General features: G+C 45.7%; 1 protein-coding gene across 2 annotated transcripts; it reads left to right on the top strand.

The window, feature by feature from the left end:
* Positions 1–21,886: 21,886 nt before the first annotated feature.
* On the top strand, positions 21,887–61,838 carry ESRRB (estrogen related receptor beta). 2 transcript variants are annotated; one of them, XM_075151471.1, is made up of 6 exons: positions 21,887–22,327; positions 32,142–32,258; positions 47,818–47,928; positions 48,591–48,752; positions 54,778–55,047; positions 61,448–61,838. In XM_075151471.1, the coding sequence occupies exons 1-6, from the start codon at positions 21,931–21,933 to the stop codon at positions 61,690–61,692; spliced, it is 1,302 nt and encodes a 433-aa protein (XP_075007572.1). In that variant the 5' UTR covers positions 21,887–21,930; the 3' UTR covers positions 61,693–61,838. The 2 variants fall into 2 exon arrangements, with proteins under 2 accessions (XP_075007572.1, XP_075007573.1); XM_075151472.1 differs by having other exon boundaries at positions 48,558–48,752.
* Positions 61,839–71,428: the final 9,590 nt, after the last annotated feature.

The following is a 71,428-nucleotide window of genomic DNA, read 5'->3' as shown; positions in this document are numbered from 1 at the left end:
CAGGTGAAGTAGGTATTACTGGATGTCACGCAGAATGTGTATAGCCTGGCATTGTTAAGGATGTTAACAAGAATTAAATTTCTTCACAATGCGTTTTCCATATGCGTGTTCTGTCCCCTGCCCCTCTGCCTTTGAATATTGAGGTTCTGTGGGAAGTGTATGCTGCTCCATAAGGTCTACACACAAAGTAAGAACGTCTTCCAGTGGAAGGTGCACATGGACAACACATCTCAAAGCTCCTAAGGCCAGCTGGTTGGTAGCTCTTCTCTTTCTTTTTATTTTTCCGTGAGTAAGTATACAAAAAGGAACTAGAGTGTCAGGTAGGACATGGGGCTGAATCCTGAATCCACACTTAAAGATAAGTGTGATATATCTTTATCACACTAGAATGTTGAAAACACTTCTGGGGTTATGTGGTTTTGAAGTTTGAGCCAGATCTGTGTTTGAAAGGTACACTGGGTATTTGAAAAAATACAGCAACGGTTTGTGAAAGAGAATGAGGAAGGTGTGTGAAAATAATGATGCTAAACAATGCAAGTGAAAGCAAGCTTTATTGAAAGAAGAAAAGCAACAAAGATGGAGAAAGGAGGAGTCTGTAGTCTTGCAATATTTGATAAGAGGCCTCTTTCTTGAAGTGAAGTGATGCACCAGTTATGGGTTTGTTTCTTAATGCAAATTTCTTGCCCTTAGCATTGCAGAAGGAAATTTGATATCATGGCTTGAGAGCATGCAAGTAACCCAAAAAACTGAAACAGACACAGAAAACAAACAATATATTTTATTTTCAGAATTTCCCGATTTTAAAGCTATTTTAATAATTTTTCAAGGGTCTAATTTAGGTTCTAAAATTTTGGGTGCTTGAGTTTGGTGACACGTCTGTGGCAGGTTTGAAATTAAAGAAGTGGGATGGACTGAGCACAGCAGGGCAAATCTCAACAGAGACTGTTAAAGTCATAGACAAATGTGGGTCAGGTTTGTACTTCTCCAGAACTCCAAGATTGAAATCCCCGTGGGCTGTATTGACAGGATGGCGTGATGTGGGAGGCAAAGGTACCCGTCACTTTCTCCCTCCCTCTCTCCACAGGCAGCGCATGCTTGGGGCCCTATCACGTAATACCAGATTTGCACCCTGCCCCTTCCCCACCATCACCACTTCCCAAAGCTCAACAGCTAGAGGGGAGGAAAGTCACGCAAAAGTGTCAGACCTCAGGGTACAGTGGTTGTCACCCACCCCTGGGAGGGCTGTTGTGCCTGTCTTATTCCAGCTAAGTAGAATAAAACAGCGCAAAAGCCTGAGGCTCCACCCCAGATCTGGTTCTTCCTAAGCCACAGGGCAGTTTGCTGCCTTTGTATTGCCTCTGGGGTAGCCCTTATGCTTTCCCATCTGAGTAATTTTCCCCTTTCTTGCGGCTGTGTGCTTCTGCTGCCCGGGGTACGTTCCTGGAAGAACGCTGCCTGTGACACAGCAGATCAATGGGCGCAGACCCAAGTCCCCTCTCCCAGGGATCAATATGATGTTGGAGTACGATGCTGGGGCTGGCATTGCCTACTCCTTTCAGGTCTGGCATTGATTAGCTGCAGCCTGCAAATAGAAGTGGAGCAGTAATGCTCTGCAACCTCGATAACCCATCCTCACGAGCTTGCCAGAGTCAAGGGGCTCCTTGCTGCCACTGCAGCCAATAGAGCCATTTCATTAGACTGGAAAGGTTAATTGCATTGAAAACTGGCGTCAGCCTCAGCACATGACTGTTGTAAAACTCCACAGTGGTGTGAGGCCTGAAGCTGTCTCAGGGAAAGTGGAGCCCATCTGAGCTCTGAGAAATTTTGCTCAGCAAGGCTTGGCTTCTGTGTAGGACAGTCAGACCCCGTATCTGCCACAGTTCTCTTGCTGAGGTCCCCTTACTTTGTTTAGAGAAAGCTGGTGAGGGGGTGACTGATGGGGTGGTGGTTGTGGTCAGAAGGGCACTTGCTTGTTTCATACAGCCTTTGGATTACATCCTGCAGGAGGAGCAGCTCATGCAAACTACAAGTTTTACTCTGAGCCATGCAGGTGAAGAAGGAGCGTAGCAGGCTGGAAGTCGTGGTCTCTGTGCGCTGCGGCTCTGCACTGGAAAGGCACCTGTGATCCTCTCTGTTCTGTGCTAACAAGGAGCAGAGATCAAGTTCCTGGAAAATTGTTGCTGCGGCCCCTTAAAAGGTATAGGTGGCGGTTTCTCTGCTGCAGGAGGCCATTTGTGTCCTTCCAAGCTCTAGGAACTGTAACCTGTCTGAAAACCAAGGGGAAGGCTCCCTCTGCTGAAGGTTGGCCCTATGAAAATTCAAGTGGTTTCTTCTAGTGCGTTGTTAGGCTTGTGTATGTGTTAGCTAGTTGTTGGTCAGAGAAATTTATTTTGTAATGAACGTATTTTTGTCAGGATTTTCGGGGGAGTCTGCTGCGTATGCAGAATGTCACAATTCAACTTGCCAACCAGAGTTTCAGAAATGAAGAACATTCTGATCATCTGAGAACTTTTGAGGATCTAAGCAGCCTTATCTCCTCATAGCTAAAGAGGAATTTCAATTTTTGAAGTGATTTTTGTTAAGAGACAGATTTTCTGTTACCTTAGCAAGTGTCCTCTCATCCTTTTGTTAGAAACAACGTTTTAGAAAGCAAATAGTTATAAAGACTGATGTTGGGTTCTGAGATTTGGCTTTCTAATGTGTGTGAAATGTTTTTCTGGTGCTTTTACTAAAAATATTAAAACGGAGCAGAAGATTGCTCCCCAATCTGACACAGAAAACCTTGCAAAACCAGAGTCTTCACAGGTTGCTTTATTCTCTGGTTGTTGGTGACTGAGCAACAGACAGGCTATTCAATCATTAATTGCAGCTTCTTTTATAAACTCTTTTCTGCCTCTCCTTCATAGTCAGCTTCCGTGGGCAATCTTATCTAACATTTTTTTCTTATGTCTTCTCGCTCTTCTTTTCCTGGGTGCCACATTTCAAACCAGAACGTTGGTTTCAGAGGGGGAAACGTGGTGCCGCAGATGAGAACTTCCACTGCTAAACAGAGAGAGATTAGGACAGAAGAATGTGAAGATGCCAGGTGTGCACAGCTGCTGCTTTCTAAAGGGAGCCCTTTGCCACACACTCAGTCACATCTCTGTCAGGGTGTGGCTGTTGTGGCATCCCAGTTATATGTGCCAAGGACCAGGGCAGTGCCTAGGGTCTTGTGTGTGACCGCAGGGCACCGGTGTTGAAGTAGGACCTCCCCTTGAACCTGGTCAGTTAATCGTGTACCTTGCCCACTTCTTATAGATTCATGGGACAGACCTAAAAGGGCTCACATGTTCCCATTATGTCTAATTCCTAACACATATCAGGGCTCTGTAGCTCCCCTGTCTCTTCTGCCCTCTGCGCAGGGACCTTCTGCTGCAAGCTTGACAGGAAGCAAATGAAAGAAAGGACTTAAAGGTCTGAAGGAGGAAGACAAGAGAGGATGGGAGGGAACATCCCAGGTTCAGGAGAGCCGTTTTGTGTTTTGAGGTGTGCTTCCAATGTGCACGGGGTTCTTGATGGGAAGGGCACAGTGAAGAGCTTTCTCTTTAATACAGTGTGTGTTTTATCTCCGCAGACTTCTTGCAGACTTAGTTTAAAGATCTTAGCTCAATACCATTAGTGTATCTCTGCTGAAGGCCCTTTATAAAATTGATTAGAGAGTGGGCTTTTGCATGTGTGTGTGTGGGCTCTAATCTGATTTGAGTCCGAGATGGTATCTTTAATTCAGTGCATCGCGGCAACTAACTCACGAACTTCACCGAGAGTCAGAGCCCCTAATTTGGTTTGAGAATACATTAGCAAAACGAGCTCAGAAGGCCCCTTTTCGGGGAGAGGGGGAGGGGGTGTCTTGGGGGGGGTGTCTTGGGGGAGGATGGGAAGAATTGACTTAACAGAGGAGAGTCATGGATTTAAACAACATCCTGGACATGATATTCCTGCAGTGGTTCCCAGGAAAAAAAAGGAGGATAGAGAGAAGATTGATTGATTGATGGCCTTGCACAAACCATGGAGAACAAAGTGAACCTCAAAGCATGCTTAACCCTTTCTTCCTATGCAAACAGAGAGGACTTGAGGTGCTGTTTATCCAGAACTATTTCTCCTCTTCCCATTCCTTCATCCTGCTCCATGGGCTGGTGCCGAAAGCAGACACTAACATTGCAGAAGTAATAGTATGCTTTTGCCCTGATAGATGATCCATACTGTCAAAAGTTTTCAGGACTGATCCAATTCAAAGTAAAATATTAAACCACATGTCTGTCCTTCTTTCCTCCTTACTTCCTGAAATAGAAAAAAAAATTGTTATAAAGAAGTAAATAGGCCAGCACAACTGGTGTTTGCAGTGGGACAGTGAAAGCAGTGTTTTGCTGCAGGTGATATGCAAAAGCCTGCCCTGGGGATCGTTAGACTTAGCAGAGTAGGTATGTACATCCACTGCCTGCTTTATAGCTAACCTTCACTCTTCAGGTCCCTTATTCCTGTATGATATGTATTGGGGGTTGTGTAGCATTCTGTATGATCCAACAGTTATGGGGAGGGAAGGAAACTCTCCAGATTCCCCCCGGTCCCTTTTAAATAAAGGATTATTTTAATTTAAGAAATTGTTAAAGTAAATGGGGGAGTAACTCATCTTAGATTCTGTTGGGTGCTATAGACATACTCAAGATAGAAGTAAATATTTAATTTGAAAATGTAATTAGTAAGCTGTTAAACACAAAATGTTTGTTGTGTTAATTCAGTTTTATGGCTGAGGTCTTGCACAGATAGATGTCAGAAAACTGCGAGTTCTGCCTCCTTCAGTAGCAGTATTGTATTCCCCTTGCAGCTGGGTAGTATTTCCTCTTGCCAGGAGTATAGTGTTCTAGGACTTGCTGCCTAAATTTTGTAAATTGGTACAATTCCATTTATTGCAAGGGAGCTTTACTGATTTATACCCAGTTTGGCCATTAATATTATGTCTGACTGACTTACATTTTCAAATGGAGTCTCCTAAGTTGCATTTGCAAAGTACTTACAAGATTGCATAGACAAGACACTCATGGACACAAATGACTAATATAGTTGCACCTACGTGTTTATGAATGACGTTGACTAGGCCATTGTTTTTGCCATAAAAGTGCGTGTTTTGTAGTTGCAATTCAGTATTTGTGTTTGAGAATAGACTGTCTCTGTGCAATGCCACCTTATGGTTGTTTTAGACAGAGTAACATCAAATCTCCTGACTTGAGTATATTGCAAAATGTTTGGTATAGTGGTCCTTTATGATATACGTTTCCATTCCATTGCTTGAGTATAAAATCAGCCAAGACCACAGCTGCAGAGAGGGTACAACATATTCAGAGAAGATTTGAGCCTCTTCCTCTCAAGCATTGCATTTTGGAAGAGGGAGCTGACTATGCTTTCAGGAATGAGGAATCACAAAAACAGATACCTCAGAAATGGAAGGCTTTGGCAGTAGGTCTTACTACTGTCATTTGGATATACAACTGGGTATATGACTTGATTCAAATACCTAAGCTCAGCCACCTTCCAATAATTATTTTTGTTAGCCTTCATGCTCTGCAGATAGTATACCATATGCTTAGTTGAGGTTCTTTTTTCCACCTTTTCTGATGAACTGCTGAGGTCAGCAATTTTATTTCAGTAGCTTGCTCTGATGAACTTTATTTCTACACCAGCCTCCCCATCCAGACAACACTGCAGTGCAGAGAAATAATCCAATTTTACTTGATTATTAATAATTACTCTCAGCTGCTATTTTTTCAGTTGATTGATTAGAATAAACACTGCTGTGACGGGATGCACCGGAATCCATAACTCCCCTTTCTTCTCTACTGCTACTTCAGCCCCTGCTTCTTCAGGCAGAATGTGAAGTGGAGGGTTGTAATGCAGAGTGGCTTTTTTAAATGTGCCTTCTTGCTGTTTTTTAACTAGCTATGGCCAAAATTCATTTATCTGGATTGGTGGAAATCCACAAGCCCTGAATAATGTCCCTGATTTGCAAGCCAGTGCTTTTGCTAAACAGACAACGTTTTCCACTGTTCAGGGTTGAAGCTGGACGAAACAACGTCAATCTTTGTTTTAGTTTTCCAAACTGATCAAAGACTATAGGTTTGCAGGAAATGTGCTTCATATTTACAACCTTGTCCCATGTCTGACTGGTTGTGTATCCCTCCAACTGGGTTTCAGAACATGACTCACTTTGGAGGGATCTCATGTTGTAGTTGTGTGAGGTTTTTGCTGTACCAAAGTTGACAGTTTCCTTTTAATATTTGGAAGGAGCATATCAAAAGGCGCTCTCCCAACAACTCGTGGCCTGGAACTCTATCCAGCAGTTCTGCAGGGACAGAGGAACTTTAAAGTGTTTGCAGATTTGTCAGGAACTTAAACACCTCAGCTAAATTATGCACACAAAAAAATAGGAGAACGAACATTGATGTTCATGGTTGCACCAGCTTTGTGCACAGTCAGGAACAATCTGTCCGAGCACTGCAATCCAGTCTCTGTGGCTCCCTTGCACATCCAGCCTATTTTGTACCAGATTTGCTGTGAATGCCAAGTGGTGAGCAGCACTGCAGCCAGTACCTCAGGAAATCAGAACAGGGAGTTCAGGTGTAGCTGGGATGAGCAGTGATTTTCCTACAAAGTAGCTGCTGTTAACCTTGTGGACTGGAATTCTCTCTGGGGAGGTGGTCGGTGCAGTATTGGAGATGGTTTTGCTACTTGGAGCTGTTTTGATTTGCAGCTTGGGTTCCTTAAATTCATCCTGTTTTGAGAATAATGCTATTTCCAGGCTGGGAAGGTGGGAAGCGAGAAGATGACTTGAACATGGGCAGAATTTTCCTCCTCTTTGCAAGCAGGACAGTTGTCAGAGGCACGTGGACCTTGGGCTATTTATCTGCTTAGGATAAATCCAAGGAAATGAATGAATTCCTATTAGATCTTTTTAGGGAGCCTGTTGTTGCTGAATTTTCTCTCTGGAGTGAAGTGCACAGGGTGGACAAGCCTGTCACAGCTGCCAGCAAAGTGGCTTCCAAGGGATGCTCAGGCCAGGATGTCACCCAGAGATGAAGATGTGTGAATAGATTCACTGTACCCCATGATTTGCTGATTTGCAGTGGTTGGGTAGGGCCATCAATTTGTGCAGTGTGACTGGCAGGAGAAGAATGTAAGTGGGGATTTCTGAGAAAGTCCTCTACTGGGAAAGATTTGTTCATCTTGCTTTCCTTCCCAGGAACACTTGAAATAAAAGTATGTTTGAAGAAGGAGTAGTGTAACACTAGAAGACAAGTCTCCAGAAATCCAGTGAAGGGCATGGGATAACTGCAGTGTTCAACATTCAGATGACTCTTCAGATCCTGAGGTCCAGTTCCTGTTCAGATCAATAGGAATCACGATTTAATTTCAATAGTAGTTGGATCAAGGCTTAAATGAAGAGATAGGATACTGTCCCAACTACTTGTGATTTATTTCCACTGTAGCTACAAAATGCTGGATAGGGTTCAGATGGCAGATAAGATATGTATACTCAATTCCAACAATTTTTCTTCAGCAGGTTGTAAAATGAAGCGTTGTTTTGTGGCTCACAGAGGTGCTAAGAAGTAGCACTCCTTGCCACGAGTGAATGGGAAAGAAGTTTCATTCAAGGTCTCATCAAAGTGGATAAAATGTCCAGGTCAATTTTTGTAAGTTGATAGGGAGCCAGGGTTTTGGAGTTTCTGATCACATGCCAGCAGTGATTTCATTGTGATGCAGAAGGAATGGGGTAAAGCTTAAACGGCACCAGAAGGAAAAGCAGAGCTGGGTTTCTCCAGCAGCACTCAGCTTTCAAAACAGAGGGGCTGAATTTTGGCTGTGGGATGCTCCTTGACACATGGTTAATCCCTACTGTGTAAAAGGACTGAGTAATACAGGATGACCATTTTATATGAGTTGATGGAACAGCTTCCATGGTACTCTTGAATTTCCAGAAGTGTCAAAACATTCCTGTGTACATTAGAACATACATGTTTCTGAATGCATATAAATAGAGAAAAGAGACCTGCTGAGTGAAGTACAAGCAGAGGGCTGTGTGGAAGATACAGGGAGTGGAGCTACCTGAAAATTAGAATCTTGTTTCATAGAATATTTGTTGTTTCAAAATGTTATTTCATCCCAAATCTGGCTGCAACCTGAAATTTTAAGCAGAGTGGAAATTCCAATAAAGTTTATTTTGAGGAAACTTCCAATATTTTGTTTCATTATGTTCTTGAAACAATGCATGACTGGTCAGTCAAAGAACACCTAAGGCAGCGCATGACAGGCTAAACAAGGTGCTAGGAACAAAGCAAAATTAAACATCTCATTTTCTTTAGAGTTGTTTTGGAAATCTTACAGTACAAAACATTGCCAAAATTGACTTAGTTCTATAATGAAACAGAATAGCATTTTTTAACAAAATGAATTTTTGACGAAAAACTTGTCGTAAAGTGTAACTGTGAAGGAGAAGGAGAAATGAGTTTTATGGAGGTGTGGTCAGGAGGCGGTTGGTGTGTGAAATAGCACCTAGGGAGATGGAGATAGGATTAGGCAGCATTAGAGATAAGGTTATTGTGTAGACTGGGTCACAGGGGACTGGACTTAAAGTACAGTCAGATGTAGGAGGAGGTCAGAGTTGGTCTGTATAATACAGACAGATTTGTGAAGCCAATGTTTTATTCCTCTGGCTAGCCTGCATACAGGAAAACACTAACTACTCTCACTACTTACACAGGCAAATCTCTGAGCTGCAGTGCTGAAGAAAGAGGTTCAAATTCTGCTGATAAGGGGGAGCGGAGGCCATCGTGTGAGCACTGGGCTTATCCGTCCATCGTTCTGTTTAGCACACTCATCTGCATGCTCTATTCTTTCAATCATAGTTGCTGATTAACTCTCACGATGTTCCGGAGAGGTAGGTCATTCAGGACCACATCCCTGCTTTTCAGTTGGGGAAGCAGCGTCTTGGAGAGCTGCAGTGATTTGCTGAAGTCTACAAGAAGATTAGTGTTGAGACTGAAATTAGACTTTGAGACAATTTGGCTGCATTTTAAGGGCTCAGTACACTGTACTTCACTGCCCCATGTCATAGGTACAGAGCCAGTGACTAGAAGTCATAACACGTATATGGGTCTTTAGGCTGTGTTTGGGGCATGGATGCCTCGTGGTTGGGGAGAGATGTGATCTAGGTGTAGAATGGCTCCCACAAAGTCTGCTCCCAAGAGTGGGCTCAGAGAAAGGATGGGCACAGAGCGAGATCTGGGAGAGCAAGATCTACAGCATAGACCTGGCCAGAGAGAGATGGGTGTGGGACACAGGCTTAGTTTGCCAAGGGCAGAGGGAACTGGGGAGGCTGGGCACACACAGCAGATGAAGTGTGAGTGTGTGGAGTTATAGATCGTGTCTTTATGCATCACATTGATCTAATTCAGTGTGTTATACTTAGCATTTCGTTTATATAATGTCAGGGCGTTACATGGGATTGTTTATTTTTAACTCATGGATGACTGGCAGTTTCAGTCTGGATGCTGTCTGGTAATGAAATGGGAGAAATTTGTCCAGGTCTGGCGAAAGGTCTTTGTCAAAGGATCTCTGGAAATTGAGAGAAATGCATCTTCTTGACTATTTATATTACCTTGTCACCTGGGAGGTAAGTCCAACACAGAAATGCTATACAGGGTGTGGTGACAGTACTGACCACCATTTGCATGCATTGGTAAATGGTGGATGTCATTTTGTGATATATGTTACATTTCATTTAGGAATTTAAGTAGGAAAGAGAAAAAGGACCAAAGTCCATTCTGCATCATGGAGTAGGAGTCTGGTGCAAAAACAGCCCCTGGTGAAGTACATCACGTGACCAGAAGAGCTTGGGACTAAAAGCAGTCTCATAACCATATAATCATTGCTGACCTCACTGATGATGGCCGCTCACTGACTTGCTATTTCTGCTGTGTTTCCTGTTGCAGACAGGTTTGGGTGAAATCAATTTGGGGATTTGGCAAAGGATTCCCTGATGTAAACAGAGTGCTGAATTAATAAAGACCAACATCTGCCAAACCAATTTACCAACACCTCTGGATGACCCTTTCTGGCTGTACCACCACCAGATTCTCCAAAGGCAGTCACATTTCCCACTATATACTGAAGAATCCAGCAAGGACTAAGAGGGTTTCCTCCCTGCAGGTTTACACAGAGCATCCTGCATCCAGCTCTAGGGCCTGCTGAACCCCAGTGGAGCTAGGCTCCAGAACTTGCTTTAGAAATGACCCTGTTTGCCCTGATGGGTTTGCAGTGCGCACTGCTGGCTTGTCACAGACATTGATTTCCATTTCTTATTGCCCTGAACTCTTACGTGGCTCACACACAGTGAGCTCAGTCTATCTGCTATGAGCTGTCGGGGTTGTCCACTGGAAGGAATGTCTTTAGCTTCCAAGACCTCCCACCGTCAAAATATTTGGCAAAGCTGTGTTGTAAATGGATTTGTGCTTCTGCTTATCCCTACCCCATGTCCAGGTTGCTCACACCTTCTGCTCTGCACATGTCTGTTCCCCTTCAGCCCAGTACTGTCTGTCCATCTTCTTCTCTTTCTATGCATCTAATGGAGGTTGGTAATCCCGTTAGGTGCTTGCAGCAGGCGCTGCCGAATTTGCTTGCAAATGCCTGTGCCAGGTCGAGTGTCATTGCCAGCAGCGCTCTTGGCGGGATGAAGGTTGCATTAGTGAACAGTAATTGAAATGCAAAATAACATTTTGATCGAGCGAGCAGGCTGTTTATTTATCAGATCAATAGCCAAAATGCCCCATCTGGAGAAGTCAGCGTGATAATAAGTGATAGCATTCCAAGGGCAAAGGGAACAAGCGCAGCCGGGAGGACATGCCGGCAGGGTGGGCTGGGCTGGGCTGGGTCACACTGGGCCGTCGGTTGCTGAAACTTGGTTATTTTTGAGTCCCTTCTTTAAAGAGGGCAGCCCCCCTCCTAGTAGCAGCTGTGAAGGGTTCCAGACCTCTGGACAGAGAAAAACAGTTCTTAAATATGGGATCAGACAGAATGCAGACGTATGTAAAATCATGTCAGGTCTTCTTCTTCTCATGCTCTGGTAGACACAGGGCTGTGACTGAAGGTGCAGACTGCCGATGATGTAGCTCAGTCAGGCAGTGTTTTTTTGATTGTTTGTTTTTGCTTTAGTGCATTACGTTTGCTGTAAAGGTCTTCTGAACACTCACGGTGATGGTCTGGGAATATGAAGTCATAGTTTGGCTTCTATAGCAAAGCTGCTGGAATGGTATCTAGGTGCATCCACATAATGAGGAAAGGAGAGATGTGGGAGGATGTGTGTGAGGAAGGGGTTTGTGTATATTTGCACAATAAATTTAATATATGTATGCATGCCTGCTATACACAGGTACCCTACAGAATAAAGCTATGTAACGTTTAAGCCTATCTCAGAAAGGTACTATATGAAAGTAGATATATATGAAGCAGCTGTATATCTTCTTTGTGGGTGCCCGACTGCCTGCCTGTCTGCTTTGCTGTGTCTGTCTGTTGGCTTCTGCTCATCTATGAGTAGGGATGCTAAAGACAGGGAACGGGAAGTGAAACTGAAGTTGAAGATCTTGCAAGCTTGCATCTTTTTCTTTCGTGTACCAAAATAATAACAGGGAAAACTGAAAACTTCCTGGGATGAGAAGATAATCTATTCACTATGACAGAAAGGAGTATTTTTTGTGGTTTTTTTTTGTAATCACATTTAGTTAAATTTTCAAACCTTGATGCCAATTTGGGAGGAAAATGGAGGTAATTTAAAAGTATTTTGCTTTAGAATTTTTTGGGGGTTGTTTTTGGGGTGGTTTTTTTTTTATCTAGAGAAATGAACGTGCAAGTTACGCAGAGTGTTGGGGAAAATGATGTGCTTGTTCTGTTGCACAGTTTTCTGTCTAAAGAGTGGTTTATTGGCCATGGTCTCCTCCTCATCTCTTGGTTCAGGCAAATAAGAAAGCAGGACACCGTGGGGCCTCAGGTAGGGCTTGGCTTGCGTGGACTGGAAGCTATTTTGTCAGTCAAAGGAAATGGGGACAAACAGTCTGGAAGATGGATGATTGAAGTGGATTTAGAACAAGTCATTAGGGTTTGAAGCTGGAATTTGGGTCAGCTACAACGGGCTACTTAATATGTGCAGTGTTTGGCAAGAGATCTGCTAAATACCTACCAAAGGTGGAGTTTTAAAGACTCAGCAAAACTGAACCTTGAGGTTATCTTAAATAGGTAGCTAAAGATAATCCTGTGTGTTACAGCAGCCTAAGGTGTGCAGAAGGAAACTGGGTGTTTCCATGTATCACCTATTCTCCTCAAACCTGTGGTGTTCATTAGCTTGAGAGGAGCCTGGTCTACAGTTACCTCTGTCATGTACTCCCTTTCTCTGCTTGTTCAAGTGCTGTATCTCCGCCTCACTGTGTAGCCCAGGTTTCTTGTCTGTCCTTGATCCCATGCAGTTCTTCTCTTGTGCCTCCATCCTCACCGACAGCCCAATTCACTCCCACACTTTTCCAGTGGTTCTGGGACATCTCCCCTATGCCAGATCCAGTGTTTGCTCTCAGCTGTTATCTTGCTGTGCTACTGTATCATCTTAGAAATCCTTTCCAGAGTGTCAGGGATAAAAAAGATTTCAAACGGAAAAGCACTAATTGCCCATTGTTATTTTGCATGCTGTAATTTATGTGGAACTAATTTCAGTCAGTTTTTCAGGATCTGTCTGATTTTGAGTAATGTTTCTAATGATGAGGCACTTAATTACAGATTTCTTCAAGAGCTACAGGTGGAATCTAGGCAAAGCCCATCTATTCGGTCTGGATTGTCTTGGCGAGGGTGGGAGAAGGAGGCAGAGTCCCACTACATCTATAAGTTTTGAAGTGTAAGAAACACAAGCCCTCCAAAAAAAATTAACAGGTCAAACTCAGAGAATTCCTAAATACATCCATGTTGGAGAACACACAAGTTCATATTTTGTCTGAATAAACCTAGAGTCCCCTTTCAGTAAACTAGTATTCATAAAGAAATGTTAATTCTTAAGTCTCTTTTCACATTTGTTTCTAGGATGATGTCCTTGATTTGTAAGTATCTCCCATCCTAACTCCTTCCTCAAACACTTAGAGGAATTAAGCAATACCTCTGGGTCTCTCTTTTTTTCCTGCCATTGTTCATCATGAATTGTAGGCAAGGCTGAAGGGAGGGGTGCCTTCAATGGATATCTTGAAATGCAAGGAAGTGCAGGCTGAACAATTTGCACTGGTGGCAATTTTCTCTCAGAAATGCTAAGAGGGTACTGAGTGAAAGAAAAGGTCTATGTGAAATGAAACGAGGGATCAGGCTGGGATGCAAAAATAAATGTGATATGAATGGCAGTGCTGGAGGTCTTCCTTTCCTTGCTCAGCTGGAAAGGTGGAAGCAAAATTCTGACGTACAAGTGTTTGAAGTGTGCTTTACCGAACATGTTGTTGTATGGGTTTCATTCACAGATGTCTGAAGGACACTGAAGGTCCTAAGAGAGAGATAGATTTTAAGTGCCCTAGATAGGCAGAGTATAAAGACATTCAAGAAGAAGTGAAGGTCTGGCTGAGCATTTCAACAGGGATTGAGCTGCAGCTTTGCTGTATGCAGGCAAAATTGTTGAACTGGTGTGAGCAGCCTTCCAGATGTAGAAATAGTGGGGAAAGAAGTGGAAATGTGAAACACAGAATGATAACAAGGGGGGAAAAGGGTGATGGTAGAATTTGGATAAACAATGAACAGCAAGCAATCCTGGTCCTTGTTTTGCTGTGGTATCAACAGTAAGTATAAGCAAAAAGCATTAGCTCAAGTGCTAAAGTAATTCACTCTGGAGGGAGTGCCATGAGTGCACCAGAGGGCAAGATACCTTCAAAAGGCGATGTGTTAATAAGAGAGTGAACTGATAATGTATGTCACACCTCCAGATTAATGTCACTTCATCTGTGTAATACTTCTTACCATTTACTAACAAGAGTGTCGTCCTAAGGGTGAAGAGAAATTACAAGAATGAGGAGAGGGATGAAGGCTAGTAGGAAATCCATAATGTCTTCTGCCCACGAGAAGCCTTTTTTATTTATTAAGCAGCCTCTAGACAGTTTGCTGCGGCAGCTTTCATCAGCGTAAACTAACTTGGGCTAGAGAAGATCTAATGATACGTAACTGGGCTCTGGTTACACAATGGGTCAAAGGGATAAAATGTCTCCTGGGCATTAGACAAGCAAATACTATTTGTGTAAGAGCCAGAATATGAGCACTTGCTGTCTCCATCTCCTTAGCTTGCAGAAGAGCCCAGCTTGGGCCTCCATCTCCCCTGCTGTGCAAGGAATGTGTTCCTCCAGTCTACATGGCAGAACTGGTCTCAGATCTCAGGAAACCTCTGAAGACAGGTCTCTAGATAAGCTCTTGCAGCTGGGGAGCTGTGGGACTTCGCTGGCTTCCTTACATATTTTCATTTTAGCTTCTTCAGCCTCCTCACTCAAAAGTTCTTCCCCTGACCCACCATCAAATTATAAAGCAAATTAAAAAAAAATCTATATCTCTCTCAGAGCAAGGGTGAAAGGCAGGCCAAGTATGATGCATTTTTACAAAATAAGCCAGGTCTAGATGCCCAGCAAAGCCAAAAGCAACAGAAAATGGTTGTAATTGGAATTAGGATGGTGTAGCTCTTTTAGAATAAAATGCTGACAGTTGAACCTTATTACAACCTGGCAATCCAGGTTTGTGAACTACAGGTTGGTATTCTTGCTGTGGAGAAGAAGTCACACAATGCTTTCCACTCCAAATTAGAGAGCAAGCTCATCAGCCTTTTGCTAAGCTATGGTTTATGTTTATTCCAAAGACAAGTATGTAGTATTTGTGTGGGTGTATTATGGACAAATGCCTTGCAAACAGGCTGTCTGGGGCTTGCCATACTCTATAAAATAGAAGCCTAACCCACGCAAGCCGAAGGGAGCTGCCACTAGCAAACATGACAGAACCCTTAGAAATCATATCTGCACTCCAGAGAAAAATACTTAGATTGATCTGAGGTTCTGACTCTTGTCCTTTATAGCAATGCAAAACAAAAAACCTCTAAAGCCTACGCACTGGTAACTTTGGCCATTTATGTTTATGATCATGCCCGTCACACATGTACTATCCAAGCTCTTGCCTACCCCAGAGGGAAATGAAGTTTGCCCTGGGAACAGGATATGTTCCTGTATGATAGCATAAGCCCAGAAAAGCTTCATGGACTGTGGCTGGTATGGCTGAGTTATCCACAGTTACCCACTGTACAGGAGTAAAGTGGCACATGGGCAGATCCCATTATTCTTGGACTGTTGTGTGGAGAAGAGCTGTCAGTAAAGACGAGGAGTCTCTAGATGATGTCTCTCTCATTTGAAGTCCATATTGAGTAGAAGAGCAGGAGAAACCAGTGGGTGTGCTGACCCCTTGCCTCCCTGTCACTATGGTGGGTGTCCTCGAAGCAGAGAGGCAGGGATGGGAGGTGTGTGTGAGCTGTCCATGGTAAGAGCAGGTTGCCCAACAGGTGTGGGCATCCCAGCTCCATGACATTAACTCTTTGCATATGTGACCTAAAATTATACTGGCTGTTGTTGCAGCTGTCATGTCTAGCCTGCCACTTGGAAAACATTATTTATTTCTGTCTCCTGTATCTAAAAAAAACACCTGACAAAATTTGGCTTGTTACTGGAGTTGCAGCCAGTGTTTGAGAAGCTGATCTATATTGTTTGTCAGCCAGCTGTGGGTTGCAAAGCTCTCTTGGCCCACAAAGGACACAAAGTTTGTGTTGCCCAAATGGCATCATGGCATGATATGCACATCTCATTTATACATGCGGTGCAGGTTTTTATCATCTGGTCTAACAAATGCTGATAGCAAAAATAGGCCTGTACTGGAGAAGAAGTTGGATGTTTTATCTCTGTTTAAATCATTGGTGTTTCTGCAGATTAAAGCTTCTTTGGTCTTTCATGGTTGGTTTAAAAATGTCTCTGCAATCCAAAGTGTGCTTTTGTCACAAGCTGGGGCCTGAAGTGAGCAGGTTTATAATGGCAGTCTTCTCACGTTTTGTCAGTAAAGCTTGAATCTGCTGTGAGGACTCCTTATTTGTGGGCTTCAGGACTAAAGTGCAGTTCCACAAGCACAGCCATAGAAGTTAGAAGCTTCCACAGCCATGGAAGTTAGAAGCTGTACAGGCATCTCGCCTGCAGGTGTTTTCAATTTTATGGTAGATCTTAGAGTACTTAAAAAAACCCCCAAGATTTCATTCTGTTTGGAATCCACATCCAGCTATGAGAACTGCCCAAAAAAGCCCATTTCTGACCTTTTACATTTCTCCTTGTGCCTAGAATAGAGAAGGTTTTGCCTGAGAAGGGCGTGACTGTTTTCTCGCTCTCCCCTTCCCTCAGCTGATACTAGTCCTACAGCTATATTTCAGCATTCATTTTAATGACAATTTCAGTCTTACTGTTGGAAATCTCCAACACGTTGGGTTGGTGAGTGTGTGATTTTATCAGAAAATACTGGTGAAGGGACTGGCCTACATGGCAGAACTTCTGATGCCCATTCCTTACCTTCCTCCAGGAAACTGGAGTATAGCACTGAGCTATCCTTGCCTTTCCTATTGAAGATCACGTAATGAGGATCAGCCACGAGAGAAGCTCAGCAGTGTTGCCTTTAAACTTTCCTTGATCCAGTTTGGAATAGGGAGTGCTGCATGGAGAAGGTACAGGGTCAAATACTTGAGTTTGCCTCAGCACTTAGATGCTCAGGTGGAATTAAGTTACTGAATTGTGGATACCTATAGCTGATAGAGAATTCTTCTGGTGGGGAAGAGTTACCTTCTGTTACAAAGCCAGATATTGTTCTGCCTGTCTTGCCAAGAGGTGTGAGTGTTTTCTCTTGAGTCAGGTAAAGGCTTGTAGATAGAGTACTGAATTCCTGTAATTTTCATATCCAGAAGTGGGGTAAAGAGGTGAACATAGCTACAAATTATATTTCTGGCAAAAATAACCTCAAAGGATGTGCAATAAAATAGCCTTATCTGCATAGATCCCAAACTTGTAATCCTTGAAGTTTAAGAGAAAAAAAATTGGGGGCAATATTTACTGTTGTGATTTTATAACACTAATCTTTTGTCCCTTTCTGGCCCTGTCCATCTAGCAGTCTTTCCCTCTCTTATTGCTGTTGTTCTCAAGAGAGCATTAAACTTACAAGCAGTCCAGCCATTATAGGGAAATAGCAAAAGATGAAAGGCTAGAGAAGAATTGGAGAAACTTGTAACATTAACCCAACATCACTGCCCGAGGGAGATAACGCTAATGGATAAAAATCTGAAGTGCAAACTTGGTCTAAACCTGCGTATTTAAATCCAGAATCACTGAGATCGGAGCGTGCTTGTCTGAGGGCAGTTACAGGCACATAAAGGCTAACAACATTGTTAGTGATAAACAGCAGTGGGTTTATGAAGCAGGAGTACAGCAGACAATAACCTTTCTTGATACAATTAGATAATTAGTGGGAAAAAGGAATGCAGTGGATAGACTGTCTCTGGACCATGCATGGGCTTTTGCAACAAACCTGTGCAAGATCTTATTAGGGAAATTAGATCAAATTGGTTTCGATACAAATCCCGTGAAATGAATCATGGATTAGCTGACAGAGTGTAAACAGAAGGGTTAGAGACATTCTTTATCCTTCTGCAAAGGTGGTGTCCAAAAGGGCAGTGTTTTGGTTTTAAATATTCATTAGTGACCTGGAGAATATGTAAAAGGAATAGTTCTCAAATTTACAATTGACACAACTGAAAGATACTAAAAAAAAATCGAAGTAGAAAAAAGAAGAGCTAGGCTGAAAAAATGAGCATTATTAACAGGCTTTGGTAAAACAAATGGCAATTAGCAGTGTGTGGTTTAAAGATGATACTGGATCTACTTTGGAACAAGGAGAATCTCCAAATTTCATGTTGTGCAGAGCATGGTGGCAAAAGCAGCTTATGTTCAGAGAGGTCCCAGTGAGACAGTGGCTATCAAATTACGTGAGCTGATGTGCAGCCTGATGTCTGGCAAAGCTACTGCTCAGTTGGTCCATATGTCTGCCCGGCTGTGTGCTTTCCAGAGTGACTCTCCCCTGTAGTGCTGTGGCATCGCACTGTGCCATTTGGGGCACCGTGCTGCAAGAGAGACCCGGGCAAGTTGGAACAAATCCAGAGAAGGGCCACAAAGATGCTAAAGGGATTAGAGGGAATGACCTATGATGAGGAAAGGTGAAAAGAACGAAATATTTAGAACCTCTAAGCCTGTTACATGGGCACGGAAATAGTAACGGAGTTTCCTGTGCCAGCGCAGAGGAGAGTTGGATCAAGTCTCTCTCCTTTTACATTCCTATTAAGGTAAGCATTCCTATTAGAGCTGAGCAAAATGGCTGTTCATCGCTTTGAACTCTTTGCAAAAAACATTTAGCTGTTCTTCTTGAAGTTCAAGATGATGTATTTCACTGCCAGGAGACACTCTGAGTCTGTTTAAAAATCTCCACAGGATCTCCATGAGACTTGCAGGAAGCCAGAGCTGGTGAGGCTTAACTCAGTGTGTGCTGCCCAGCAATAATCAACTACGCCAGTTGTTCCAGAGGCCAGAAGAGAAAAACACAAGCTCTGGAATGGCTGGAGTCACCTTAGCTATGATCTGTCTTGGTGTTAAGGACTTTTGCCTCTAAAGCATGCGTTCACATCTCACCAGAACTCGTTATGTATTACTGTCTCCTGGAAGGGAACAGGAGCATCCTCAGCTGTAAGGATGTAAGGGGTTTGTTGCTATCCTTGATTTGCCATCGGACAGTCACTGTTTGCCTGCCTTGGGGAGGAAGGCTCCTTAATTGAGGTTGTGAGTTGAGAAGTGAGTTGGTCGTAGGAGACCAATCTCCCCTCTTTTTTTCTTTTTTTTTTTTTTTTGCAGTGGAGGGAAATACCTCAGTGGGTCCTCTTGAGATCCTCTGTGAATTTTGGGCTTTTTAGGAGAGAGAAGCTGGGATTTGAACACCGCTGACTGAATCTGACAGTACAGCTCACCTCCTTGTCATGCCTTTTTCATAGTGTTGTCCTCTGTCTGCCCTTAACATTGCAACTCCAACTCCTTTTACTGTGGAGTTCCTCAGTGCAGAACAGTGTTTTATGGTGGTTTTGCCTTCCATTTTGACCCTAATCTCATGTTACTGTGCCCAATGATCTTCAGGTTTTTACTACAAATGCACTTCTCGGGTAGAGAGAGGTTCCAGAATCTGGCCCGCATAGCAGCTTTCAGCTTTGCTGTGAGATGCTAAGATCTGGTCTCAGCTAGCAAAGCTTCATCTTCCTCCATACAGTCAGCTGGCATTACACCAGGAGATCGGCAATCTGTCTAGGTGCCCTGCGGGATTAAAGATGAATGCACCTGCAAAAATTATTCTTGTAACTGCCCCATGGCCTCTAGTCCAGTGTGACCCTCTGGGCAAAGCATGGGCATTCATCAACTCATCACGCTGTTTCTGAGAGGGACCAAACTCTGGATTCCTCTCAAGTAATACCAGGCAAAGCAGCCGAGGAACGTGAGATGCCTGCCCATACTCTCAAGGTCAGCAGTCTTGCCAAGTAACAAACTTGGCTGATCGATCCCAGAGATAGGAGATGAGGTCAAACATCGAGGATGAAACAGAGAAGGGAAAATTAGGAGATACTTAAGTCAAACGAGATCATAAGAATGCAGGACTGTGAAGTTGCTGCATATCAAACATGTACATTCATATCAACAGATGTGATATGTATACGTGTGCACTCCAGCCTTGCTGTATCACAGAATGTTTTGTCCTGTCCCCTGACGGATTTGACCTCTTGGCAGAAGGAGTTGCCACAAATACCAGGTAAATAGGCTGAAACCAAAACAGAAATAGAAATTACCCACATGACCATGGTGTGGTAACTTTAAACCCGCAGATCTTCCAAGAAGAAAAGTCAAGCATCCCCAGTCAGTCAGAACTCTTTGGACATATCATCAGGAAAATGCATGTATTTAAGTTTTCTTAAAAGCCTTTGACAAATTATCTTGCCGAAGGGAAAATTTAACCTCTCAGGTTAATACTATTATCAATTAAAAAGTGTCTGAGACAGAAAAGAAAGTGTAGACACACCCTACCCAGAAAAGAAAGAGAAGTCAATTTTCAGCATGATAAAGGTTAACACGACTCACCCACAAAGATCAGTGTTGTGGTGTTTGATCCATGTGTTAATGATCTGGGAAGTGCGTGAACAATGAGACTCTGCAGATGACATCAAATTATCACGGAAGACTGAAGAACTCCAGAGGATCCTAATAAAACTGAGTGCATGGACAGCACAATGGTAGATGAAATACACTGTTGACTATTGCAAAACATTGCACACCAGAAGGCATTAATTTGATTTTTCATACATCTTCTAAATTAACTGTAGCAACTTAGGAAAAGATCTGAGGATTGCAGTAAGTAACTTGCTGATATTCTCTGTTGAAGAAATGGTAACAATTTAGATTTTAATTTAAAGAGGAAAAAACCAAACAATGTAAGGAGTTATATAATAGATAGGCTGAAAATAGCATTGAAAATATGGTAACGTCAGTAGGTAATTGATGGCGTGCCTTTGTCTTGACTACTGTCCAGACCTTCAGCTGGAGAAGTGATGGAGCAGTGCCAGTTTCATGCTGCTGAGAGCTGGCTCACTGAACTCTTTTCTGGACTGAAGAGAAATAGCCAGACCAGAGGAAGTTCAGAGGTGGATGATAAAGCAGATAAGAGGTCTGCAAAAACTTCTGCGTGAAGAACAATTATATAGATAATGAAGAGCTGAATGAGGAGAACACGGCAAAAATACATTTCCTGAGAAGGAGAGTCAGGATACGTTCAGGGAGCCTGAAAGGCTGCAAATACAGTATGGGCAAATAAAAGTGGGATTTTTTGATTGTTCATACACTGCACAAGTAACCCCTGGAACTCACTGCCGTAAGATATCATAAAAATTAGAAGTGTTCTAAAAAAAGCCTGAACATTTATATAAGGAGTAAGACTGTCTGTGACTACAATAAGTAAGAAGAGCTTGCAAATTTGGTAAAGATGCAGTCCTTTCCATATACTTAAGAGCATAACCCTATCTCTAAGAAGTGGGATTTTGAGAAAAGCATCTCCGTGCAAAAGCCTTATATTAGTAAATAGAAGAAAGATAAAGATTTAAGATTAAGCTGGAGGAAACTTTTGATCAGATGATTATCCTTAAGTTTCTAAGCTCCCCTTTTAGTGATGATAGTGAAGCGGGCGGGAAGGAATCCAACATGAAAATTAATCAAAGACTTCTGTATTACAAATGAAAATCTGATCTGAGCAGGTCCTTCCTGCAGTGTCTGCTGGTGAACTTTTTGCTTAGGGCCAGGGCAGCGCATCCTGAACTAACCAAACACCTTTTTCACCGGGCCTGCCACAGACAGGCTCATTTCTTTCTGCTGCCCCAGGGGTAGATTGTGCTCTGGGTAGATTGTGCCTCATCAGCATTGATGCCCCTTCCCAGCACTGCAGCCTGTGAACAGCCTGAAATTGTGATCTACACGAATAGCCTTGACTTTATTCTAGCATGAGTTTGTGGGGAGTAGGCAGGCTGTTCCTAGTGAGTTGTACTGATATTCCTGAAGAAGTGCCTGGGGGGGGTTGGACTGACTGAGCCAACTGGAGTTGGATTGAGGTGGGAAAAGGAGGGCTCTCTTTTGACCAGCTTGGAGCTGGGTTTGGCCAGGAGGCCGCTGAGTGCCTTTGCTCTCTCCCTGCAGGCTGCTCGGCAGAATGGCCACGGAGGAGCGGCATCTCTCCTCCAGCTGTGGGTCCTTCATCAAGACCGAGCCCTCCAGCCCATCTTCTGGCATCGACGCCATCAGCCACCACAGCCCGAGTGGCTCTTCCGACGCTAGCGGTGGCTACGGCATCGCCATGGGTGGCCACCCCAATGGCCTAGACTCACCACCCATGTTCAATGGCACGGGGATTGGCAGTGGGTCCTGCCGTAAGCGTTACGATGACTGCGCCAGTGCCATCATGGAGGACTCACCCACCAAGTGCGAGTACATGCTCAATGCAATCCCCAAGCGGCTGTGCCTGGTGTGCGGGGACATTGCTTCTGGGTACCACTACGGCGTGGCTTCCTGTGAGGCGTGCAAAGCCTTCTTCAAGAGGACTATTCAAGGTATGGTGGGAAGGGAGGGAAACTGAGACATTCACTCCATAGCAAAAAAGGGAGGCAGCCCCAGACATTGCTGAGACTGCAGTGTTTCCATGTCATATAAAAGGGGGCAAGGGAGGGTGAGTGTAATGCACCTAACTCTCCATCCTTTTGTATGCCTCCTCTCTCCTCCTGCCCAGCTCTGGTCCTTCCAACTCAACCTGGACATGAAGTTAGGCTTTGTGGTGGTAGGAACCTTTGCCAAGTTCCTAGCCTGGCTGGCTACCAGATCTGGGTATCTGGCCCAGTGGATCTTCCTGCCTCTGGTAGTGGCACTGATACCCTGATAATGTGGCTACTAGTGGAGCGAAGCCTGGAAAGGAAATGCTTTGCACTCTAAAGGTGGTTTTAAGGCCCATTTGAAGAGTGGATGCTCCTGCCTAGAGATGGCGTCTCTTCAGAGATGTCTGCACCTTGAGGTGAAAGCTGCAGCATTACAGGAGTAGAGAGGTTCTCACTCTGTCCTGCCAGTCTTAATCTGTGGCCATGGACTCCATACAGACCTCACCACAAGGTAGGACAGGGCACTTGGGTGAGAGTCAATCCTTTTCCAGCTCCACCAGCCCTTTTCACTAAGATGCAACTTCTTTGAAGATAAAAAATGTAGGCACTGAAGGAAATAGAGATACCTAGTTTTTGTCGTTCTTCCTAAGGATGAGAAATTCCTCAGGTGATTTTGAAAACCTCAGTGCATATATGTGTAGATGAATTGCAGTGCATTGCTCCTGCATGTACAATTTACATATGATGTGTATGGCTGTGTCCTGACTACCAAAGGTATGCTGCAGATGTGCATACATGCGGATACCACAGTATAGCCAAAAGTGGGAGTGCATCCAGGCAAGCTCCAATATCCATGGATGCTTGGGTGTACTTATACAAGCAGGCCCCGTGTGAGCAAACATGCCTGGACGTACAGATACTTCCTTTGTTTCCTACACTCTCTAACTGCAAGAAGGACAGGATCATTCACCTTCCAGTGGAAAGTGTATTGAGTTTACCCAACCATGGTAGGGGCGGATGTCCAGTGAGCAAGCAGCTGTGTGTGTACTTGGCTGTTGGCTGGGGTCAATCCACCACACCAACACTTCCTTGTCTCCTGTGAAATGAAAGAAATGCACATGTGGGGAGAGCACAAATTTTATTCATGACACTCCATGACGGGGAATGTTCAACTCTGGAGTGGACAGAGCAGTGCAGGGTGCAGTTCAGCCCAGGTCTCTGCAGAATTCACTATTTCTAGCTTAATTTCTTAGATTCTAGATGTCTCTCCTTACTATTATCCAGCTGTGGAAATAATCACTCTGTATTGCCCCACTGACTCTTCCTCTTTTATTATGGAAAGCACGGCCATCTCTAGGGCCATGGCCTGTTCCCTGGCAGGGTTTCTGTGATTTGTCGTTGCTGAATCTCCTGTGATTGAGTATGAACTTTTGCTTGGACTTCTGACTGTTGGCACTGACTCCGTCCCTTCTCCAGCACTTGGACCCATTCCCAGTGTTTCTTTTTGGCACATTCAGATGCTAAAGGAGGGACAGGGTAGTACTCTGAGCCTAGGGGCTCCTTATATAGGAAGAGATTGAAAAACTAACCCCTCATGGGAGCGATACTGGAGCATCTCTGTGGCAGAGCAGAAGAGAAGCCTAACCTGGAGACAAAGAAAAAGACCTAGGAACTTTTGAAGGGTTTTCAGAGAAAATCAAAATAAAATGATGTGCGGTCGCAGTAACTAGAGCCTGTATCAGCCTGGGCGATATGTCAGCTGACTTAATCCGAGGAAGGGAGAGCACTTCCTTCCAAACCCCTCTCCCCAGCACAGCCATATTCTCCCTGTGGTTCCCTAATGGATTGCCTGTTAACGTGTAACAGATGGGGGAAAGGAATAAGCGGAGATTTCTCTCACCCTGTCATCAGCTTGGGCTGGTGACTGAGGTACCAAAATGCTTTTATTCCCAAGAGTGGGAAAGTTGAGTGTGCAGTGCCTGAGGGTGAGCAATTTCAGCTATGGAGCTGAAGGCTGAGCCCAGGGGAGTGGGTAGCAAATAGGGCTGCAGAGGTTGGTTGAGTCAAGAAAATGCACCGTTCCCAGGGCTCTGCTGCAGTGCATGCAATATCCAAGCACAGCCCTGGGTATGCAGGGGAAAAGTGTTTAAGGATCACGTAAAAGAGATGGCACGTGGCAAAAGCATTTCCAAAAGGTGTTCATCCTGCAACTCAGAGCTTCATGATAAGTCCCCCCTCCAACTATCTCCCTCCCCTGCTATAAATGACCCCAGTCTGCCTGCTGTTTTTTTTAGCTGCATTAACTCATGTAAAACCTGCATGTCTTGAGGCAGGAGGATCTTGCAATAGCTTCTCCACTCCCCCTGCTGCTGCCACAGCAGTGGGAAGAACGGACATCCAAGCAGCAGACCTTCTTTGAGCCTGACAGATCTGCAGCTCACTTTCCCCCTTAGCCAGTGAGGCCAGGCTGTCCTGGACAGCACGAGGGCTGTTGCTTCTCAAGTGATGGGGAGAAGATAGGCTGAAAGCCAGCATGGACATGGCTGGTTATCTCTGAGGTCACTACTATAGCTATGTGGGAGTTTTCCATCAGTAGGATTTTTCCAAAGAAAAGCAGAATTTTTACCAAGTCAGATTTCCCCAAGGAAAATTTTGTTGATAGGAGAAAAAAAGAAGTCAGGAAAATCCAAACCATTGATTCACTTCAAGCTGAATCGGAGTGGTTGGTTTTGCTGAACTAAGCCAGGATCACACAACACGTCCTAACCTGTCCCAGAGGTTATGGGGGGCCACACCTGTGACCTCTCTCATGTTGTGTTACATGGCCCAGGGGAAGGATAAAGTCCTGGAAACCTGTGTGTCATTTCTACTTTGCAGCACTGGCAATGCTTGAGATGGAAAGGCGAAAACCTGAGACGAGATGACAGCACACGCCACTGGGCTACAGGCTTTCTCTCAGAACATGTTAATTTGAACCCCAGGGCTGGACTTCCCACACTTTGAGGCAGAGTCAGTAATTCTGAACTGACTTGAAGCATTTTTGGTCAGCTAGGCTGTCTGACAAAATTTTAATCCTATTTATCATTGTATTGCTTTGTGGGAACTGTGCTTTGGATCCCCATTATATTCTAAAAGCAGTCTGCATTTACCTCCATGATGCAAGTGTCCTTCATAAAAATATGTGCCATGGGCATCACCTGACTTTGTGAATATTGTGGAAGGTGCAATCTAGCAAAGACAGGAGAGAATCTGAGTTTCAGGCATGTTGAAGTGTGCTGCTATTGGTGCTTAAGAGAGATCTGATTTGAAACCAAGGATTTCATATTAGTTGAATGTAATGGAACGGGTCTGTTACATGAAAGATAATGTGTTTTGGATGTTTCTGAATTAAAACTTTTTGAATTTCTATTCCATGGAAATCCTAACTAATCCTTTCATCCAAATTTTGGACAAGGGCAAATGCTGGATTTCTTACAGGATACAAATTCTTAATCTAACTCTACTCCATTCCTTCTTTTAATAGTTTGCTCAGTAGATAGAGCATTACATATCAATCAAATATATTGTCATTATCTTTTGTTCATCAGTCGTTGCAACTGGTAGGTAGCTTTGCCTATTCTGAATATTAACTAATAACAGTGCTGTGTTACTGTATGAGCCCTTTATTATTCAACATATTCATGACTATGACTACCCTTCATCTATTTTTCATCTTCAAATAGTGAAAATTAAGGCTATTTCTAAAATGACCCATTAATATAAAGTAAAAGCTTAAAGCTCAGCAAAATAAATCTGAATTAAGATTTTCCTCTCTGATCTTTGTGAATCATGTCATTGTGTGCTTGGAACTCATACTCATAAGGTGATACAACAGGACTTGCAAGGAGTGATATTGGGGAGAACTTGTTATTGGAGAGTCAGAAAGAAGAGACACATTTACCATCATCTTCTGAATAGGCAGGTTATGTATCAGGCAAAGTGCCTGCATCTGTGGATTCCCTGCTTGAGTCTTGCAAGCTTCAAACTCGGTGAGTGTAGCAATACAACTGCTGTGCTGGGATGCCCTTACACCAATAAGGGGCTTAAAAAGTGGATAATGCAGCTCAGAAGACTTGTAGGGATTTGTAACAGGCTTGTAACAAAATCCATAGTCTTCTAGGGCTTCCTGGTTGTCATTACGGTGCTTAGGGAGGCTCCTGGGAAGGGAGGAGCAGTTGAGAGAGTTTGCTCACTTTCCTAGCAGAAGAGCATTACCATCCACAGGATCAGCAAAGGGCCTGTCAGATGCAGAAAGGAGGTTTTGTGTCCCTACAGTAGAGGCCACGGCAGCCAGGCACTGTCCTATTCTTCTGTCCTTCTCAGAAACGTGCCTGCTTCTTCTCAGGTAGGAGTTCACAGCCAAAAAAAAGGAGATGTTCTGAGCTTTCCAAAAACTTTTGAAGCATAACCGGGGAAAGTGCAGTATTCCCTGGATCTAGTGTTTAATCACTTGCAGGAAAATGAGACTTTGGAAAAGCAGATGAGATAAGCCCTAGTGCTTGGATTAACCAAAATGCCAGTGGGGAGTTTTTTGGTTTTGGTTTTGGTGTGGGGGTTTTTTGTAGGTTTTTTGGATTATTTTGTTTTGTTTCGTTTTTTCTTTCCAAAAATAGGAGCCTCTGCTGATGCTTGTATATACTCAGACACCTAAATCAGGTACATGTCCCTGGAAGCATAGGACAACCCTGCTGAAAATCGGGTCACTTATTCAAGTGCTTAAATACAGATTTACAGGTCCAATATTTGAATCCCTTTATTTGAAAACTGTGGCTTAAAAAGTAACCCGTCTTATCTTGTGCATCATTGGAGAGATTCTCTTCTGATTTTCCCAGAAAAATTTTCCCATTTACCTCTCCTCACACTAGGACTCAGGCTATGATGCCTCAGTTAGAAGGGCTAATTTAAGCGGAAGGTAATAGAGAATCCACTCCATGCATATTATTGGTGTTCCCTGTCCTGGTGCAGGAGGTGAGACTGGTGCCTGCTGAGGGCAGAGGAACTTGCTGCTCTGGTGCTGCACTCACCAAGGGCCTTTTTACAGTTTTCAGGTCCCTTTTCACTGAGACACCCAAATGATCTGTTTACCTTCAGAATCAGAGATAAAAAGGATTCAGGACAAAAGCTTGTGGCTACTGAAATGAAAGTGTTATCAGAGCTAGTGGCTTATTGAAAAGTCAGGTTGCTTTCTCCTGCAGACTGTCCCAGTCATGCAGAACAGCTTTACCATGGAGGCATTATACTGACTGCCTGATGGGACCTTCCTAAGGCTACGGTATTTTGCGAGAAGTTCGTGTAAAACAAACAAACAAACAAAAACCAAAACCAAAAAACCGCCAACCAAACACAAAAAAAAAAAAGAACCAATGTGGGGGCAGTGTAACAATTGTTACAAAAATTGGGATAAAAGGAAACAAATGCATGAGCTGAGGCACCTATGAGATGGATTTCCCTGGGAATTCCTGCTCTCAGCCCTCTGGCCCCAGGGGACGGCAGAGGGTGGCACCACACCGTCGGTCACAACTGCAGCATGCTGTGTCAAATCACTAGGGTTAAAGACATGACTTGAATGAATGGAATTTGGAACTTAATAGCAGATATGTCTGAATCTGGGTTTTTCCCTGAAATTCAGGAAAAGCTGCAGTCATCTGGTCCTCTGTTTGAGTCACCCAAAGAAAGAGATGAGAGGTCTGTGTGCAGCAGTGCAGAGCAGGACAGAGTATGCAAGGAAGGGAGAGGAGAGGGAAAGAATGGTGAAAAACAATGAAGAAGAAACCAGAAAAAGAGGAGAGATGGGGAAAACAGAAGCTGAAAATGTTTTAGCTTTAAAGACTTTCTTGGCTACTTCTATCTAATCTTTCCTGAGTTTCCTTGTAGAAAGGCTTTATAGAAAAGCAGGATCAATAAGCGGGGAGCAGCTTGTGCTCTTAGTGCTGTACTAATTCTGAGCTCAACTCCCCTGGGGAGCCCTGTCCATAACTTATGCAGCAGCTGGGTGGAACTTTACTGCGCTCCCCAAGCTCAGGGAGGCATTCTCCTCTTCCCAGTCCCTCCCCTTCCAGAGAGGTATGGTGACGATAGGGTCTCTTGAATGACCAAGCTCTGGTGTGCAGTTTTCAGGTGCTTCTATTATGTGTGCACTGGAAATTATGTTCCAAACTGTTTAACAGTCAAAGGTCTAATTTTACAGAAAATAGGGTAATTTTGCAGTTCTCCAGCATAAAAAACATGATCTATCACTTTTATATTCCTTGGCTGTTTCTTAGCATCTCTCATCTAAAGGCTTTAAAGTGCAGTTAGACCTTAATGAGTAAAGACTCACGATCTCCCCAGAAGCTAGGTTTGGTGCTCGTTCCATTTTGCAGATGAGCAAACTAGGACACAGAGAGGAAGTGATTTGCCCTCCAAGGCCACATGTGAAGGCTTAGAACAAATCCAAACTCTGATCTGGCCACCCACCACTTGATTTTTTGAAGCCATTTTTTAGGTAAATCTTATGCTGTGGTATAGGTGAGGTCCTAGCAGTTTTTTCAGATCAAATGTAAATATTGTCTACATCAAGGAAATCTCTTCTAATAAGCAACAGTTCAAAGTAAGGCCTTGTCTATTAGATTATCCTATTTTCTGCCCTTTCCTCCTGGGTCACATAATCTACAGTTCACAACACATAGAGACTTGACTCAAATTTTATACTTGCATACAGACTTGTCTATGTGCACCCTTGTGTGCTGATGCTCTTCTGCAGGGCCTTACAGCACCCCCAGCTGCTGCACTGAAGGGGAAACTCTCTCCGAGCCCCTGCGCCGGCAGCCGGGCCAGTGGTGTGACCGCCAGCCGCTGGGAGGCTGCTGGAATTCCGATGAGTTAATCTCATCACTTTATCACAGGGCACTTACAGAAATTACAGGGAGCTGTGAGCAGCTCACTGTGCTGGCAGCCAGCCCCAGGACCCATAAAAGAAATTGAGACACAAAAAAAAAAAAAAGTCAGAGAACTTTGTTAAAGTTTTGGAGACGATGATAGTTTTTCTTGAACAAGTTCTGCTTGGGTAATGCTGATTGTGCCTTTCCTGGTGATGTCCCTGTTTTCTGCAATAATGGCAGGTATTGCCCCCAGCTGTGGCCCTCAAGTCATGCAGTGCAGAGCATGTTTTGGGGCCTGATACAAAACTCCATTTACTTTGGCAGCATTGTCTTGCGTGAAGAGGGTCAGGTGAGCCTCACCTCTAGCATTTGCGCCTGTAGAGAGGGCTGTAAGACACAGCTGCTGGTGCTTTCTTCCTTTAGACTGGGCACAGTGTGTGGAAGGGGCACGTGAGCCTGTGTTCAATGTGAAGGCAATAAGGCATGCTGAACGGGACGTCCCACCAGTGCTGGGTGTATTTTTTCACCTGTGCTTACCAGCAAACCACATGGCTGCTACACTACATGGTGGCCACTGCTTTGCCATCCAGGAAGGGGAGCTTGCCCAGTGCCCAGCCTCCTCTGGCTCTGATTCTTTAGCAGTCGTGATCCCAGTACAGAAGTGCCTTTGAGAACTGCTTATTCAAGCTGTACATACACTGTGTATATATGGTAACCAGTACCTACTCTGACACTATCACATTTAGTTGTGATGTAGGTTTTGTAGAGCATTTCCAGTACTTCGCTTGTCAAGGGGTCCATGGGCTGGAGGCACGGGGAAGCTGGGGGATCTGCTTGACACAGTGTAGCGGGACCTTGAGCTGCCAGATGAGAGCTGTCACTGCCTCCCGCTGCTATATGGGCTCAGCGCCCTTGGTGTAGCGTCTCTGTGTTAGGGGGCAAATTTTTGGCCTTGGGACCATAAAACATGAAATCTTATATCTCTCCAGAACTCTAGTCCTGGCTTTGGTGAGAAAGATGGGCATTGAAACTAAGGCTGGATGGATCCTCAAAGGGATGTCTAGAGCAGGAGTTTGTTTATTACCTTGAGATCAAGCCTGAATCTCAATTTCCAGCTCTCTGAGAACTTTGATACATTGCTGGCTATTGAAATTCAGGTGCTGCACAATGACGAAATACGGTCTGAATGGAAGCAACTTGTGCAGCACACTCTGCTCCTGCAGACAAACTGCATTTTGGGGGCAGAGCAATGGTGAGGAATGGGGTGGCTGGGCTGCAACTTAGGGGCAAATTCCAAGTCTTGTGACAAAACAAGAGGCAAGAGGTAGAAGGTTTATAACTAGCAGGCAGATCACCTTTAGGCTTTGGGGGTTGTGTGCTCCTGGGGTTTCACCCAGCATGGACCAAGCATAGTGAGATAAATCAAATGGTGCTTTCTTCCTTCTGAATCTGTGCTCTGTCTTTCCACTCAGATTCCCAATGGGCTTTCCAACTGCTTAGTTAGCCCCAAGGTGTAATTACCACCCCCAGAGACTGGTATGTATCAGATTGTTAGTCTTTATTTGGAGAAAGGAAGGGTCTTGCACAAGAACATAGAAATCCGTTGCAGAAGTAGGAACAAAAATCAAGTCCTGTCCCAGTGCTACTAAATTGTAAGCTCTACTTCTAATCTGATGGTATACGAAGTCCATACTGTGTGATCTCTGAGCTCTTATCTACACTCCTCCCTGCAGCTCTGATTGAACTCTTGAATCTCAATTTCCTGCTCTAAACCACCAAACCATTTTTTCCATTCTTTTGAACTGACTGTAGAGCTTGGAAATCCTTTTCGGAGCTGCCTGATTTACGCAGTAGCTAGACTGCCTTAAATGTATTGTCATTGCCAATGCATCACTGTCAAGCTTAGATTTCCAGGCCTGCTCCACAGCAAACGTTGAATAGCCCTCTTCAGAAACATCACCTCCAAAGTGAATGACAGGATGGATCCAGCCATTTCTGTTTATCTTCTAGAACTAAATAATTGTTGCATTACACTGTGATCCAGCATAATTCCACTTACATCCTCATATCAGACCCTCGCATTCATGTTTCAGTTACATTCTTGGCTTATGATAAAACATGATGTGAACAGAAGTAAATTTGGGATGCTTCTTTCCCTGTTTTGTCTTGGAGGCAGTGAGGTGATCATAAATGAAAGCGAATGAGGAAAGAAATACTGATGCACTGTGCAGAGGGATGAGGCAGGTGCACAAGGACTAATAAAGTAAAACTAGAAAGATTTGCATAGAGAGCCTGTGTTCATTTTACAGGACATCTTATCCATCTTTCTCAGTCCAGACCTGCTGCTTCCCTGCTACCTGTATATGCCAGCTGGCAAAGGAGGGAATGCCATGTCTGAGCAACCTGGTCCCCCAAGCAAGGCAAGAAAGGACAGGTGACATCCATCCCACAGACATGGAGCAAGACTGGCAGCAAGGGGAATGCTGCTAATGTCTGAACGGCTCCCACTCTCAGCCCTGGACTTCAGGGAACAGGCCAGGTTATAAGGGATGCAGCACAAGGGATGATGACGTGCCTGGAGGACACATTGTGCCTGAAAGCCCAGACTGCAGTCAGCCCCTTGGATGGACAGGTTTCTCCCAATACTTAGAGCGGTATTGCTTTTTTCTGAAATGTGTTCTAATAAGTAATGCTGGACTCTCTAAAAGCCATCATCAGCCAGCTGTGGTCTCAGAGTATGTGTGTGTGCAAATGAGTGAGCAAACATACAGCATATACAGACTGATGGCGGTGGGAATATCTGGGCCCTACAGCCTGTCCCTGGATCAGTGGGGAGAACATGGTTCCTGGGTGACCATCTCTGTGTTTGATTGCAGGGAATATTGAATACAGCTGCCCGGCCACCAATGAATGTGAGATCACGAAACGGAGGCGCAAGTCCTGTCAGGCCTGTCGCTTCATGAAATGCCTCAAAGTGGGGATGCTAAAAGAAGGTAAGACAGAGTCAGACTGAGAATTGTTCTCCGTCCCAATAGCACCTGGGACTCCAGGCCTTGCAGGATCTCCTAGGCTAACTACACACTTGCCTTCTCTGGCTTTCTGAAGGTATCTTTTTACAGGCTTTGTGAAGGAGTCAGGATGGGCAGTGACCAAGAGGGCAGTCCAGAGAGGAGAGTGGTTCTAGTCAGCACCCTCATGCCAGGATATTACTTCTAGCACTTGCAAACTTGACAAATAACTGGAAAGTGGCTGTGCCAGACTGTTTCCTTTCCCAGAGGAACCCCAGGCTGGAAGGTGTAGCTCTTCTTGCCCCCCAGGTCATTTTGCAGGGTTGGGGAAGAGAGGCTGTTGCATGATCATGACCGGGCTTCATAAGGGAAGGATGGAGTTAATGCAGAGCTATGGCACAGTGTGCAACGAAGGTCTGCCCATATTCCCACTCAGGAGACTTTCTGAAGATGGTGGGTAGCACAGGTTTGTCTGGGAGCTGTGGGTCCCCTGCCCTGCATGCTCAACCTGCGTTGTGCTCAGCCTATTGATCTGTTCAGTGCTCTCCGAGCAGTGTTCAGCTTCTCTCTTGTGCTGCTTTTTCTCTCCCCACCCCCCTCCCCAATCCTTGTCCATTCAAGGTGAACCACAGGGAATTCAGTGGCAATTAAACACATTGTTATGGATTGACTTTAAAGCTTTGTTTCCCTTGGGTCCCTCTGGGAGGGCAGGGGAGGAGGGGGAAGGAAGGAGAAGCGTTGCATGTAACCCTCTGCATTGCTGTACCTGGCAGAGCATGGATTAACCACAGTTTAACCACAAGAACAGCAGCTGGCTGTGGTCTGCGCAAGTCCTGTACGCTGGAGCCAAGATGCCAGTACGCAGCTTGCTTCCAGGTCATACCATCATGAAGCTGGTGATGAATCGTACAATGTGACTCGAGCATGTATTGCTTTGTACTAGGGCTCTCTCATTTCTTGAGAGGCAAGTTGATGGCAGCCAATGTTGTTAAGAATGTAGATTAGATGTTAAACCGTGTTCTGTTCTTTGACGGATATGTAGTTTCTGTTGTTAAATATCTTCCTGCTAGAGCACACCAGTTTCCAAGAGGAGGAGATGCAGACTTGTGAAGTCTGGCCCTCCCTAACCTAGGTGTAGAGGTGGTAGACTCGGAGGATCTTGATCCACTTCTGGGAGGGAGGCACCTACTTTTGGAGTTAGAGAGGGACCCCTGGAAACCTGTTTCTCTGCATGTGGTAGTTCGGGGAGGGGATATATCCCCTTGCCCACACGCCAATCTACACTAGTGACACTGGCTTTAGTGGGAGCACAGATTGGTACTGCACTCTAGCCTGCTCATATGAATCCCATAAAACAACCTTAAAAGCGCGATGTGGCTCCAGTTGCTGTGCAGAGCAGCAGCATGGGTCCAGGCTCGCTGGCTGCCTGTGTCTGTGCTGCCCTGCATCCAAGCAGTTGAGCCTCTCCGAGCTGGCAGCTGGGGGAGCAGAGTCACAGGAACCGGCGCCGGCGTGCCTGACTGTGTGGCCAGGGCATCCCTCTGCTTCCAATTCTGGGAGTTCGACACAGTCCAGAGCAGGGTCCTGTGAAGGGTTTTGTGGCTTAGCCTCCAAGTTGTGTGAAAACAGTTAACTGCTTCCAGACCAGAGTTAGGCTGGAAAGCAATGTAGGTTCACTCACACATGCTGTGCCTGAACTCCTGAACCCCACGGGATACTACTCATGGCAAACTGAAATTCGACTCTAAGGCTGCTTTTGTGCTGAAGTTTATTTAGTTATTCATATAGGGATTGATTCGGCATCATTAAAGCCACTGGGGAAGGGTGGTTTGCTATTGATGTTAGTGTATCTGTGATCCTGCCCATAATATTTAGAGCTGTGGAATATACAGTATAAAGATTTATTGATAGTAATGGGATGCAAGAACACATGACAATATCAAGAGGAGCAGAGGAGACTACACTAGCAATCTGCAAATAGGACTCCTGTGTCCTGACACAGACTGGTCAAGTGATGTTGGGCAGGCATCTTTTTTTCCTCTTTCTTTTGCTCAGTTTCCCGAGCTGAGAAATAGGGGTCATACTGCTTTGCTTTGCAAAAGGATTGTGAGGACCAATTAGTTAACTTTATGTGAAGCTTGGTGGAAGCACAAAGTATTAGTATACAGAATTCAATCAATACACATCTTTAAAAGCAAAATCCAAAAAAGGAGAAAAATAGTTTTACAGTCTTTGGTCTCCACAGAGCCAGGAGTTTCTGGAAAGAACAAATCCATAATTGTTTGACTTGCTCAAAAATGCAGAATTGACAAGGGATTTTGGATTAGAAAAGGTTCATTGGTCTTTTCCATCTCTGGTCTGTCATCCTATTAGCTCATCCATCACTTTTCTCTGCCAGGACAGGAGCGTTCCCAGCTGTACATTTCTAGTAGTTTAACTGTTTTTAAAAATCCCTGATGTCTTGGTTTTCCCAGAAAGCCTATTCTGCAGTCTCCAAGCACTCATTAGGACAAGATGTGTCTTGATACTTGAGCTATGATTTTTTTCCTTTCAATAGTTCCCCTTCCTACTTTGCCTCAGTGTACCTCTCTCTTCTTCCTTGGGTTCATCCATGGCAGAAGGTTGCTAAGCCAGGTTCTTTCTCCTGCTTGACTACCAGGAGTTTGGGGAAAAATGGTCTTGTGGTTAAAGGTGAGATCTAAAAACCAGTTCTTCTCTTGACAGGTTTCTCCTTGATGTCCTTCGAACTGGGCTGGTAACTTAGTGGGGACATTTCTGGGTAAAGAAACTATCCTTCCTCTGAAGAAGAGTATGTTATTCCATTAGTACCTAACTGAGGGCTTCATGATTTCTTCTCATTAGGGGAGGAAAGATTTTCCTGGTTCTTGTTGTGATACATGATGTACATACCACCTGCTGCCCACTGGGCATGTGGCGTAAGCCTGTTCTTCAGGCAGAAGGCACCAGTATTCAAAGATGGCAAAAACAGGTAAGCATGACTTCAAGCTTCTGCCTTACACTTGAAATGCTCAGCTTGATGCTGTAGGAGAGACTTAGGCCCTCCCCTTGGGGAGTGGATATGAGGGTCACCAGGCATCTTCTCTCCTCCCTACATAGGCTGCAGCGAGGTGAACAGCTGTGAATGTAGCCCTTGAAGATCGGGGGAGACTGCCCCTAGCACAGAAGTGCAGGTTATTTAGGCAATGCCGAGTGAATGAGGATCGGGACAGGAAGAGAGCCGATGGAGCAATCAATAGGTGTCTCAGATATCCAGGCCACTTTCTTTATGAGAGCTCCGATCAATGCATTGCAACGAGGGAACTGCATTCACACCAGAGCTTTGCTGTCTCAGGTTCTCCTGGCGTGACGCTGCAGGGCAGGCGAGACTCGCTGGGGAAAGCAGTAGGCGGAAAGCTCTGCCCGCAGAGCCCAACTGGCTCAGATGTCTGAAGTATTGGCCTGTCTGGCTGCCTGTCTCTCAGTTTTCCCTTCCATCTGGAGTGCGCCCCCAGAGAGCATTAATTAGCCCCTCACTAGCACGCTCAGTTAGCAAACCACTGAATCTGGAGTCCAGGATCCCAGTGGACTCCAGTTCCATTGCCTCTGTGGAGAGGCACCGTCCCCAGAAAACCTGCTCTGCTGCTCTTGGCCTTGCTGAAGCACCAGCCTGCAGGCAGCGGGAGGTGGGGCATCTTCACAGCTTCGTCCAGTAGAAGTGCATTCCCCCTGCTCTGCAAAATCAGGGAAACCCGAGATACTGCTGTCCCCAAATGGAGAAGATGATATCTACATACACGCCTGGCCAGTGGGGATGGCCAGGGAAGGAAAGCATGCCCTGCAACTCGCAGAGGAGAGGCATTGTTCAGAGCTGTGCATCCCTGTCTTTGGCCACCCCATTGCCTCTCTTTGCTCCCAGCACCGTCTGCTTTGTGCCCACAATGACCAAAGTGTAGCTTTTTAACTCTGGGCTCTACAAAGTAGATCTAGATCTCTCTGGCTCTCTAGAATGATGGATAAAGAAATTTCAGCAGTTTGCCAGGTCTCTTTTAAAACCTCAATATACCTTGTCAGTTTTGGGGAGAATATACCCTTGCCATTCACGCTCTAGGCACCCATGGCCTTTCTGTTCTACAGCAATTTGTTTGTCTTCAAGAGGTAGATGTAATTTCAGATGACACATGGATTGTGTAAGTGGGCTCAGAGGTTTGATTTTGGACATTGACTGCTTAAACATGATCTCACGGCCTTGCTCTCCACACCTCTGCTGTCTCTCTGAAGTCACAATCCTGTGTGTCACCTTGCAGAATGGCACCGTGATGAGGACAGTGATGTCAGTCCTTCTCTGTGTGTCAGTGTGGTGGGTTGACCTTGGCTGGCCACCAGGTGCCCACCAAGTTGCTTTCTTACTCTCCCTCCTCAGCAGGACAGGGGAGAAAATACGATGAAAAAGCTTGTGGGTCAAGATAATGGCAGGGAGGTCACTCAGCAATTACTGTCACAGGCAAAACTCGACTTGGGGAAAATTAATATAATTTATTGCCAGTTAATAAGAGAGTAGGATATTGAGAAATAAAAACAAAACTAAAAACACCTTCCTCCCACTTCTGCTTCTTCCCAGGCTCGCTCATGACGTTTACCTCCTCCCTCCCCAAGCAGCGCAGGTGGATAGGGACTGGGGGTTTGTCTCTGCTGCTCTTTCCTCCTCATGCTGTTCCCCTGCTCCAGCGTGGGGTCCCTCCCATGGGATGCAGTCCTTCGTGAACTTCTCCAGTGTGAGTCCTTCCCATAGACTGCAGTTCTTCAAGAACTGCTCCAGCATGGGTCCTTTCCACAGGGTACAGTCCTTCAGGAAAAATTGCTCCAGTGTGGGTCCCCCAGGGGCAACAGTTCCTGCCAGAAAACCTGCTCCTGCATGGGTTCCTCTCCACGGGCTGCAGCGCCTACCAGGAGCCTGCTCTGGCATGTGCTCTCCACAGGCTGCAGCTTCCTTCAGGGCATGTCCACCTGCTCCAGTGTGGAGTCCTCCGTGGTCTGTAGGGTGGATATCTGCACTACTGTGGTCCTCCATGGGCTGCAGGGGGTCAACTTGCTTCACCATGGTCTTCTCCACAGGCTGCAGGAGAATCTCTGCCATGGTGCCTGCAGCACCTCCTCCTCCCCTTCTCTGAACAGCAGGGCTGTTTCTCTCTCATTTTCTCACTCCTCTCTCACAACTGCTGCGCAGTGGTTTTTACACTTTCTTGAATATGTTATCGCAGAGGCACCACCAGCATTGCTGATGGGCTCAGCTTTGGCCAGTGGTAGGTCTGTTTTGGAGCAGTCTGGAGCTGGCTCTGTCTGACATGGGGGCAGCTTCTCACAAAAGCCCCCTCTGCAGCCTCCCACTACCAAAACCTTGCCACATAAACCCAGTACAGTCAGTTCATGAAAGGGAAATGTTCTGAGATGGCGATAATAGGTGAGGTGCAATGTGACGTCAAGGTGTCTCATTACAGAACTCATCTTTGGGTGGAAATGACAGACAGGCAAGTGGAGGAGAGACAATACTGGACATACCAAACCATACCATACCAAACGGAGCAGACTGGCTGTTGTCTGGACATTTAGTCCTTTACTGTTGTGGAAGCCCTGCAGAATTTTTTCTTCAATGGATTCCCACTTGTATTGTTTCTAAAGCTGTGTTGTTCCCTATTCTGTTCCCTGTTCTGTGCTGGCACATCTGCAGAGACCCAGATGGAGCATAAGCAGTTCTGAAAAGGAAGCAAAGCTGGGTCACTAATGCTTTCATGAAGTGCATGCATGTGCAATCACGTGTCACATCAGACAGTGACAAACCAAACAGCAAAGGAAAGAACTGCCTAAAAAAAATCTCATCCAGGCATTGAGATGTCATCCATTATTCCACCAGCCATTGAGTCTTGTTTTCCTTCTTAATAGGAATAATGTGTATTATGTTGCTGGAGATTGGTTGTCTTCTGCTCCCTGCCAGTGCTGAGACTTGTCTCCTCAGAGTCCTGCTCATGACTGAGGCCTAAGTGTAACTTTCTGAGAGGCGCGAGTGGCTTCTGTCCAGTTTCTTGCAGACATCACTGGTTGGCTTCCAAGAAAGAGGGCAAAGACTGAAAGGGCACTGGGGATGTGTCCTGTGGTAGACCAGGTATACCTTATTTCGGAAAGTAGAAGATATTTCTGGAGTCCCCCAGATCCACATACATTTCTTGTGATAAAAGCAGGAGTGGGAATTCCCAGGATAGGAAACCTGCCCTGTACGAGGTGCTTTGCCTGACTCTGAACGTCTTTGAAGGCAAGTTGTCCTGTGGCCTAGCCTCCTGGCTCTGAAGAGTCACCCAGCAGCTATTTCTTGTGCTGTGAGGATGAAGTCTACAAATGCAATGAAGGAAGGTAGAGGAAGATAGTCTTGATCTGGACGCAGGAAAGGGACTGCTCTTTAACAGCAAGAGAGAGGTTAGGTAATTAACCAGGAAAGGCCTATGATTTATTTTATCTACATGACTGTTTCTTCCCGGAAGTGTATCTGCTGTGGTGTAGTAATCCCAGGTACCATTCCTTTCCCAGGCTTTGCTCCTTTGCTCCTAATGCATTTCCAAGAAATGCTAGAGAACGTGTTAAAATTCAACAGGGCACCCAAATTCTTTGTTACAAATCCCCCAAGCTCTTGGACTCCTATCAGTCTAATCTAATTTCTGATGTAATTGCTGGAATGTGTGGATACATTCCAGCAGGGTCAGGAAGTGAAATATGAATGACAAGTGAACAGAGGAGAGCCACAAAGTTCATTCAGCTCATCTTCCTCTTAATTGTTCCCCTTTCCCTCCTGTCCCTCGTGTCTTTGGGAATACCCTGCCTCCCAGGAACTTGCAACAACCTGATAACCCTTGTGCTGCCTAAGTGCCTGCATCTCTGTGAATGTTGGAGGTGGTCCTCACTTCAGAGATGGTGAACCTGTAATCTCCAGATTGCAGAATTGGCTGTCTCTTAAATCCATGCTCCTCCTGTTCAAGACCCTGGCGGATTAGGAAACCCTGTAGCCAGTGGAACTTTCCTAGTATTTACTTCCAACTCTGCTGTTTCCCTTACCAGCTGCAGCCAGTGGCTGATGTCATAAATGTTTCCCAAGGAAACAAATCTGTCACCCTGGGCAGGCCTGGCTCTGATGTTATAAATTGGGTGCAGTCAGCTAGTATCTAAACAAGGGATTCCAAGCACTGGCAATCTCAAACTACTTCCATTTAGTAACTTTGCCTTCATCCTTCACTAAAATCCAGATAAATGAATCAACAGCAGAGCTCCTTTTCAGCAACATAACCAAATGGTAGGTGTTTCATTTCTGTTTTCAGGTGAAAGAATCTCTGAATGGAGCACTGTTTCCAGCAACCTCTCCCCTCTCCCTCCTGCCCCATCCCTACTTCCAGACCATGTGTTCTCAAAAAGATATTTGATTTCAGTGGAAGCTCAGCTGACATCCCTGCAATATGCTTGGGTTCTTGCTTTGTGCTTCCTGGGAAGGATGAGGGCTCCTCCGGGGATTCTGGGTAATTGGGTTAGTGGCCAGCTCATGTCAGGAAATTAAAAGGCAGCCCCGATCAGGTTGCTGCTGCATGCGATTTAATGGCTTTGTATTTATAGAGTATTCTGCCTCCAGCCGATGCCAGAAATATCACTATTAGAGGCATCCAAATGAAAAAAGAGAATGAAAAATGGTTTTTCTTTCTCTAAAATACCCCTGTGTTTAAAAGCAGACAGGCAACCCCCTGTCCTTTGAAACAGGATCTCCAGGTGCGGTGAGTGGCATCTTGATGTCTATATCATCCACACCCAACTATTTTCCAAGGCATGAATTGAGCATTTGCGATGCAGCTGGAGCTGGGCTGGGTGATGGCGTGACACAGAGCATGTACTGTCTTTGGCAGGGTGATGGTAATTCTCCAAAGAGGAGGCTTCCAGTGGATGGGCTCTCCATCAGCACATTGGGCTGATGGCACTTGGTGTCTGTTTTCTGGCCATAAGACTGGTGCATCCAGGACCCTCCCCACACCTTCTGCCATATCCAATGGATTATGAATCTGTTTAGTTTGGTTCCTCCCATTCATTTTGAATCATTTAGCTGCCTAGGTTCTTGCCATACCCAACTAAATCTCCATTCTATCAAACATGAAGTCCAGGCTCCATTGATATACATCTGTATGGATTCAAAGAGGCATCACCTCTGCACAGGTTTATGATAATCACTTTGTGCATTCTGTCACCAACAATTGTTCTTAGTGTTCTTATAACACGTACAGAAAAGAGGAAGCTGATAAAAGCTGCAACCATCCAGGGATGTTTAGACACCAACCATTGTGCTACAAGCTTTTAGGTAGCTCTGACAACACGGTAGGTAAGATCCTCTGAGGTGAGCAAGAGTGGGGTGGGACTAAATGTATGTCCCACTGCTCTACAGTAATTTAAGGCACGTGCATCAACGTTTTCACAGCCTCTGGTGACCTATGTTCACCAGTGACTCAGCTCTGATGAGATTCTCAATCCCTTCACCTGACTCACCTTCAAAGACTGTGCCAGCCCTTGGGCTGCAGGGTATCCTGAGAGGGTCTTTACTCAGAATTGCCTGGCACAGCTGTTCTAATTTAAGAATTAAATAATAAGTGTACAATAGTTCTTAGTGTTGGAAAAGCCACTGCTGAGGTGAGGACTTTGGGAGAGACTTCAAGGCTGCAAGGCCCAAGCAGAGTTGCGTTAAGGGGCTGGCCAAAACAGCAGCACACTGTGTTGGTGGGTCTAATTTCCTCACCTCTGTGGATCTCCATCACAAGCAGGCCTCTCTCCCTGCAGTGGTGGGAGCCTCTCCATTGTGTCACATATCTAAAAATTTGGTTCTTTGTCTATGCTTATGCTCCTCTACCTGTTCCAAAAGGCTCATACGCTCTACCTAAATAGACTGAGACAGAAAACTGGGCTAGAGAAAGCGCTGTTTTGACCTTGCAGCGGTTCCCTTGGTAGTCAATGGAGAGAAGTATCTGTCATCACTCCTCCTCAGGTAAGTGTCTGGCTGGTGAGATGAATGTGGAGGTGCCTGCTTCTCTCTGTTGCCTGTCAAGGGAGCCCAGATGCGCAGAAGGGAGCTATCAAAGTCTAAAGCAAGGTGAGTTAGATCACACCCAGGGCTGCAGGTTCCTCTAGGCAGCAAACACCCCTTTGGGGATTTAGCTCTGAGCGCTATCTCTTGGAAAGTCAGCGGGGCTAGGGTTTTGTCATCTTTTAGGTCCTCTTGTGAAAAGCGTCTTTGGTCTTTTCCTGGCAGGCACGTGCCTGCATCTGTTCCTTTCACACAGTGCCCCTCAGCCTGCTGCTGTGCAGGCATTGCTGCCATGGGTGAGACAGCCAATAGACCTGCTGTCCTGCTTCAGACTGTTTAGAGGGTTGGGAAGGGAAGCAATCAAAGGAGAACATTTGCATGGACCATGAACACAGGGTGAGTGTGTGGGTGTGGGGGTTATTACAGAGATCTGAACAAGGTACTGAGGTATTCTTTATTCCCATCTGCCCTTGAAGCCCTTGTTAATTCCTGACTTTCCAGGGTGATTGAGGGGCGAGGTGAGAGGGGCTCAGCATGGGAAGGAAGCTGTACATTGGAGAGACAGCAATGGCTAGTGCTGCAGAGGCACCTCTGCAGAGCTGGCAGCCATGCAGCTGGCATTGGCGGAGGAGAAGGGTTGGTTTGCAAGCTGTGAGGGTTACGCCAGACCCTGTATGCTTTGGAGCAACCACCTGGGACATGCTGCTTGTTTTCAGTGTGTGAGGAGCAGGGACACCTTGTGTCACTGCTCCGAGGCACGTGACAGCCTCTGGTACCAGGTATCATTAGGCATCACAGGGCTAACCTGTCCCAGGGCTCTTTAGCCAGACAGACAGCAAAGGAGTTTTCCTACTCGACTAACATATCCCTGAAAACATCAAACGTGGAGCAGGCTGCAACATCCCGCTTGAACTGATCTAATCTCTCTGTAGGCCCTTGTAACACAGGAGATATAGATTTTTCAACTCCACTGCCCCCCTCCCCAGGCTAGTTCCCCACCATCCCATTGCAAGGGTCACTCCCAGGCTTGCTGACCTGCTAGTCATGGGTTTTTCTGGCCATGCTGACCTGCGACCCTCAAGTCCCTTTCCTGTGTTTCAAATGAGTTGGGTAATTGCACCAGTCATCTACCATGAGATTTTCCAGGAGCTGGCCTCTTTTTGCAGCAGTATAAGAGCCTGATGGTATAAAGGCGTCTTTTCCCTTTCCCATGGTGGAATCTCAGAGTAACAAAAGAGCCTAGTCAGGTTGCAGCCTCTCCACTTTTATTAGACAGAGATGCGTTTCCCTATAGACTATTTCTTTCCCCATCTTGGCAAGCCTAACTTTTATGGTCATCGCTGCTCTCTGTTTCCTTGATAGGCCTCCTCCAGCTCACTCATCCCATCACCGCATTCCTGTTGTCTCTCCTGAAGTTAAGAGCAAAAAGGGAGAGGGAAATTCTGCTGGAGACACTTTGGGCACAACCCTTCTCCCTTCCTTTCTTCTCTGCTCTTAGCCTACACCTTCCAGTTTCCTTGGGCCGTGCCAATCCATGTACATTAGACTGCAGCTCCTGGGGACAGGGGTGTCTCTCTTAGCTGCAGAGCACAACCCCAGCTCAGACCCTGGGAGAGCAAGCAGGCTGCATTGATGCAGGAACTGTAGCTCAAGGATTAGGTGGGCACAGGACCTGGCTGGTGTACTGGGGAAGCTCAGCAAAAGCAGCCCTGTGGGCATTGCTCCCTGGCCAGCACTTGCCCTGTATGTTCCCTTTGGTTGAGTCCTTCTTGGTCTAGACACATATTGTACCGTGCAAATCCTCTAGCTTGGCTCCTCTGTTAGCTCTTTTGGCAAGATAGATCCTTCTGTTCCTATCAATTCATGGGCATGTGATAGGACCCGATGGAAAGTGAGGTGAGGCTAGTAATTTGACGCGACAGCTGATATTGGGCCTAGACTGCATTTCCCACTGGCCAGGGCTTAGCTTCACAGAGCTTTTAAGAGTATTTTTAGTTCCCAGAAAATAAAAGAGAAACTAAACCTGACTCTGTGTGCTGTCGCCTCTGCATACTCGGCTATTTTTACTTCCGACAGACTCGGCCTGGGTCCAGCTTTTAAAAAAAGCTGGAGTTATTTTACTTCCATTAAGAAAAAAACCCCAAAGCCTGATGTTATCAAGTCAGCAAGGGGACATCTGATCCCAAAGTTGTTGGGCAGACGTCTCTCCGAGGGGCATGTCAGAGAAATGCAGGGAGCTTGAACAGATCAGCAGATCAGCTCTCCCACTGCAGAGGCTTGGTGCTGGCACAGACCTCTCTGCAAGAGCGCTTGGAACACGAGTGGCACCCACAGGACACTTAGAAAACTGACATCCCTACCCCAGGCAGGAATAGCCAAGAAGTCCTGCAGAAGTCCTGGCCCTGCCCTCCTCCCTGCTAGGTCAGAGGGGGCTCAGACAGGCTGAGGAGCTGAGCGTGCTGCCGGTGAGCTGGGACTCAGTCCCTATGGCAGACACTGGGGTCAGCTCCACACCTAGGTCAGACGGGGCAGGACTGTTATGCAGGGTCCCTCAAAACGTGACAAGATTCAACGAACAGCAGCACTTCCCTGCAACAGAGGGGAGTGGAAGGAGAGGGGATGTTTCCAGCACAAATAGCCTTCATTTGTGAAGAAGCAGCTGCCAGAAAGGTAGGTTATCAAGGGGTGGTACTTCCCAAACTTTGCCCTATACTGTTGCATCTCACATTGTATACGTAAGCCGACCCTTCTTTGCTGCTCTAGCAGCCCCTCCTTGCTGATACTGTTAAGAAGGGGGGTCCAGGAGTGCCTATGGTGTTGACAGTTCTGTAGGACAAATGCCTTCTCTCCTGGGGACTGGCCAGGTGGGATCCATGTGAGAAATGGGTGTGTGCAGGAGCTGGAAGGCAACTGCTTTCTCATGCTGCTGTCTTGCTGTCAGGCTGTGGCACCAAATCCTATGTAAGAGTCTTCAGTATAGACCAGCTGCATCTCATAAGTGGCCGCTGCATCTTGCAGTTAAAGCTCAGGTGGCTGCACGTTTGGTGTGAAATCCGCCCTTGGCATTACAGTGTATGTACCACTCAGCCTTGCTCCAGCCCTCTCTCTTCTCATCTCCCTTCTCCTTACACTCTCTCACTTCCATTCATATCTCAGTTTACATCCCCTTCCATTTCTTCTCTGCTCAGTGCTTTCCTTCATACTGCTTCCCTGAGCTCACCCACTGCACCTCCTCACTCCATTTTCATGTCCTTTAGTGTCCCTCTCAGAGCTGCACTGTAACCAGCCTGCCTATCTTAAAATCAACCACCGAGGAGATCAAAGTAGAACAGCAGGCATTAGCGAGCCACCTGAATACCACAGCTCAGTACCAGGCCCTGATATTTGGCCATGCCCTTTCCTTCCATCTAGATATGACCCATTAGGCTGTCAGATCTTTGGGGAAGGGATTTTGCCATGATGCTGATGTCTGGAGTGTCACAGCCGGGGACTCGGGGGTTGAAATGCTTTTGTTTGCTGTAGCACCTGCAGGTCACTGCACTCAGCAACTGGCGCTGGGATGCACTACGTAGGGGTCAGCCTGTTCACCGGCACCGGCTCTGAGCGATGAGGACAGGGTAGAATAGTGGCTCTGCAAATGCTGATTGAAAACATTTGCCTCAAGGAGTGTCACAGAGGATGGAGAACAAGAGGACAAACACTTGTTCAAAATTAACAAGCCAAAGTCCTTGGGCAAATAGACCTCTATCTGCTCAGTGAGGGAAGGAGGGATGGAGGGTAAATCTCTCTGCGTCTCTCTTATCTTTTTTTAATGCACTTAAGTCCTTTGTGTCCTTATCATCTGATTGAGGGTCCCTAATACTGCTGCAACCTGTGCAGCCATCCCTCTGCCAAGCACTGGAGGATGGCATGCTTCTCCTTGGGAGATTGAAACGAGCTCCTGCCCTCATTTCCTCCCTGCCCCTCCCAGTCCCCCCTCCCCGCTGCTTATCCCACTGCACGGCGAAAACATCCTGGAGGGCTGTGTTAGTTCTTCCTGGGCTGAGAATGGCGTCTCCCTGCACCAATGACATCCTGCCCACGGGTGTGAAAGAATGGACCCTGCTGTGACCCTTCTTCTGCGAGGGTTCTGGGGAGCTGTGATTCAGACCTGAAGTCCTGCAGCCTGTTCTGGATTCCTCCATAATCTTTGAACGGTGTATTCCTGACCCTTTTAATTTTCAGACCTGCTTACTTGGTTTACTGGCAGTTCCTGAAATTTGTGTCTCTCCCTCCTCTCCTGGCTTATAGGTAGGTGTCATTCATTCAGCAGAGCATGGAATAGAGGTCATCTTTCTTAGGAAACCAGGGCACATTTATAGAGGGAAAGAAATCATGGATGGAAATGAAAGTTTCCTGCTTCATCCAGAACTTTTATTAGTACTGTCTCTCAGGCATCTCCCTAGATAATCTCAGGTTTGGGATTCCCTGGCTGCCCTTTCTGAAATCACTCTCTGGAACGTCTTGGGGCTTCCAGGAAGGAGTCTTGCCCACAGGCTACCTGCTGCTGGGAATGGGGTAAAAGAAGCAATGGGCAACATTTTCAGAAACACTACCGTGTAATGGAGGAGAAAGGTGGTACTTAAGCTTAGGGATATCAGTGAATTCTCCACACCGAGCCAGAAATAGAAAATGGGGCAGGGGAAGGAAACTACTCGGTTTGATCTGAGTAGTATTCGGCTTCATGCCTTTCTCATCATCTTCCAATGTCTGCCATCCTCCCATAGTAGCCACTTGCAGCAGCAGTTCCTTTGCTCTGGAGAGCTCCAGGCCTGCTCATTCCTGCTTCTCCTGCTCAATGGGAGCAGCAGGACTCTTAAAAGGAAGCAGCTATATAGCATTAATATCATCATGCCTATGAGCCTCTCTCCCCACACACCATAGCTTACAGGTAATGCCATCTAGACCTCCATGTGGGTGTGCTACTGCCAGAGAGATTTTGCTGTCAGACTGTATAACTGAGTGCTGTTGGCCTGGTTGGCTGGATATTCTTGCTGTTGTAGGGCTGTTGGTACTGTCTGTCAGTCAAGCTGGTTTGGGTACTCCAGCCATGAAGAGTATCAGGATCTAGATATTGTGGCAAGTAACGGTTTCATGTGGTGCAAGTGGGGCTGGTGTGAGCATTACAGTAAAAGCTTTCTCTTTTCCATGACATAGTAAGCAAATGTGGCATTGAAACGCGCAGTGTAAGTGACAGACACGTGCCTCTTTCTAGGGTAGAATATTTGTCAGCAGACTGCAGTTTTTTTCAAGTGTACAAGTTGTTCAAAAAGCAGCCCTTCAAAACTGATTTGGAGTGTTTGCTTTTAGTTGTTTGTGTTTATGCAGTGGATTGATTGCAAAATATTAATGACTCAATGTGATTAGTAAGTGTATCACATAATTGATTCCTGTGATCAGACTAGATAAACTCATGTGTGTTTCTAAGGAAGTACTTGTATAGTGTAAATTCAAATTTTTATTCTATTTGAATGCTCCTACATCTACCTTGAAAGATTTTTTTGTTTTGCAATAGCTGTTTCTGCCAGCAAGACTGAATTACCCCAATTTCACAAGAACTGATTACCAGAGACCATATGGCTGGCCAGTAATAACTGACAATTGGACAAATATCTATGGTTTTTTCACGATTTGTTTTTAACATTGTATTTTGTACTGATACAGCAGTTCAGCTGCTGTTCCTAGTCTATTGATGCTGCTATGGTTTTTTGCATGGTGACGGTCACTGGTGTTTCCCAGTCACTGTGAACTGTTTTTAATGTGCTATTTGCAGTTTGATTCACTGTATTTTGAAAGAGCTGCAACAAATTCTTCAGTGTCTCCCTACTTCAGCTTTATCATTGCTTTATTGTAGTAGAGGTTGTTTCTATTTGTTTGGGTTCTACTTTTATTACAGTTGCCTTACTTGATCAAGGCTGAAACATCTTTGTTGAACTCATAGTTCATAATCTATTTGCTATAGGTCACTTTTGTCAAATATAAACAGTGAGAGGTCACAGAACATTTAACTTCTCATTTTTAAGAACAATCGAAAAGCTTATTTTTATAACTGCAGGTTTGATTGACATTTAAAGTCTTTCTTTTTAAAAGCAAGATCATCTAGAGGGCATTGAGGTCTGAAGCTTTTCATTTGCCCATCAGATTGATGGTGATTCAAGAGTTTGAATGGGTTAATTTCTGTCTTCATTAATATTTTGAATAAAAGTAAAGCTCACAGCAGCATGGTTAGAGCTGGAGGCAGTCTAGCTGGTATTATTGGGATTGCTGGGTTCAGCTGAGATCTCAAGTGTTTGGGAGAGGGAAGCTCCCTGGAGTGGGGGGAACGTCTTACTTAGCAAATTTTAGCATTTGCATGTCAAGGTTCCCTGTAGCACTAAGGAATCATGAGGATTTATCTTGTTTTACCTGCAGGTGTTCGTCTGGATCGAGTCCGTGGAGGCCGTCAGAAATACAAGAGGAGACTGGATTCTGAGAGTAGCACTTACCTGAGCCTACAGATCCCTCCCCCAGCTAAAAAGCCACGTACGTATTGGTCTTGAATTGTGGTCCTCTGAGCAACCACTGTGTTTCTTTTTATTGGTCTCCCAAAACGTACAGTGGAGCAGTTGTCACTTCTGATTCCCATTTCAGTCACCAGCAATAGGATTTTTCTTTTTTGATCACAGTGCAGAGGTAGATTAGGTACGCCTAAGGTACAGCTCAGGTGCTGTATTCATCGTACCTAAGGTTAAATACCAGACCTTTCCTAGGAGATTATGTAAAACAATTCAGTGATATTCTGATCTTTTCCTGTATCCAAGCTATGTTAACAAAACGGGTCCCATGCTGATTTCCCTCTTCCATACTATCCCATAGTTCGCTAAACTTTTCTACATCCCACCAACTGATTATTCATGCCTCCTCCTCCCCTTGTTGGAGCTACCTGAGACAATGGCTGACAACCTTACAGTAGCTTCCTGCTTTTGTCACCCCTGCACAGAGCTGGTTTGGCATAGGCAGATCGCTACAGCTTATGTAGCTGCAGTGTAGTCTCCTCCTGTTGTGACCAAAACCATTTCTGATGTGCTATGGCCTCTATAGCCATGTCTTATCCCAGGAAGGTCCTTCTAGAAAGGGCTGTTATGACTCTTTACTGTTATATGTCATCAGAGATACAACAACAACTTCTCCTTTGAAATGTGCAGTGACTAAGATCGTCTCCCACTTGCTGGTGGCTGAGCCAGAGAAGATTTATGCCATGCCTGATCCAACCATGCCAGAGAGTGACATCAAAGCCCTGACAACCCTCTGTGACCTGGCAGACAGGGAACTGGTGGTGATCATTGGCTGGGCAAAGCACATCCCAGGTAAATAGGAGGAATTACAAGGATGTAAGCATGAACAGCAAAGTGAGCTATTATTTATCACTATGCTTATCAGTTTTGTCTTCAACCAGGACTTTTACATATAGTGATGGGTGGAAATCACTGTCACAGAAAACTGCTTGTGGTGGGTTCTCATTGGTAACAAGCTCCAATATAACCTATGGTGTAGGTGCATAAATTGATGACTGTATGTGTGTGGGCCCTGGGATTATGCAGAAGGCTTCGAGATGATATGATAAAGTTCTCGGTTGTACGTGGCATTGAGTGGCACAGCAAAAGCACTCGGGAAACAGCCGTTGGGATGGTACGGTGGACTTCAGTGATTTTGCACTGCATCAACATGACCTAGGTCTGTTGTGTGTATAGATGAATAAATGTTACGGCAGTGACTGGACTTTACTGCTAATGACAAGGCAGGTAGCCACCCTGTCTGTAGTGGGCATTCTTGCCCAGACTCAGGAAAGCTTTTGTCATACTGCATTCATACAGAACAAAGCCCATTGGGATGGAGAACATACTCACTATTGTCAGTGAATCTCCGGGCTTCTATGCTGACAAATACTGAGGACACCTTATTGGCAATGTGACTAGTCTCTGAAGGCTCACTGACTATAACCAGTGAGGGTGCCTGTGCGACTGAGTGACATAGCAAGTGTCTCACACCTGCAGGTAGGATGGACCCAGGCTGAAGGAGCAGACATGGCCCCTTGAGGGGGTTCTGGGACAAAGATTTGGACTGGGAAGGGAAGATGCCCCCTCTCTCTAGTTCCCTGCATGCCCCCAAAAAAGATAGGTTGGATTTGGGTGTGGAGAAGGTTGGCCAGGGAACTTAGGGGATGTCCTTGGGGTTTATGTGGCTGCTTTCCAAAGACTGCTTCAGATGCTCACTATGAAGTTCATAGCTCTCTGCAGCTATGAACAGGTCTCTACAGTTATCTCCTGCCTTCTGTCCCCCTTCCTTGTGTCAGGAGAATATCTGAGGCTCAGCCACAGGATCACAGGATTTAACCCATATTGCATGTTGTCTGTGTCTTCCACTGCATGGGTCTGTGTTCTCTTGCTTTGCTCCTTGGCTTTACGTTCTTCCTTGTTTGGTGAGGCATCGTAGCAGAAGTGATCAGACAGTTTAGTTCTCCCATGTATTTTGCTTCTCTTTGTAGCTTCTCTTTTGGCTTTTTCGTGCCTGCTTCTCTTTTTTCAGAGGGAGTATTTCTCCTGTGACTCAAAAGTTAGTGGTTTCCTGGGCTATATGGAATACAGACTGTTATGTGGTAGGACTATAAGGTCTGGAGAAACTTTTTGAGAACAGTGTTTCTGAGTAGAGGTTAATCTCAGTGGTGCCCTTCTTACATGAGATCTGCAGTACCTGCAGGGATTACACCCGTCACTAGTGCTGGAATCCATCTGGGGCTGATTCATCACAAGTGGGGTTACAGTGGTGATTAGGAAACTCAGCCTGGATTGCTCTACTAACCCAGTACTTGGGGTGTTAACAGGAATGGTTTTAATGCAATGCAATTAGCTGCTACAGCTGCCCAGTGAGGTGCTGTTGTATGTTCTTCTAACCTTGGCCATTTCTGTTCGCACAGGGTGCCCTGCTTTAGTTCCCTAGCTTGCGGCTGAGGGATGAGTGTGGGATGCTCAGCTCCGAGTTCCTACAGAGTTTTCCAGCCTGCCATGGTGATATTATGCCAGAACAGGAGTATAGTAGAGATTACTCCTGCACTGTCAAAGGGGCTCATCCTCTCCTTTCTGACAGGCAGGACATACCTGCCATCATCTCAATTTTCTGTGTGTATTTTCCTTTCCTATCAAAGGCCCTGCAACACAGTAACAGCCATCAGCATGGCACAGTTCAGACCAGCAGCGGTATTATAACAGGACTATGCGTACAGGAGAGAGCTCAGGGATTGTTACACAAGGGAGCAGTACTGAGAAACAAACATAATAAAAGACAGTTCATAAAAATGGAACAAAATACCCTATAGTTCTGAAACAAGTATGAAACATACTGAGTTAGGCAGCAAGGGGGCAGAGCAGGGCAGGGCGAGGAGGCTGCCAGGTCTCTAGATTATCCATGCCCCATATTTCTGCCTTCCAAGGATTTTGAGCGAAATAGGACATTGCTTCCTGTGTGCATGAACTCTTGGACAGAGAGAGATGGAGAAAGGAACAAAAGTCACATATTCCTGCCTTGTGTTCACACTGGAATTGGTAAAGAACAGTGTGATGTTAAAGTTGTACCAACCCTTCAGGATCCCAGGTATCGGCACAAAATTCTACCCCCCAGTGTTAGCAAATAAAATAATCAGTTAAGCTTAAAGACACTCTCCTGTGATAACACGAAAGCATGATTTAATGGTGTTTAGCAAATGTTATTAGCTCAATAGCCTTATTAGCCATTAGCTCAAAAGCCATACTTAGGCATTGTGGAGTTGTCCCCTTCTGTATAAGGCCCCCTCCCCACTACTCGCCCTCCCCCCTGTGCTAATTGTCTTTGAACAACATCTACCTTTTCTGCGTGCCTGGATGCAGGGAGACAAGACTTCTCTCGAGGGGTGACAACGAAGGCTCTCCCAGGGTAGCTGTTGTGCTGTTCTCACTAGGAAGACGATAGTACTAGCACAGAATGAAATATGGCAAGTGGAGTGACAGCAGCTGTGTCTGGAGTGGCCTCAGATCCTATAATTACATCTCCCTTTATTACCTCTGCTAATGGCCCTCCAGGATGACAGAAATGATAATAAATTAACAGATTATGAACTCCACTTGCCACAAATTATGTGACTTTCTTTTTTTTTTTTTAATTCTGGGAGCTCCCACTGCCAAACCACTGAAATAAAAAAAAAAAAAATCACAAAAAATAGAAAACCTGAATGTCACATCAGTTATTGCAAATAAAGCAGCTTTTCTCAACCTGCACTTGGGAAGGAGGGAAACAAGCATGCAGCTCTGTGCTAGAGACAGAGGCTCCTCTTTTGGGAGCCCTGAGATGGCAGTGGAGCATTCAGCACCTTTCAGGATAAGACCTGAGAAAAGCAGCAAGAAATAGATCACTAAGGGCAGTTTCTGGATGCTGTGCCATCAAACAGCTCAGGAATGCAAAAGGGATGGACTCTAGCAATTCCTGGGAGCTGTAAAATGGCGAGGCAGTTGAATTTCACAACTAGAGGTTCTCCGGTGTTATAAACCTATAATAGCAAGCCTGTGATTTTGGCGAGGTGAAATAACCTTTCCCGATCTCAAGTTTTATAGCATGGGAGACCCCAGGTTATATGATATTCCCTTGTCTGTGCACACTGCAATGATACAGGCACAGTCCTCCAGGCCTTGCATTCTACATGTGTAAACACTGGAGGAAAAGGGTCCCGATTCTGCCAGATGTTGGCACCACAGCACTCCCTCCCTCACGCCTGTCTCCTGGAACTCGAGTTGTTGGCTACCTTGGAGTGCTTCTGGCAGGGGGCTTTTCCAGGTGGGTAGGGCAATTGCAGCTGGCTCTTCTGTTCTCCTTGGCACAGGGTAAAGTGTGGTCTCTCCTGTGCAATTCCCACCTGCCGTAACTGCCTCTGGGAAGGAGTGATTAACAGAGATGCTGGATGTACAGGCTACCGCTAGGGTTAGGTCAATTTTTCTACTTTATTCTCTAGTAGAAAAGTGTGAGCCATGTCTGTCCTGAATACTCTCACTCTACTACATGACTGTTTCTCAATCTTTAACAAACTTCGTTGGCAGACCGCAGTGAGGTGATGGCATAACCCTTTTTGTAATCCAGATGGGGAATGAAGATGCAAAAAGACCACGTGACTGACCCAAAAACTGGACTTAAGGCAGCAGAGTAAATGCTGGGCTGTTCTCCATGATCAGAGGTAGGAGAGAGGTGACCAAAGGAGAGATTCCAGGTGCTAGAGACTGTGGCAGTAGCTGTGCACAGCACCGTTACTCCTGTCTCAGGGCTAATCTCATCAGTTCCTGTGCAGCAAGCAGGAGACCTGGGGAGACAAGATCCCAAGCCTTTGAGCTGCATCAGCCTGCACTTGGACTCACTCAGGAGGGCTGCATTCAGGAGCAGCACAATACTGACTGCAGGAGGAAAGGGGCAGAAGGGTGAGGCAAAGGATGAAGCACCCCTGAAGTACTCACAGCCTGAGCACAGGGTGGGATTCACCAGGTGCAGGGCTACGTGGAGCACAGGCTGTGCTGTACAGGAATCAATCTCACAGTCATGGAGCTGGATTTGCAGCTCTTCTCCCCAGTAGCCTGGACTCCTCTTTAGCCGTTCCCTCTGGCACTCCTCCCCAATGGTTTATTGATTCTTCCCTCCCACCCACTGCTCCCCTCAGACCTTGCACACACAACACGTGACAGCTGATTGGTATCTGTTAATTAATGTGGCCTGGGGCCTCTTTTCTATTCAGTGGCCTGATAAGGGAAATTGGATGTCCAAGGGCTGCCAGGCCATTATCACCCTTTGCTTCCCCTGGCAACACAAACACAAAACATGGCGTAGTGATAAATAAATACCACTAACCCACCCTTCTGCCTTCCCTTCCCCAGCTGAGATAGTGCAGATAGAAAAAGAGAACCCACAGTCAGTCAATATAGCAATCATCAGCTCTTTTGTTAATTGCCAACTTGATAACAAGAGAAATCAAATGATCATCATGGTGGCTGGCTACCTAGGCCCCGATGTGGGGCCAAGAACTGTAAGCAGGGAGGGCTGTGGGGATGAAGGAGTCCTGCTGAGCCTAGCACACAGCCAGAGGGACTGGGAGGCTCGTGGACAGAGGCTAATGAGCCCACAGGCCTCTTGGTGAGCCCTGAGGCTCAATAAGCGTCTGGGGAGAAAACCGGCAGAGGAGGCTGGTGGAGCATTGTCCCCCCAGCTGAGGGGTGCCTGGGTGTCCCATTCTCTCACAGCCCTGGGAACCTTTAAACACAAGGAGCTGCCAAAAAGCAGTGTCCCTGCCTGTCAGTGGTGGGCAGGAGCTGCCTAGACGGGACCAACACACTATGCTTGGCATCCCTGTCTGTAATGGCTGTTGCACAGTGCCCATCTCCCAGGATCTTTCACGATCTGGCCTTTAAGGGTACCTGGTTCAGAGAACATAACAGACACAACTTTCCTTCCCGTGCACTTTTTTCCCCCCTGAGGGCAGACAATGCCTCTGTGTTTTGGCCTCTCCACTTTCTCAAGTGGGCTCTGGGGCTGTCGGGGGGGTCTATCTCCAGATGGTGATTGCTCTTTCTGTATTTGAGGAGAATGACTTGGTTCACTGCTGGGTGCTGGGTCTGTTGCTACTGGGTTTGGCTGTGATTTAGGTACTTGTATGGCACCATAAAGGTGTTTTTGACACTGGGTAGGGTTGTTGGCTGTGAGGTGCAGAAAGCTGATGATGTGGAGCTCAGGGAGGAATGTGATGAGGAATAGAAGAGGATTCTGTTCACAAATGTATTCACCTTTTGAATACCTTTCAGTGCTCTGTTGTGGCAGGACCTTTTCTCACGTTGGCCAAAATCAGAGATTGTGGTATGCTTGTAATTTGGGCCTGTGTCATTCCCTCCCATCCCATCAGAAGCCCTCTTTTCTGCCATCTGGAGCTCTTCTCTGCTCTTTGGTCAGCTGGGGCAGACTAAACAGGCTGCAGTACAAAACTACAGAGGAACAGTGAGCAGGACAATGTGTTACAAAACAGCTGCTGCTATAAAGAAGCAGAGATTGTTGAAAAGAGGTTATCATTAACCTTGGGTTGCCATAAATGCAGTCAGAGCACCAGGACTCCTGTTTGAGGCTGTGGGTGGGCATGGGAGCAAAGAGAAGGGTAAGGTCCTCATGTGCTGATTGCCACAGAGACAGGGTCACTTTAGTAAGCTTTTTTTTTTTTTTTGAAAGCAGCAGGCCAATGGGGAGAGTGCTTGCGGTGAACCCCAGGGAAACTAAGGACCCCAGGCTCCTAGAGGCTTTGCTGCACACTGATTTGATCCTGCTTGTCTTTTGCCCTGTCAGGGTTCTCCAACCTCTCCCTTGGGGACCAGATGAGCCTCCTGCAGAGCGCCTGGATGGAAATCCTCATCCTGGGCATTGTGTACCGCTCCCTGCCGTATGAGGACAAGCTTGTCTATGCTGAGGACTACATCATGGATGAAGAGCACTCTCGCCTGACGGGGCTGCTGGAGCTCTACCTGGCCATCCTACAACTGGTGCGCCGCTACAAGAAGCTCAAGGTGGAAAAGGAGGAGTTTGTCACGCTCAAAGCTCTGGCCCTCGCCAACTCAGGTACAGCCCTGGCCCAGCCAGCCTCACTGTCAGGGAGCCAAGGCCCACCCTGTTATCTGGCCTGGGAGGAAACCAGAGCCTACTGCCCGAGACGGTGCTCTGCCTGTGTCGTGCAACATCCTCAAAGCTCCTCTCTGTCCACAGAGCAGGACCTAAGCTGGAGGGCAGGGAGAAATGAGGCTTGCTGCAGCTAGAGCCCCAACTGTGCTCTGGCCCTGTATGGAGTGGAGCCAGGCAGGGATGGGCTGGCTGCTGGTTTCCGGCAGAAGAAGAAAGGCTGTGGAGCCCTTCTCCCCTAGCAAGCTGACTCCAGTGCTGTCAGTTCAGAAAAGGGGATGTGGGCCACGCTTGCATCCACCTCAGTAGCGTTGGTCAGTTACACCAAACAGGGAAACCCTGGTCCCAATTTCAAATCCCACAAAAAGCTGCGGGGCTGGGGCTGCCTGGTCCTGTCCTGGAGATGTTCAGTGACCACAGACACTGAATCCCCCTTTAACTGGGAGACACTGTGGATCTGGATGGTAGAGAGTAAGACATGCTGGCAAAAGCCTGATGTTGCCTGTTTGTTTCTTCTTGTGAAGAGGATGAGAAAGGCCAGGGCCCTCAGCCCAGTGCCTTGCATCTCAGGCTGGGGAGGGCTGCAGCCCTAATCCAGCAGGCTGTGGGAGACACAAGAGGTGCTGTGTGCTGCACTGATGTTGCACAAAAGCCAGACGTGTATTGGCTCACTTGTCCCTTCTGAAAGGGAAACTGCTAAAGCTACTGTGTGACGAGGGCTCCCTCTACATCCCTTGAGTCTCATTGTCTCACATCAGATCTCCTTGCCGAACTGCATCCTGCAGGTCACAGAATTCACCCTTGCAGCCCAGCAGTGAGGCCAATATCTGTGTTTGGCTAAAGTCGCCTTCCAGAAAGACACCAGTGTGAAGCTGAAGGGATTGAAATAGGGGGAATCTACATCTTTCGTGGTAGCTGACTCTAATAATTTATCATTCTCTCAGCTAAAAAAAAAAAAGGCACCATATCTTCGTCAGTTTGCTTGAGTTCAGCCTCCAGATACTGGTCTTTGTTGAGCTGTGTCCTGTGACCCCAGGTCTTTTTACAACTGACAGCTTGACACGATAAAGTTCCTGTTCCATAGTTGCATTCCCTGGCTATAGATATATTACTTCAAGTGTAAGCAAGGGGTCCAGAATGCTGTGAAGCTGCCCTATCCTCACCATTTTACACCATTCTGTTCTTCTTTGCCATCCATACTTTTTAGCAGCAGCAATTTAAAAGAAAAAAAAAAAATTACTTACAGCTCATTGATAAAACTGTTGAGTAGCATCTGGTTTTTTACTGATCCCTGTGGATTTCCACTAGAAAACTCCTCCTTCAGGGATGATTCACCACTGATAGCTACTTTGAGATCTGTCATCTAGCCAGTTACTAATCAATTGAAAGTGTGCTTTATTGATATTGCATAGTGCTAATTTTTTAATGAAAATGTCCTGTGGTGCTAAGCCAAGTGCCTTATAAAAGCCTAAGTCTATTATATCTATACAGCTAACTTTATCAACCAAACTTGTAATCTCATCAGAGAGTGAAATCAGGTTTGTTTGACGAGACCTCTATTCCAAAGTATCGTGTTGACTGGCAGTAGTTGTAATACCATCTTATAAGTCTTAATTGAACGTCACGTCCCCCTGCCCCCCCTTTATTTTGCCTTGGTTCACATCAGGCTAGCATGGAAATTATTAGATAAGACTTACGAAAATATGTGCATCATTAGAACTTTTCCAGTCATTTTGAATTTCTCAAAAATACCAAGACTTGTTAATCATTAATCTGCCCTAGATGGGCCTCAGGCAGCAATTTTAGAACTCTTAAAGCCAAGTTATCCAGCTCTGCTGATTTCTTTAAAGTTTGTCCCTAACAGATGTCTAATATCTTCTTGCATAAACAACAGACTAAGAAGTCTTCGTCATCTTCATATAATATAGGTACATAATGCTTCTTTTTTCTAAACAGGACAGAAACATTCACTGAGGACTTCTGGCTCCTCTGCACTGCTATTAATAGTTTAATCATCTCTAGGTGAACAAAGCCCCCCTACAAATGGTCATTTTTCTTCTATTTCTTAAATATTTATAAAACTTCTTTATTGTCCTTAGTCCTTCCAGTCACGGATTTTCCTCCGATGTCCTTCACTTCCCTTATCGATTTTCTACACTTCATAACTTCTGATTCATATAAATTGCTATCTAGTTCCCTTTTTCAATTTCTCATATATTGCTTTTTTAGCTCTAATTGCTGCCTTCACTTTGCCACTGAACCAGGATGGGCAGATGGCCAAGGCTGGCCTCGCTCGATTGTGGGACAGTGGCTTTTGGCAATGTAATCAACTCTTGTTAAAGAACCTGCCTCCTGTCTACCAGGAAGGTCACAGGATTAAACAGGGAGAAGGGCTCCTCAGAGAGGCTGCAGTGCTAAGGTAGTGGTTGTGACAGGGTGACAGGATAAGTGCCACACCGGGACATTTATCTGGCCCATGCTATGAGCAAAGACACTGCAGGACTTGAGCCTTGGTGCTGTCAAGTTCCTCACAGTGCAACAGAAGCACTCTCTGCTGATGTTGCTCACTGTGCTGCCAGGACTAAGCCCAGGGTTAGCCTTATGGGACAGTCTGTATCAGGAGTAGAGAAACACTGAGCAAAGACAGAGCAGACCAACACTCATCAGCTGCTTTGGGGTTCTGCTTCCAGCGCTGTGGAGTAAAGAAACCAAGGTAAGGGTCAGGATGCACAAGCCAAAGCGTATTCTCTGCTGGATGGGAAAAGCCATTCTGACTTCACTGGTTTCTCCTAGTGCAGCTAGAAGTGTAGCTATGTAGGAGCATAACCCACAAAAACCCTGCTTTGTTGTTCCTGTTGAAACATATGAAAGTAAAGCACAAGATCTCTTTTTTCATGTAATTTTCATGTAATTAGCCATGATAAATCAAGGCTATCATCTATTACATACATATAAAGAAGCTAGAATAGGGCAAGTGTATTTTTCTAATGTAACCTTCACATTCAACTTTCACATTCTTTTCATGTAAGTTATTTTTCTTAGTGCATTTTTGACATGGAGTAAACTTGCAGAGCCTACATGTATGTGCTTGTATGCAAACAGCTGATTCCTAAAATGGTGGGAATGCAGACTACCTCTGGGCCAGGCCTCAGCTCCCTTGGGTCAGAGAGGGTTTACAGCTGAGCACTTAGATTAGCACCTGTGCTGCCCAGACCTGTGCTGCCTTGCCTCCCATATAGATAAATTCCTGAATTTCCCCTATCCCTACTGGGTGTAATTGCTCATGCAACCCAGCTTCCAGGGACTTTCCTCTCTTCCATGCAGCCCTGTGTATATTGACCCTTTGTTTCTAGGAATTAAAACAAATGAAAACAGAAGTGGGAGCTCACTCACTCTTCACTAGAGGAGAAGCTGACAATAGGCCGACCTTGCCAGAGCTGTGGCTGATCTCTGAGTCCTCAGTGTCATGCACCAAGGACACACCTGCTGGGACTGGCAAAGACAATTCAAGCAAACTCTGTCTTTAGTAAGTGTATTTTAGAGAGCTGAGAAATGAATTCTTAATGCCCAGAGCAGCAGGCAAGTCCCAACAATATGATCACCCATTTTTTGACAGAGTAGGGGTGCTGTAGACTTAACTTGTTACCCTTCAGAGTCAGCAGTCCCTTCTTAGGCATTCCTAGGTCCCCTTTCCTTAGGAATACAAATTGATCAACCTGTGTATTGAAGAGCTCTCCAGATTAGCATACAGCACATGTTCAGTTAAGGACATCCCAGACTGGCCAAACCTTATTTCCACTTTTTTACCCCAATGCATTTTAGCACTGAGATGGAGTGAACAAGGTCTGGATCTGGCAAGGGGATGTGTAGCAAATTCTGTACTAATGGGTCCTGTGAGATCCCTGCCCCTCCTGCTTTTGCCGGAAGCTGCAGGAAGAGTTAGGTGGGAAAGCAGTGGGCCTTGTCCATTCTCACACCTGCCTTGTACCCCGTGCCAGCAGTGCTGGAGAAGGGCTCCTGACATAAGCCTGACTTCTAGGCCAGCTGACCCTCAGGGACATGGTCAGGCAGCCTCCCTCCACCTCAGTGCTCTGACAGCTGTAAAAATTCATAGCTATTGATTTTGTAATTAACAGTTTATCAATGCCATCGACACCAGCTCACTGATGGATTGCAAGGAAATTAATCCTGCAATGTTATTTTATTTTTTGCAGTCAGCTGCCAATTTTGAGCTTCTTTCAGCGAAGAGCGGGGGGTTGGGGCAGGCTTTGATCTTTATTTCCCCAATTCCTCTCCCTGTATACATCTAGTTATTTAGTGCTGTTAAGTCTCGTCACCTTACAGAAGTCAGGTGGCAGAAGGGCACAGCTTTGGCGTTCTGTCTACTGTACAGCAGCATCAGTACCCAAAAACAGAGCACTTCAACCTGAAGCATGGCTCATTGCCTGGTGCCTCTAGCACCCACTAGGATAGACTGTGATTATTTCTCGCCCTTGTGCCTCTAGCTAGAAGGACATTAAACAGAAAGGCTGGAGGACATTTCGCTCCAAGCTCCAGCTCTTGATGCTTCCAGTCTCCAAAATGAGCTCTGCAACTTGGCAGGAAACAGATCCCACTCACTCCTCCTAGATGGTGCATGGAAATTTTCCAGAGGTGCTACCTGGCTGGGAGAAGTTGCCAAACTGACTTGGCAAGATGCTCCTCCCTCCCTACTTTTCAGAATCAACCTCTGTGGCTAGCTCAGGTCATTGTGATGACCTACCAGCCCTTCTCTGAGCTTCTTTGCCTGGTCTCTTAGATACGAAAAGCAAATGCAGCAAGAACAATCCTTCCTCAGTAGACTTCTTGGAAATACAACCCTTTAATATCCTCTAATTAGTGCATTCCTTCTAAACAGCTTCTTAAACAGCTTTCTTGCTAGACATGGTATTTTCCCAACTGTTGTAATACTTTATAAATCATGCATCATAAATAGCATTTACTGTACATATATCTTATGAAATTCACAGTCTCTAATTTGTATTGTGCTCTCCATAGAGATGACACATATTTCTAGAGAGATTTTGGTGCTTCAGCCAGCTTTCTCCCCTTCGTGCTGTCACACTGAGGAAACCATGTCCTCGCAATTGTGTTGTATGTGTGTGGGCTGAGCCACACTGCAAAGCCCAGCTGCAGTGGCAGACGATGCAACTACATCTGTGCATGTGTGCTTGCTGTGGTGTCCCTTTGCTGCTGCTTCTGGATTCATTGCCCTGTGGCAGGAGTCTTTATCAATGGCTTCAGTATTGATTAAAAGTCTCTGAACAATGAAGACAAGGGAAGATGAAGACAGTGTCTCCAGCTCTGTTAGGGTTGTAAGAAGGAAGCAAGTATCAGCAAGATAAAAAAGGAGAAAAACCTTCAGTGATGCTGTGCTTGGGTAGCTTCTCTAACCTAACCTCTCTGCTCCTTGGTGCTGCCCTCTGTCACCATGACTTACCCACAAGTTTAGCAGCCTGTGTTCCACTCAGGTTCCCCAGCTCGACCCTGGACTGGGCCACTACCAGCTACCTTTGCCTCAGAGACGCACCAAGGAGTAGTGCTAGCCTCGCAAACCCTGCTAGCCCCTCCGGCAGCTTGTAGAAAACTAACTGGCAGCCTAAGGGAAGAGGCCTTGCAGGAGGTGCGGGTTTCCTTTACTGAAGCAGGAAGCTCCCTGAGCAGCTGCTGGCAGTTTCTGAAAACAGGGGCATATGCACAAAGGTGGGGCTGGCAACACCCCTGGGCACACTGGTTGTGACCTACTGGGGCTTTTCTGTCTTGCTGACACCCTGAGCAGCTGCATGGCAATTAGGCGGTTTAGACAGATGAAGTGCTATAGCAGTGTTAATTATTCTTAATGAGATTGCTCCCAAGCGGCAGCACAGCAGCTGCTGCCCCTTGCAGGGTGACTCTCCCCATAAGGAGCATGGAGGGCAAGTGAATGTGCAAGTCACAAAGGCCCCCGGCTGACCCCTGCACAGCCTTGGGGTGGCTGGCAAAATGGGCAGCACACAGGGCACAACGTGTCACCTACCCCTGACAAGCTTACTGTCCCTGCACTGCTAGGGCCAACTCGTTGGGCTGATGCTGAACTTCACAGCAGCAGGACCAACACCTGCCAGCAAGGTATTTTTTCCCTCTTAAGAAACAAAACAACACAACAACAACAACCACCACCACCACCCCTCTCCCCCCCCCCCCCAAAAAAAAACCCAAAACAAAAACAGAAAAGAAAGGAAAGGAAAGAAAGCATCTTTAGCTTCAGGACCATAAAGGATTCCCTTCCTCATGTCTGTTTGCTGTGTTTTCTCCCTCCCCCCAGACTCCATGCACATAGAGGACATGGATGCAGTGCAGAAACTCCAGGACCTTCTCCACGAAGCCCTGCAGGACTACGAGCTGAGTCAGCGCAACGAGGAGCCCCGGCGAGCAGGCAAGCTGCTCCTGACCTTGCCCCTTCTGCGGCAGACGGCCGCCAAAGCTGTGCAGCACTTCTACAGCATCAAACTGCAGGGCAAGGTTCCCATGCATAAACTCTTCCTAGAAATGCTAGAGGCAAAGGTCTGACAGCCCCAGCGCCAGCCGACAGTGGCCGGGGAACAAACTAGAAACAAAGATGCAGACAACGGAGCAATCCAAACAGCAGCAGCAGCAGCCACCGCCGGCTTTTATCTCCAATCATTTATTATGGAAGAATTATTTAATGTCTATCTGTCGGCGTGACTGCAGAATCTCATGTACAGGAGGGGGGAAACTCTTTTAATCAGTCACCTGTTTCTCTTTTTTTCGTTTGTTTTCTCTGTGGGAAATACCAGAATATGCTCTTGCACTTGTTGAGGTGGTCATTGGAGCTCAGCCCCTCTGGCCAGTGATGCTCTCAGTGCTGTCCAGGCTGCCTGCTCCCCAGCTCCCTCCGCCAGTGCTGGAGGGGGAGTGGGGACAGAAGCGGGAAGAGAGGAAGAATAGAGTCAATATAAACTTTATCTGCTGGTGTTGTGAGGAGTCAGATAGAAAGGGAAGCAGCCAGGGTCCTTCTTTTTGTCACCTTTCTGGCTCTAACCATAGAGCAGATGCTCCTTTGGAGAAGAGTGCTGCTGGACCTCTCCTGATCAAAATAGCTGCCTCCCAGGCTCCTCTAGCAACAGCTAACACTTGTACATACAGGCCCCACTTCTTACCGGGAAAGATGCTCCTAACTGTGTAAGATATTCTGCGACCTTGTACAGTGTGTCATTACGCCTGGCTAGTCCCTCCCATGTACAATCCCCGCAGGCCCCTGAAGAGGTAGGATGTATGACCCTGAGAGAATGCAAGTTTCCTTTCCCAGATGGCAAGAAAGACAAAAAAGAGCCTGATGTTATGCTTCAGCACTGGGTTGACTTGATGATAATTTCTGCATCCTCTCCTATGTGGTGCTATCTACAATTCTTCCACACTTTTTACCCCATAGGGTATCAAACCTGCCTCTTCAGCTCAGCTGAGTGCCATTCCCCACTTGTTCCTTGTGGCAGAGAACACAAGGCTTTGTCTGCATGGTTACTGCCCAAGTATAAATACACCCCAAACCAGGGCTTTCCTAGACTTCGTTAAAGTGATAGCTCTTTGCCTCCACAGAGACATAGGCTTATTGCCAAATGCTAGTTAGGAATCAAGGGCACTGCTTTTCGGAGGAGGCAGCTCTTGAGCCTGAGAGATTGCTTTTTTGTGGCAGCCTAGGGAAATAAATTAGAGGGTGTCATGAAACCCCCGATATCTCAACTACTGTCTTCCCCTGCCTCATCCCATTATCCTCAACAGCAGCAAAAGAGCCAGCATATATTATACCTGGATCTGGTAAGAGGTTTTCTCGCTGATGGGAAAGCAAATATCTGACCTTGAGGTGGTGGGAGAAGAAGTGGGGTACGTTTATTTACTCCTTTCATGTAACCAGGTTCCTGCTGTCTCCAAGCCCTGGTTTAGATCTGCTGCCTAAACCACAACTGCTGCATTCCCAGAGGGGAATGTGGATGACTGACAAAACTGGCTGTTGTCATTCTCTGAGATTTCATTTTCTAGGCCACTTAGTTTTGAGCCAGCCTGAGCCGATGAAACCTGAATGCATTGTCTGTCTTGTGGTCAGTGGCATGGCAGTAGAGGTGCGAAAAAGCCTCTGATCTACATTTGAGACACCGCTTGCTCTACTGTTCCCCTCAAGCTTCTATCCCTTCCTGGCTAGCCCAGGAGAAAGGTAGTGTGGCAGAGGAGTAACTTGCCCCCACCAGGAAGCCTTCCAAACCAGGGTTGAGGAATGTGATCAGGGAGACAGTGGGTGCTTGTATTCTACCAGAGCAGAATGTGTCACAGCAGGGCTGGCAGTGCTGCAGAGCAGTGCCCAGGCTAGCTGGGAGGCTGGCGGCGCTAACTCGTGCTGACCTCTCAGCTCTTGTAGCCGGCCCGCTCCTGGTACTTGAGTTAATTCAGTTCCACCTCCTTTGAGTTTTCACTACACTACACAGTCATAGCTACTCTCAACTCGTTTTGTACTGACTTGATAAAGGAATTCAGTCTTGCTTCAGGCACATTAGTAAAACAACAGAGACCTAAAGGGCAGAAGGCACATGGGAGCTGGGACTGCTTCCATGCTCACAGCGGTAGCAATTACACAGTAGCCTCGTGCTTTGAACAGATACTTGTGCTTCTCTCCCCAGCTCCCTCCTGGAGGCAGCTGGGGAGAAAATGAGAGGCTTTTGGTTGTGCTCATGATCCCTGTACCCATCTGTGACTGAGAGGGACCAAAGTGAAATGCATGCCACCACTACAGAGCCAGCTTGCCATGTGCTGCACCCTGGCAACTCGTTCTGGCTGTGGCATAAATGCTCTCACAAATGCGCTGGGTTGTGCTATATCATCTGTAAGTTTGACTCACTTGATCACTGTTGCTTCCCTGCTCAGTCCCACCCAGCTCAGCCACAGCACATTGTGTCCCGACCTGCTGTGCAAAGGTAACTGTCCCAAAACGGGCTGAAAAGATCTTAAGAAGCAATTCTTACTCTGTTGTGCCCTGGCTGGAAAGGTCACCTCCAAAAAAAAAAAAAAAAAAAAAAAAGGCTCTTCCAGCTTTGTTGTATTTGGACTCGGGCCTGCTTTCCAGAACAGGGAGGGAGAACTAGCTACAAAACATGTCTATGGAGAGCTGCCGAGTTAGCTTCTAGCCCACAGAGACTGCTGGCTATCTAGAGTAGGGCTATGGTATGGAGGCAACTCCTGCCTTGGCAGAACAATATAAAGATACCAAACGCATTTTTTTCCCAGGATCTTCTTTCTCCATTACAGCTGCATAACCTTGGAGCCCATCTGGATATCCCCCATTGCTTGAAGATAATATGCCTGGAAATGTTTGCATTGCTTCTGAAATAGGATGGGAACTGAACCAGACAGTAATTAGCATATATTAATCTCTTTAAGCAAGGAATGCAAACTCTTCCCCAGGAACTGGGACAGAAACACCTGTCTAGATTTAACCTTTAAAAGGCTCGTACCATCTTACATTGGGAACCACATCAGGTCTCTTGGGCCCTTCAGACCAGTGCAGAAATCACACACATCTCTTCCCAGTTATTCTGATCTGCTGTGCATCATTAGTCCTATCATGCTGCCACAATTGAGGAGCATGTCCAGCTATGCCCAGTGAGCTGGGCTTGCGGAGAAGGGTAACATCTTAGTGTAGTCCTCTCGGTGCACTTTGAAGTAGGAGATGGGGCTTCAGCAACTGCTTAGGTCTTTGAATGCTCACAGTCTCTTACAAAAAGGTCTGGAGGTGTGGAAGTTGAGACATGAACTAGAAGGTGGGTTCTGGGTCAGTGCTCTTTATGCCATTCCTTTCTGATATAGGAGTCACAGAGTCAGCACCATACAGCTGTCCTTCTACATGGGGCAAAAGATGATGGAGCTTGAGCCTTGGGACACAAATGGGCTCTATGACTTAAAGAAAAGCAAAGCAAAGCTGTAGAGGTAAGTGTATCAGTGACAGTGAATAAGCATGAAGCCCCCTGTCCAGCAGCTATGGTAAAAGCAGCTCCAGCCCCTGATTTGCATGTGCGGATAACAGAAACCACATACCCGTCAGCTACTACAAAAGGCAATTCTTCCAAAGTGACCAGCTCTTCTGTTTTGGGTACATTCTTCTCTGGGAACAGCAGTGTCTGGCCTGTAATGCAAAACAAATTTCATGGGGATCAATTAAAAGAAAAGGTAAAATACCATACAGAATTAGGTTTTTGGGGAAACCTGGGCATTACACCTTGCAGCAAAACTGTGAAGCTATAAGAAACCCCCCCGAAACAATCGGAACCTTGCAGTATTGCTCGTGCTAAGGGGGCATTATTTTTCTCTTTGTAAGCTAAGTCATCTTTTTTTTTTAAACTATTACAAATATATAAAATAAAACATGCTGCACCAGAAACATGTAAGCAGCTATTAGGTGGAAAAGTTATTGAGAAAGACCCTAGAATGTAACTTGTTGAGCTTTTATTACCAATCGGAGCTGAGAAAAAAAGCTTCCACTTTGTATCCACAAGCTATAATCAATCATATGGCCAAAGGCCACTCTGTTGTTCTTGTGGCTGGGTTATGTGGAGAAGCCAGAGAGACAGAGGCTGTGAGAATGATGCAGGGAGTTATAGACAGTCAGTGAAATAAACAGTATCTACTTAACTATTATCTGCTCCTAAAAAAAAAAAAAAAAAGGAAGAAACCTGTTAAATAAATTGTATTCTTGTGGTACAGGTCATTTCAAACAAAACAAGAAATAAAACACAGAAATGTAAAAACTAACCCAGACAAAGTAATGTTTATTGTGTTTAGGAGTTGCTCCGTTCTGTCCCTCGGGATGCTCATAGCCCCACGGAAGAGGCTGGGGTGGGGGAAAGCGTGATTTGTGCATGCCGCAGAAGGGGAGAAGAGCCCCAGCCCTCTCACTAGTAACGCTCATTTGGTGTTTTCCCATATCCAGAAAAAAATCTCAGCAAGCTTCTGAGTTTTTGTGAGATTAGCTTTGGTGAGGACTGGTTAGGCAGGTCTCTGCCATGGACTGGTCTGTTTCTTCCACTGACCCGTTTTCTCCCCACATTCTGCACTTCACTGGTGCAAGGAATAAACATTAGCTAGCAATGAAAAAGCCTTGAAGTTGTTCCAGTGAAAAACAAAATCTCTAATCATAAAATAGACCACTGGCTTAAACTCAACAGTGACATCATGAGTGTTGCAAGCATTACAGCAGCTGTCCAGTGCTTATAAAGGGAGTGCAAGTGCTGAAGTCATGGCACTTGCATCGGTCAGGCGGTGCAGCAGGGCAACCTCATGTCTGCTTGAGAAAGCAGAAGGAAACGCACTGTGGTGATTGGGGCAGAGACGTGAGAAACAAGGACCTCAGGTTTTTATTCTGTCTCTGATTCTGTTGAGCACAGACAGCATCACACCCTGTGTAAGCACCGCCATCGCCACACGCCTCACTTAGCCAACACTGCTAAGGTCCTTCTTCCAGGCAATGGCACTCACTGGGATGATGTGTCTAAACCAGGCAACCAAGAGGCCTCTCAGCCTGCCCTCAGGAGGAGGAGGACGTGGCTGAATTAGTGGTGGCCAGTAGGAAAGGCCATAGGCTAGAAATGAGCTTGAAGGAAAAAACAAGATGAGCACAGAGCTGGAGAAGGAGGTGAAGCACGACAAGATTTTTCTACACTTACAACAGCTACCCCCAGCCCCACAGCCACCACCAATCTGACTGTGACAGGCTCAATCTTTGAACCAACATAATGCCTTTCCAAGTTCACATAGGCACCTCTCAGGCTCCCCTATAGCCCACCTGCACTGAGTGCTTTAGGCCCTCTGAATGTTGTATCCGTTCACAGAAGGTTTGGATTTGGCCTGGGACAGTCAATCTGTGGCTTTGCGAAAGGCAGCGGTTTTGAGGTTCTGAAAAGTTTACATGGCACTGGAGCTGCCGGTGTCAAGAGATCGGTAAGGGCAGCCAGAGGACTACAGAGAGCCTGGGCCCCGCTGGTCTCTTCAAACACCATTCAAGGGACATAAGCTTTCCTCGGTCCCTTCCCTCTAAAGTGGCAGCTGCCTTCCTTACATTTCCTGGGCACCCTTCTGCTTTGTCTAGGTTTTTCGAGGCTTTCCTTACTTTCCTTACTATTGTTCACTCACACTGGAATTAAAAAAAGGTGGTGGGGGGGTGTGTCTTCACAGTAAGCACACTGAGCACTGGGAGAAACTGAGGACAACCTGACATTTCCTCTTACAGAAGAGCTTCACAGGAAATACTAGAAAAATACTCTATTTTCTCTGATAGCTGGGGAGGGAAGGAGGTTTCTTTACTAATCACTGTTGAGTTCTCTCAACACATGTTTCTCCCCTCAAATTAGAGGCATGTTTAACTGCTGGGATATGTTCTTAAGCTCCAAATGTTAAAACATGATTGCAGTAGCCGTTTGTGGCTATCTGCACACAAAATAAAATGAAAACCAACAAGATTTTTCTCTTTCAGTCTAAGGTATCACACAGGGAATTACGGCAAACATCAGCTGATGTGCAGAAAACGTCAGTGTTCAACTTCCCACTAACAGAAAGCGGGAGAGGTTTTGCTGTGTGCCTGGCTTTCTTTACAAAGACATTCTCTCCCATTACAACCATTTTGAAATGACACCATGGCAAAACCTGAACACCTGTGCCTGGGGAGCAGGAGGATTAGCCCAGCAGAGTGCTGGAGTGGCTGAAAGGGACAGAGGCTGATAAGCGACTAATGCGAGTTGGGTTTAGAAAGCACAAGGATGGTTCAGCAAAACACAACAGCCCTGGTCCAAAACACTGCTGCCAGCCAGCCGAAACTAACAGCCTTGCTCCAAAAGAACTCAGCCAGCGAGTCTCTTTACATTAGTGCTAATTAGCTTTGAGAGGCCCATCGTGCTTCTGGTCTTTATGTGCTTCCTTCCACAGGGCTTGGGTGAGGCTAGAAAAGTCTTCAGCTCTGGGAAGAGCGGCAGCCAAGTAAGTAGGAGTGAAGTCACAGGAAAGATCAGAACTGGCCAAAGGCTCAAAGCATCTTTTGTAAGAAAAACTGAGAAGACGGACAACAGCTACCACTGACACATCACAGATTTGCTGAAGACTTCAGTGCTTCACTCAGTCCTCCATAAATCTAACCACTCTCACGCTGACTGCAGCCTTCTCTCAGCAGCACGCACGGGACATGCAGAAACAGCTGTGTCGGTTCAGACCACAGGCCCACTTAGGCCAGTGCCCCCTCTCTGCTAAAGTAGCCAGCAGCAGATGACCATAAGAGGAGAACATAAAAACAGGGCAAGGCGGTATAATTAAGTCTCTCAGTGATTTAAGGATCAAAGACTACCTGAGCTAGAGATTAGGTCTTTGCATTTAACAACCTCCAATAATTTTTCTTACATTAATTTCTCCAGTCCCATTTTCAACCACAAGCGTTCAGTCCCCGCAGTACCCTGCGGCAATGACTTCCATGGACCAGTGCTCCAAGAAGTATATCTCCTTTGTCTGTTCTGAACATGCCATCATCTCATCTTACTTCATGCTCCTACAGCTTGTATTAGAAGACAAAACAAATAGTACCCTGCTCACTTTTCCCTACCGTTCACAATCTTCTAGGTCTCTCGGTTTCACCCACAGTCATTTCTTTTCAGGGAAGAAGTAGAGCTGCCAGCCTTACCCCTTCACTGGGTACACACTGCATCAATTAAGTTAGGAAAATGTGATAATGAGAAAAGCAAACGGCTGCCTTCCACCACCTGATGCTTCAAAGACAAGTACAAAAACCTAGTCCCTATCTGAGATACAAAGACAGATATAGACCTCTCCTGTACCTATCTACACACAAATATACACAGTCATTCTATCTCTTAGTTACGCTTTCATTTACAGCACTACTGGAGTTCACATTTACCTTCAAAATAGCTTAGAAACAAGATTAGCCTATTTAAACCATATTTTCCTAACAATAATAACAATAACAGATCGGAATCCTTCCTCCTTTACATGGATGCGGCCTTTTCCCCAATAGATCTTTTTTCTATGTCTCATCCATCTCAAACAAACAGAGGAAACTAAAAAGGCACCTTGGCCTTTCTCTGGTATAATCCTTTTATTATAACACAAATGAGTGTTTTAAAAATAGAAGATTTTAATGCATTCCTTGATGTACTGAATAATAGATTGTTTTTAATGTATTCCTTCCTATTGCACAATAAGAAGCTGATTTCTGTTTAGAAATTCCAGCTTGCTTAATTCAGAAATACCAAACTCTTGCTTTTCTAAATGCTTAAAATCAGCCATTGACTATTCTATGAAAAGTCTCAGAATCAAGTGCATTATTTTGATGAATGAAATTATTATACATTTTGTTCTCTGATTTCAAGAAACTGGCATTACATTTTCAATAAGCTTTATCACACATCCCCAACGTAACTACAGTTGTTGAATAATAAAAGGCAGGGCAGTGATCAGATAAGGAGAAGCCAGGACAGAGCAAACTGAAATCACTTTGCCTAAATTGGCAAGAATTAACACAAAACAAGGCTGCATTTAATAGATCGGTTAGAACAAAGCACATAAATCATGTTTTTGAGAGGGGTTAATTTACACCATATGCCAATTAAGTCAAGTGCAATACATAAGTTATGAATAATCTCATTGGAGTGAAGAGTGTTATATTTGGAAGGAAAACAATTTAACTGAAGCCAAAATTATAATCACCTTCAATAATTTCCAGCACTGTAAATTTTTTTCCATCGCAACACTGAAAGCAGTCAATGCTGCAAGTAATTTTCTATTACCATTTACATTATTAAACTCAAACACATTAACCAAACTCTTGTTTATATTTTTTGTCAGTGGTTAATGCTACTACAAATCAATGACCCTTTGGGTAAGTCTTAGGAAGTATAATTTCATCGGATATTTTTCAATCTAATGAACCCTTGTAACCAAGCTTGGGGTAATCATTTATTTCCCCCATTGTTCTTGTCATTTCCCCCATTGTTTTTGTCATCACATCATAAAAATTCAGCAGTGTCCTAAGGGAGTGATGCTTATGGGAAATGCATTAGCACAGTCATCAGCTTTTCGGGGTGCTATCTCCAGCTCTGCCACTGCCTTGAGCACTTCTAGCTCAGACTCGCTTTTTCTAGCTGCAGAAAATCCTAAATAGCTACTGCTGCTTCTCCGCATTTCTTCTTTCCACTGCAACTCTATGATTTCTCACGATCAGGCACCTGCTATGTATGATCCAGCCTGTTTCCCTGGCTAATCTTTGATACGTTCTGGTTTCGTCACTACTGGGATAGCCTCTCTTTCTCCTGCTTCCCTCCTCCTGTCCTGTTTCCGGCACCCCCACTGTGGGTGGGGAGACCACCAGTGAATATTCAGTCCCCTTGTGGCAGCTGACCACACCGAGCTGCTCCAAACCTCTTGCAGGATAGACTGTTCTGGCTCCCTTAAAAACAAGGCCCCCATGGCTAGCAGCCAGCTCACTGTTCTGGATACCTTCCACTTGGAAGGAGGGTCACCCCAGTTAAAAATGTTTATTGTTTGCCATTGCTGAGGCTCTGCTAAGATGTCATGGCTTTCCAGCTCTGCAGGGAATGCAATGCCACTGAAGTGACACTCACCAAACCAAGGGGAGGGCCACAGGAGGGCATTTGCAAAATGATGCCGCTACTGCCATTTGGGCCAGGTTATCCTTCTCCTTCACTCTCAAGCTTTTATTTGCAGACAGGAATGAAGTACACAGTCAGCTTCTGTGGCAGCTCTAGTTAATTAGACAAACTATGCCAAACCAGTGAAATACCACGCTCACCTCAGGCTACACTGCACAATTCAACAGAACCTCAAAATCCTGCCTGCATAAGCCAGCAAGGCCATGCAGCAGGGTAGTACATAGTGACACGTGGTGTTGCCAGTGCTGAACTAGAAAAGCTGCGTTTCCATGATGCAGCTTTGTTATTAAGCCAAATTGAGTTAGAGCAATTATAGAAACACCACCATATTCACACTCAGTGACCACAGAAAATAAAAACATTTTACAAATAAATCATAAACACCTTCTAAAAAGTGCCTAGGAATGTAATTGTGACAGAAACAAGCAGTTGAAAAGAGAGAACAAAGCCTGGACATACATTGAGCTCTGTTTCTCCACTTTCCTGAATTAAGAGGCCACCTTGCCTCTTCAAAAGAAAAAGAAAATGCCTGGACTACCTTAGGACCCGTGTACTCTGTCAGCTGTAAATAAGCAAGG

Source organism: Calonectris borealis, chromosome 5 (assembly GCF_964195595.1).
Source record: "Calonectris borealis chromosome 5, bCalBor7.hap1.2, whole genome shotgun sequence".
Taxonomy (NCBI): Eukaryota; Metazoa; Chordata; class Aves; order Procellariiformes; family Procellariidae; genus Calonectris; species Calonectris borealis.
The sequence above is the reverse complement of the archived record's forward strand: the minus strand, read 5'-3'. Positions and strand labels throughout refer to the sequence as shown.

Excerpts from the sequence above, each read along its gene's own strand:
- ESRRB (XM_075151472.1), top strand. The coding sequence starts at position 21,931 with ATGGCCACGGAGGAGCGGCATCTCTCCTCCAGCTGTGGGTCCTTCATC. Across the intron at positions 32,259-47,817 it reads AGTGGGGATGCTAAAAGAAG|GTGTTCGTCTGGATCGAGTC; the intron begins GTAAGACAGAGT and ends TTTTACCTGCAG. Across the intron at positions 55,048-61,447 it reads TCTGGCCCTCGCCAACTCAG|ACTCCATGCACATAGAGGAC; the intron begins GTACAGCCCTGG and ends CCCTCCCCCCAG.